Raw genomic sequence first — 72089 nt, 5'->3', positions numbered from 1 at the left:
GAGAGGGATTGACTCAATAAAGGAAGCCATGGCCATCTCCTGATTCCTTTTCTATTGGTGGATTCCTTGAATCTGGCAGTTTCATTGTATTCATTGAATCCGCCTGCTGTATTTGCTCACCTGCTTCCTTTTCTAGTTCTGCTACTGCATTGTAATTGCTTTCTGGCCAGTCTCCCTCAATTGCACAGGAGACAAAGACAAGCCTTTCTTCCTTTCCACTGGCTCAGGCACCTCCCCTTCCTCCCCTTTGTTCAGCTGCCTCAATTGCACAGGAGAAATACAAAGCACCTTTAAGATCAACAAAGTTTTATTCAAGGTATGAGCTTTTGTGTGCTTTGCTACAGTGCGTGTGTATTTTATTGGGCGCATTATGCTGTGTGTGTGTTTTGCTGGGTTTCTTATGCTCTCCTGGGTGCAACTGGGTTTTGCCTCCTCTTTATCACTCAATTAATGCCCTCATGATCCAGTCTTTCTCAGTAGGAAAGCAATGTGAGCTATTTAAATAGCTTTCTCTCTATTAGTTTGCTCCCTCATAGGAGTTGCAGTTATTTTTCTGATAAGACTATAGTTTTGTAAACAAACACATAGCCCTCACTGTGTCATGATCCCTTCACTTGTTCTTGACCAGACACAAAGCAATTTATGTACAAACGCTAACAATGCCCAGCTGTTTCATGTTTTCCCCTGGGTCCTATGCTCAGAGCACTGACCATGAGATTTCTGTAATGAATGTCAATAAATCAAAAGTAGGTTTGCAGCTTACAAATACACACCTGAACAGCATACTCAATATTGCTATAGCACAGACATTTTGATGCAATAACTCAGAACAAGAAGTGTCAATTATCAGAGACTGTTGAATGAACAAAATATTGTAAGAGTGCTAAAGTTTTAAGCATGTTTTTATTCAAAGTTTAAAAAGTCTTTGTGTGTGTTTGTGTCCTTTATAAAGTTTATAGCTCTGCTACCTGGCATTACTTTTTATGACACACATGGCCCAGCCTGACAAAGTCTCCTTTATGTCAGATCCAGCCCTCATAATAAATGAGTTTGATGCCCCTTCTTTATGGTATGTATCATCTTGCTAATTTTGCATTGCTTTCTACTTTTGTAATTCTGGTTTTGTTTTGTTTTTTGCATTGTTCATAACATATCCGGTCTAATACTTTTTTTGCATTGTTTCTAATTTTTGTATTCATAGTCTTGTTGCATTGTTTATAGCATGTCTAATGCTATTTGATGGCATTGTCTTCAATGCGTAATTTGCCTGGTGTCTCTGTGAGAAGGACTGAAAATATAATAAAATTTAAAGTTGGGGTAATGGTTCAGAAACATGCATCATGTGTTGTGACTGACCTAATGCTAATAGTCAGATAAATTCCACATTTTACCCTTCTGAGACTTACCTCTCCCTCCCCATGCCTGAGCTGGAAACAGCCTCAGCCAAAACAAGAGGGAGGGACAGTGGCTCAGTGGTAGAGCATCTGCTTGGTAAGCAGAAGGTCCCAGGTTCAATCCCTGGCATCTCCAAAAAAGGGTCCAGGCAAAGAGGTGTAATAAACCTCAGCTTGAGACCCTGGAGAGCCACTGCCAGTCTGAGTATACAATACTGACTTTGATGGACCAAGGGTCTGATTCAGTATAAGGCAGCTTCATATGTTCAAGAGGAGAGAAACAGAAGAAACCAAGGATGGCTCAATAGCTCCAGGCATGATCCCTCCCATGGTCTGCTCTAATGCTAATACAAAATTAAAGAAAGCTTCTTTAGCACAGTGATACTCAGTGGCTTTGGAGCCACATGTATCACTTTGACATGTAACCTATAGCTCTTCTGAGCACCATTCCCCATATTGAACCCACACTGTTTTCCAAAAAAGTGGGCAATTCTTTTAGAAATTAGGATAATTTCATCATTATTATGGACCTCAAATATACTGTAAATGTTTTATTTTGAAAACAGAACATAACTCTTCCATGATTATATAAAGATTGTGGAGATATAGAGGTTCTGTGTATGCAGTTAGGTCAACATATGTTGCTGAATTTGATGGTGGAAAGAGGTATACCACTGCTGAATCCTAATCCATACAAAAAAAAAAACTAAAGCAGAAAACAAAGCACATGGAGAAGTTCTAATCAGCTATTCTTCTTGCAGAACTAGAGTAACACTTGAAGGGAACTTTTGACATAGAGAAACATATAGAGGGAGATCCAAGACTTGCTTCAAGTTGGTGACGAGGCAGGAGATCTGGTGCTAGGGCTCCTGTAAATGAAACTACTATACCTAGCATATGCCTGCAGTTCCAGTTTTCAAAGGGCAGACCTAGAAATATGCTGCTAGGGGAAGGTGTGGGGCGAAATTTAAGAACTTGGTGGGCTCCAACCCCCCAAAGAGACAAAAGAAACATTGGTTACCATTTTGGCGAGTTGGGCCTGGCGCTGATGCAGAGGGCCGCCATGACCACAGCCTGGAGTGTGGGTGAGGCTGGGCAGAGCCGAGTGGTGAGCAGGGCCGAGTGGGGCCATGTGGTGAGCGGAGCGTCGGGCACTGGTGGGGTCAGACGCTGGAGAGCATGGTCAGCCATGGGGCATCAGAGAGGAGATACCAGTGGTGGCCAGACTGCCAGACAAGGCGCTAGAGAAGCAGCAGAGAGCACCTGAGCAGCCGTAAAAGCAGCACTTTCATCCACTGCAATTTGATCAGCGCTTCCTCCGGCGGTGGTGGTCGGCTGCTGCTGTGGCTCTGACCCTGGCTGGGAATACTACAAACACCTGTCTCGGCACCGGCTGCAAGCGGAGCTTCTGGAGTCCTTGACCAGTGGGAGATGACTGGCCTGGTGATTCCAGTACTCCTGGGGAGGGGAAGGTATGACGGTGGGAACAGACATTGATATAAGCGAAGGAGGCTGAGACAAGGTGGTGCTTGGCCACCTTCCGGTCTGTGTTCCTTCCTGACGGTGACAGGTAGTGGGGTCAGGCTGAATTACTCGAGACAAAGCGACTAGAATATCTTATAGAGAGCTTATGAGGTCCTATGAGATGGCAGTCAAAGCCACAAAGAAGACTTACTTTGCGGCCAAGATTGCGTCTGCAAATTCGCGTCTGGCGCAATTATTTAGGACAATTCAGAATCTTACAATACTGCCACAAAGCAGGCCAAATGCTAGGGAATTAGAGATAGGCTACGAGGTTTTTGTGAATTTTTTGCAGGTAAGATCTCGTAGCTCCGCCACGACCTCCCTGCCACATTGGATACAGTAAGTGAACTCGAGGCCCCGTGCCTGTCTTCTGGTCAAGTTCTGGATTGCTTTGACTTACTCAGCTTGGAGGAAGTTGACGGAATCCTCTCTACTGTATGCCCAACAACTTGTGATTGAGGAGGCATGTGAAAAGGAAACTGAAAGGAAAGGTAAATACAGTCAAAACCCTTGGGGAAGCTTGGAGACTATTTAAAACTACAATCCTAGAAGCTCAGATAAAATATATACCACAAGTTAGGAAAGGTACAAACAGCTATAAGAGAAAGCCTGCATGGTTAACAAACAAAGTAATGGAAGCTGTAAAAGGTAAGAAGGACTCCTTTAAGCCGTGGAAAGCTAGTCCAAGTGAGATTAATAAAAGGGAACACAGGCAGTGGCAAATCAAATTTAAGACTGTGATCAGGCAGGCAAAAAGGGACTATGAGGAGCATATTGCAAAAAACATAAAGACCAACAATAAAAATTTCTTCAAATATATTAGAAGCAGGAAACCAGCCAGGGAGGCAGTGGGGCCCTTGGATGACCAAGGGGTAAAAGGATTACTGAAGGAGGATAGGGAAATGGCTGAGAAGCTGAATGCATCTTTTGCCTCCGTCTTCACTGTAGAAGATGAGAAGTGTTTGCCTGCTCCAGAACCACTTATATTGGAAGGGGTGTTGAAAGACCTGAGTCAGATTGAGGGGACAAGAGAGGAGGTCCTACATCTGATAGACGAATTAAAAACTAATAAGTCACCAGGTCCGGATGGCATACATCCAAGAGTTCTGAAAGAACTCAAAGTTGAACTTGTGGATCTTCTGACAAAAATATGTAATCTTTCATTGACATCTGCCTCCGTTCCTGAGGACTGGAAGGTAGCAAATGTCACCCTCATCTTTAAAAAGGGTTCCAGAGGAGATCTGGGAAACTACAGGACAGTCAGTCTGACTTCAATACCAGGAAAGTTGGTAGAAACCATTATCAAGGACAGAATGAGTAGGCACATTGATGAACACGAGTTATTGAGGAAGACTCAGCATGGGTTCTGTAAGGGAAGATCTTGCCTCACTAACCTGTTACATTTTTTTGAGGGGGTGAACAAACATGTGGACAAAGGAGACCCGATAGATATTGTTTACCTTGACTTCCAGAAAGCTTTTGATAAAATTCCTCATCAAAGGCTCCTTAGTAAGCTCGAGAGTCATGGAGTAAAAGGACAGGTCCTCTTGTGGATCAAAAACTGGCTAATTAATAGGAAGCAGAGAGTGAGTATAAATGGGCAGTCTTCACAGTAGAAGACGGTAAGCAGTGGAGTGCCGCAGGGCTCAGTACTGGGTCCCATGCTCTTTAACTTGTTTATAAATGATTTGGAGTTGAGAGTAAGCAGTGAAGTAGCCAAGTTTGCAGATGACACTAAATTGTTCAGGGTGGTGAGAACCAGAGAGGATTGTGAGGAACTCCAAAGGGATCTGTTGAGGCTGGGTGAGTGGGTGTCAATTTGCCAGATGAGGTTCAATGTGGCCAAGTGCAAAGTAATGCACATTGGGGCCAAGAATTCCAGCTACAAATACAAGCTGAAGGGGTGTGAACTGGCTGAGACTGACCGAGAGAGAGATATTGGGGTCGTTGTAGATAACTCACTGAAAATGTCAAGACAGTGTGCGATTGCAATAAAAAAGGCCAACGCAATGCTGGGAATTATTAGGAAGGGAATTGAAAATAAATCAGCCGGTATCATAATGCCCCTGTATAAATCGATAGTGCGGTCTCATTTGGAATACTGTGTGCAATTCTGGTCACTGCACCACAAAAAGGATATTATAGCACTGGAAAAAGTGCAGAAAAGGGCAACTAGAATGATTAAAAGTTTGGAACACTTTCCCTATGAAGAAAGGTTAAAACGCTTGGGGCTCTTTAGCTTGGAGAAACGTCGACTGCGGGGTGACATGATAGAGGTTTACAAGATTATGCATGGGATGGAAAAGGTACAGAAAGAAGTACTTTTCTCCCTTTCTCACAATACAAGAACTCGTGGGCATTCAATGAAATTGCTGAGCAGTCGGGTTAGAACGGATAAAAGGAGGTACTTCTTCACCCAAAGGGTGATTAACATGTGGAATTCACTGCCACAGGAGGTGGCGGCGGCTACAAGCATAGCCAGCTTCAAGAGGGGGTTAGATAAAAATATGGAGCAGAGGTCCATCAGTGACTATTAGCCACAGTGTATGTGTGTGAGTGTGTGTATATTTATATGTATGTATACATTTTTTGGCCACTGTGTGACACAAAATGTTGGACTGGATGGGCCATTGGTCTGATCCAACATGGCTTCTTTTATGTTCTTATGTGATCTGGACCCATGCCCCGCCTGGCTAATTAAAGCTTGCCAGAGGGAGCTTAGGTGTCTTATATGGGACATCATAAATAGATCCCTCTCAGAGGGGCTCTTTCCAACGTCTCTTAAAGAGGCTGTGGTCCGCCCTTTCCTGAAAAAGGCTACATCAGATCCAGCCGAATTGGCACATTACCGGCCAGTCTCCAATTTGCCCTTTTTGGGCAAAATTATTGAGAGGGCAGTAGCGTTACAGTTGCAGAGTTTTCTGTATGACGCTTCCATCCTAGATCCTCACCAGTCCGGCTTCCATCCGGGTCATGGGACGGAGACAGTGCTGGTCACCCTGGTGGATGACCTCCAGCGTCCCAGAAAATTTGGACCTGGCGTTGCAAGCTGTGGCAGGATGGCTCAGACTGAGTAGGGTGAAGTTGAAGCCAGGAAAGACAGAGGTCCTTTGCCTGAGCCGTGGCGGCCTGGGAAGGAAAATTCCCCTACCAGCTTTTGATGGTGCGCCAATGAAAATGGCACGCAAAGTCAAGAGCTTGGGGCTGCTGCTGGAGCCTTCCTTGTCAATGGAGGCCCAGATAGCAGCCACTGCTAAATCCGCCTTTTTCATCTTAGGCGGGCGAGGCAGTTGGCCCCCTTCCTGGAACGTGACGATCTGGCAACAGTGATCCATGCAACAGTCACCTTGAGGTTGGACTACTATAATGCCCTCTACATGGGGCTGCCCCTGTCTTGAACCCGGAAACTGCAGCTAGTGCTGTTATTGGGGCTCCCCAGGTGGGAGCGCATACAGCTGAGGCTGTGGGAACTGCACTGGCTGCCAATAGTGTACCAGATTCATTACAAGGTGCTGGTTATTACCTTTAAAGCCCTATATGGCCGAGGACCTGCCTACCTTAGGGACCGTCTCTCCCCATATATTCCCCAGAGGGTACCGAGATCTAGTTCACAATATCTATTGACAATCCCTGGGCCAAAGGAGGCCAAACTGAAAGCTACAAGGGAAAGGGCCTTCTCGATTACAGCTCCCCACTGGTGGAACCAATTGCCAGAGGAGGTGTGGGCCTTGCGGAGCCTTGCCCAGTTCTGCAGGGCCTGCAAGACTACCCTCTTTCAGCTGGCTTTTACTTAATGTGGAATCTATTGTACTGTCGTCATGGAAAAATTGTAAGATGGGTAACATCGAGACTGTAGCACCAAACTAATTTGATGGAACTGAATTAGATGGTTTTAATTAGATGCTTTTAATGTATGATAATAGTAAATATAAGTGAGTTGTAATATGTTGTGCAAACAGTTTGTTTTTAACTATTGTAATGTTTGTATATTATGTTATGCTATGTGAGCCGCCCTGAGCCTGCTCCGGCAGGGAGGGCAGGATGCAAATTAAATATTATTATTATTATTATTCTATGCCTAATAGAATTCTGGATAATTAAAAACCACTCACATTGTTTTGTGTCATAACTCATAATGTTGACAAAAATAGTAGTATTCATTTATTTGAAATATTTATATCCTGCCTTTCCATAAACTGTGTTCATGGCCACTTACAAGATTAATTGCATTAATTGCTCCACGCCTGTCTTCGGGTTTGGAGTTGGGTCGGTTTGACCCGCTCAGCCTGGAGGAAGTCGACGGAATTCTCTCTGTTGCGCGCCCAACAACTTGCGATTTGGACCCTTGCCCCTCCTGGTTGATTAAAGCTTGCCAGAGGGAGCTTAGATGTCCTTTACAGGACATAATAAATAGATCCCTCTCGGAGGGGCATTTTCCATCACCTCTGAAAGAGGCCTTGGTCCGCCCCCTCCTGAAAAAATGTACAGCAGATCCGGCCGAATTGGCAAATTACCAACCGGTTTCTAATTTACCGTTTTTAGGTAAAATTATTGAGAGGGCAGTGGCGCTGCAACTACAGGGTTTTCTGAATGACGCTTCCATCCTAGACCCTTGCCAGTCCGGCTTTCGCCCGGGCCACGGGACGGAGACAGTGCTGGTCGCCTTGGCAGATGACCTCCAGCGGCAACTGGATCGAGGTGGCGTGGCGGTGCTGATGTTGTTGGACCTGTCGGCAGCATTCGACACGGTCGACCATCAGCTACTGACCCGCCGCCTCGCCGACATAGGGGTTAGGGGGCTGGCCTTACAATGACTTTCCTCCTTCCTCAAAGGTCGGGGACAAAGGGTGGCAATCGGGGGTGAGCTCTCCCGGAGGCGCACACTAGATTGTGGGGTGCCTCAGGGAGCAGTTCTCTCCCCGATGTTATTTAACATCTACATGCGCCCCCTTGCCCAGATTGCCCGGAGTTTTGGACTGGGTTGTCATCAATATGCGGATGACACCCAGCTCTATCTGCTAATGGATGGCCGGCCTGACTGCGTCCCAGTGAATTTAGACCGGGCCCTGCAGGCCGTGGCAACTTGGCTTAGGCTGAGTGGGTTGAAGCTGAACCCGACGAAGACAGAGGTCCTTTGCGTGGGGCGCGGCGCTCTGGGAAGGGAAATACCTCTCCCGGTTTTTGATGGTGCGCCGCTGAAAGCGGCGGGCCGGGTCAAGAGCCTGGGAGTCCTACTGGAGCCTTCACTATCAATGGAGGCCCAGGTAGCGGCCACTGCCAAGTCGGCATTTTTCCACCTGAAGCGGGCAAGGCAGCTGGCTCCTTTCCTGGAGCGCCGGGACCTGGCAACAGTGATCCACGCGACGGTCACCTCAAGACTAGACTACTGCAATGCCCTCTACATGGGGCTGCCTTTGTGTCGAACCCGGAAGCTGCAGCTAGTGCAGAACGCAGCGGCCAGGCTGTTATTAGGACTCCCGAAATGGGAGCATATACAGCCGGGGCTGCGTGAACTGCACTGGCTGCCAGTTATATACCGGGTCCGATACAAAGTGCTGGTTATCACCTTTAAAGCCCTATATGGCCGAGGACTTGCCCACCTGAGGGACAGTCTCTCCCCATATGAGCCCCAAAGAGCACTGAGGTCAGCAGGGAAGAACACGCTGACTATCCCTGGGCCAAAGGAGGCAAAATTACAGAGTACACGGGCACGGGCCTTCTCTGTTATAGCCCCGTGCCTTTGGAATCAACTTCCGGAGGAGGTACGGGCCCTGCGGAATTTGGACCAATTCCGCAGGGCCTGTAAGACCATCCTTTTCAAGCAGGCTTTTGTAGACGTTGATAGGATGGCTGTTTAATCCACCAATGATTTATCTAGTGACCCCTGCCATAATATAAGTGTACAGGATAACATCAGGAAGATCACCACCGTTTAAATTATGGAATGACCCAGACATTCGAACTGGTTTTAGATTGTTGTTTTAAATTAATGTATAATTTCAATGTTGTTTTAAATCACCTTATATTGTATATTCTATATTGTATAATTTTATTGAACTGTTGTTAGCCGCCCTGAGCCTGCCTAGGCGGGGAGGGCGGGATATAAATAAAATTTATTATTATTATTATTATTATTATTATTATTATTATTATTATTAATTTGAACACATATAAAAGAAAAGAAACAGGGAACATTTACTCATCCATATTGTCAGCAGTTGGATCCATGAATTATATAACTCTGTACTGAAAGCTCTGCACAGGTTGCCTATTTCCAACCCAAGTCACAGTGCTGGTTCTTACCTTTAAAAGTCTAAATAGCTGGGGTCCAGCATGCCTGAAGTACACCTCATCTCATGATGACCAGACAACTAATAAGACTCATAGCAAGAATTTATATAATTAGCTAAGACAATTATTTTTAGCATTTGAGTGTGTGGTATTACAGGCTTTTGTAGACTTAAACTGATTTTTGCTGTTTGGGTAGTGGAACCTTAACTAATTCAGGCATTATTTATTTATTTATTTTAGTATATTTCTATTCCACCTATTCCCCATAGGGCACAGGGCAGAGTACAACGTATGATAAAACAAAAAGGTGCATGTTGCCTATTACAGGTTCGAGACAGGGGCAGCTCCATTTTATTCAATATAATTTGTCCCACCTTTGAAGAGAACTCAATTCTTATGACCACTGTTGTGGAACTGCACCTGAGACAATCTAGAAAACAGCAAACTATGTGCTTACCTGTGAGTTTTTTCAGATGCTACACCAGCCCACATACCAACAATCTTGTCTCCCTCGGCCCAAAGATCACTAATAGAGTTTTCGTTCCAGATCTAAGTACCCTGTGGGGAACTTGTGGGGAGAGATGGTCCCTTAGATAAACAGGTCCTTGGCCATGTAGGGCTTTAAAGGTAATAACCAGCACCTCATAGCGAATCTGGTATACTATTGGCAGCCAGTGCAGATCCCACAGCCCTGGCTGAATGTGCTCCCACCTGGGGAGCCCCAATAACAGCCTGGTTGCTGCATTCTGCACTAGCTGTAGTTTCCGGGTTCAAGACAGGGACAGCCCCATGTAGAGGGCATTACAGTAGTTCAATCTCGAGGTGATCGTTCCATGGATCATATTTACCAGATCACTGCAGTCTAGGAAGGGAACCAACTGTCTTACCCCCTAAGATGAAAAAAAGGCGGATTTCGCAGTGGCTGCTATCTGGGCCTCCATTGTTAAGGAAGACTCCATTGGAAAATATGTTTTTTCCTTGGTAATTTCTTATATTGGGTTTGGACAGGAAAGGTAAGCTAGAAGAAGGAAGAATACAATGTCAACAATCTTTTCTTTTGCATCTTGCCCCCCCCCCCCCCAGTTATGTTTATTCAGGAATTAATGGCTGGCATGGTACCTGCTACTTAGGAAGAATTTATTTGAGATGTTTCAAGAACAGATATGGTGCTTCTGTAAATAGTTTCCAATTTTTGCTGTTCAATCTGCAGCTATTGGCTTGACAGATATGTAAACAATATTTTGGATATCCTCTCTATTTTGGAATTGCTTGAATTTAGCCAACTGAAAGATTATCTAACTGGAAGAAAACTAACTGGGAAGAAACTATGCTTCTGGGTTTTCTTTTCTGCACCCTTTAGGTAATAATTATTATTACTTAAGAAATGGCATTCCAAGCTTTATTTTTTTTTAATTTTTCTTTGGATCAACATGGATACTTGCAGTCTCCATCTTGTGGAATGGAAACTAAGGGAAACTTGGAAACTCACAGGTGAAAACTCACTTGGGCCCTTCATAATCATCCAGATGGCACTCTCCTTAATTTGTCTATATTATAAGAGAAGCACATATACAGGGTTTTTTTAGAAAACTGAAGTCTGTCCTACCTTTTGCATGCCAATAATTTCCCACTAACTGCCTATGTAGGAAAATACGTAATCTCACTTATGATCCAAAAGATCACAGGTGTATAGACTCACCACATGCTGCTCTACAACCTGCCAGGCAACAGCTTGCTTGAAAGCCTTAAAATGTTATTGAGTTCTTAATTTGAGATGAAACCATTAAAGAATGAAAAAGTCTGACCTGGACAATCTAGTAGTTTCTATTCTATGACTATTCTATACTGTGACTCAGTAACCCTTGCTTCTAATCTAGGGTTGCCAAGTCCAATTCAAGAAATATCTGGGGACTTTGGGGGTGGAGCCAGGAGACTTTGGGGGTGGAGCCAAGATCAAGGCTGTGACAAGCATAATAGAACTCCAAAGGGAGTTCTGGCCATCACATTTAAAGGGACAGCACACCTTTTCAATTCCTTCCTTCCATAGGAAATAATGAAGGATAGGGGCACCTTCTTTTGGGGCTCACAGAATTGGACCCCCTGGTCCAATCTTTTTGAAACTTGGGGGGTATTTTGGGGAGAGGCACTAGATGCTATACTGAAACTTTGGTGCCTCTACCCCAAAAAACAGCCCCCCCAGAGCCCCAGATACCCGCAGATCAATTCTCCATGATTTTCTATGGGAATAAATCTCCATAGGGAATAGCAGAGTTCACAGCAGACATTTCCCTCCCCTCCCCCCGCTTTCTGATGACCCTGAAGCAGGGAGAGGGTCTCCAAACCGGGGGATCCCCTGCCCCCACCTGGGGATTGGCAACCCTATTCTAATCTGAAATATGTGGGTTAGTCAGGTGTCAAGGAAAGGAATTCTGTACATTGCCAAAGCCATGTACTTCAATACATTTCAGACCGTACTTAACCTCTGGCTAAAAAAAAAACAACACTTTCAAGCTTGTAACAGAAGTCCTGGAGTGGAAAATAATTGTCAGTGTAAAGAAATGCCTTTTTTGGGTAGAGGTCTGACCTGAGTACAATCTTTACCAGGAGACTTTAAAAGCTTTTCTCTCTGGGCAGAGAACAGGCAGAGGAGGATGTCAGTAAATGGCTTTCTAGACTCATCATAGCTACCTCTTAAGGTAGCTAGAGACAATTGGAGGGTCCAGTTCCCCCCCCACACACACACACACACACTTCAAGCAGTAAACAGAAATACTAGAGAGACTTCATGAAGGAACTCTGGAGATCTACAGGAAAAGCTTCTTTGATCCAGCATGACCTGGTCAGTGGGTAGGGAATAGGAAGAAGATAACACTCCTGGAAGTAAGGAGGAAGGCCTCTTGGGTTCTGAGTCCATCAGAGCAGATGGAACTCTTAACGGAAGTCTGGAGGAGGTAGCCATTACCATGGGCTGGCCTAGACAGCCAGAAGAAGCTATCAGGTAATGATAACTCTTTAAAGATCTATAATATTCTAAGCTAAGGAGCCTGACCTATATTTTAACATCTGATAGGGCATATATACAGAACGGGGCAGAGGAATTGTATTTTACCCATTTGAATTCCTTACAGAGTTTGGTGCTGTGCTAATAGTATGCTTGTGAACATTTTCTTTTTAACAAATGCTTTATAAGTTTTGATGCTAGTAGTTGTTCTCTATACCACATAGACTGCCACCATCTTGGACACACTATTTTAAAACGAGTGCTGGGGAAAGGCAGTTAGGTGGCAAGTGCTATTTCTCCAGGGGCACACTATTCCCGTGTCATGGTGACCAGGTGCTGGGCAGCAGGAGACACAGAGGCAAGGCTTCAGAACTTGGAAGGGAAGCTGGGAGTCCAGACCCTCCCAGCAGGCAATTCCTTACAAAGGTCAGGTGGTGGCAGAGGTTACCTGAGAGAGAAAGAAAAACCTATCCAGGTGTCGGGAAGACTTTGAAGGGCAAGATGGAACAGCTACAGGTTAGAGCAGACCCATTCAACCACAGCCAGTAGAGGCAATTTTTACATCCATCTCTGAGTTTGAATAAAATCATCTGGAATAAGTGGAGTAACATTTGTTTGGAAAAGCGTGTTAAAGGCATGTGTGATCCCGTGGCCTTTTCTCCTCCAGTAATTTTATGTATGCATTAGTGTAGTTTGCCAGTACAGACTAGATTTCACCCCATTTTTTTTTCTCCCACAAGTGGGTTCCACTTAGTTTCTGGAACTTGATGGTGCTTCATTGACTGAAAGTTTTACAATTGGCTCGACAGTGCATCATCAATTTGCCAGACCTTAAAGAATCTAAATCGCCTCCTTTAAATGGCTGCATTGAAAAAGCATGTCAGAATTTGAACTTGCACCTATTTTCATGATATGTTCCATTTTCTTGAGGAAGAACAAGGATAATAAAGTCTCCATTTGGTAGGTCAAGTGACATTATCTGCATGGGCACACAGGCAAGGACAGCCATATCACTTCTGCTGCAGAGCATGAAGCTGATTGCTGGCACAGATATATAGTAATTTGGCCTTAGCTACACTGATCTGAAGAGCCCCGTGGCACAGTGTGGTAAAGCTGCAGTACTGCAGTCCTAAACTTTGCTCACGACCTGAGTTCGATCCCAGTGGAAGCTTGGTTCAGGTAGCTAGCTCATGGTTGGCTCAGCCTTCCATCCTTCCGAGGTTGGTAAAATGTGTACCCAGCTTGCTGGTGGAAAGTGTAGGTGACTGTGGAAGGAAATGGCAAACCACCCCCTAAAAAGTCTGCTGCAAAAACATTGTGAAAGCAACATCACCCCAGAGTCGGAAACGAATGGTGCTTGCACAGGGGGACTACCTTTACCTTTACACTGATCTGATTTTAGATCTTTATGTTTATCTGATTTTAGAACTTATGCTTCTCTGATCTATAGATCTGATTTTAGATCTTTAAGATAGCCCTTGTGCAGTATTAAAGATGTCTTTTGAAGGTGTCTTAAAGTTATTGTAGTTCTTCTCACAATTAAAGGCAACATATATGAATATTCTTACTAAAATTATTTGAAAGGATAAATATCTTCCACATTTTAAATATGAGAAACTGCAAATAGTAAAAAACATTTTAAGTGTTTTACAATTTGACTTTGGGCTGGTTTTGTTAGCTTTTATTGCTGAGTACTGGTAACCTAGGAAACCAGAATAGGATGGCACTGTCAGATTACTTACTCAACTGAGTTGTGAAATTGTCATGTCTTAGATTAGATAGCCATGTCCAGTTAGTATTTGAATGGGAAGACATTTGAGGATCCAACACAGAATAAATAAATAATAAATCCACTTTTTAACCTAGTTAACAGTCAACACTGTATGAAGAAAGATTCAGGTGGGTAGCCATGTTGGACAGATGAAAGACCATGGGTGGGGGAGGGACAAAAACAAAACAGAAAAAAAACTTTAGGGGGTGTCATTTTTTTTCCAAGTGGCTATTTATTTTTAGTTGTTTGGAATTTTGGGGACTACAGATTCTTCCTTTGGGGTTGACTTTTTCACCACTCCCACAGGTGCCATATTGGGGACCTCAGTTTTATGCCACAAGAAGCACCAAATAGAAGGCACCAGTGCAAAATCTTGTTCTCTTGAGATGTTCCCATTAGATGATGATGATGATGATGATGATATTGGATTTATATCCCGCCCTCCACTCCGAAGAGTCTCAGAGCGGCTCACAATCTCCTTTACCTTCCTCCCCCACAACAGACACCCTGTGAGGTAGGTGGGGCTGGAGAGGGCTCTCACAGCAGCTGCCCTTTCAAGGACAACCTCTGCCAGAGCTATGGCTGACCCAAGGCCATTCCAGCAGGTGCAAGTGGAGGAGTGGGGAATCAAACCCGGTTCTCCCAGATAAGAGTCCTCACACTTAACCACTACACCAAACTGGCTCTCATTAGAGAATAACTGTGCTGGCTGCTTTTGCTTTGTCTGTTTCTTTCTGAGATTCTGACTGTGTGAGTTTTTGTTTTTAAATTTTCCACTTTGGAGGTAATAGTAATTGCAAGGGCAGGGGGTTTAGCTCAAGAGAATAGTACAAAGGGGAAAGGCTAACCACCCCTTACCCAATCAAATTAGAACTGAAGTGTGTCTGCTTTGTAATACAAAATAAATGGGGAGATTGTGATTATAACTCTTTCATATCATGTCTAGTTTGGCCCTGTAAAAGTGCAAGGATGGGTGAAGTGTATTGTTCTTAAAGCACACAAAAGCTTACGTTCTGAATAAAACGTTGTTGGTCTTAAAGGTGCAAGGTGCACTTGACTCCTACTTTGTTCTACTGCATTGTTCCTGTTATCTGATGTCACAGGCAATAGCCAGTGTTGGAGGCACAATACACAGAACTTTCAAAATGGAATGTAGAGTACAAACCACTAAATAAAACATATTCAAGGTTGTTTTGCGTGGGACTTCAATTATCAAGGTTGCTTTGTGTGGGATAATTTTAAAAGCTGATTAGGTCTAACAAGCAACACCATGCATCATTAGACTTGTAAAAAATTGTCATCAATTTGCAATACTGTGCCAAGATTTCTTTTAATGTAGCATATAAAACTTTAGCATAGAGTTTTGCTTCTGTATTTATGATGTTCTCTTCCCAATAAATCTAAAGAGCCCCGTGGCACAGAGTGTTAAAGCTGCAGTACTGCAGTACTAAGCTCTGCTCACAACCTGAGTTCGATTCCTGGCGGAAGCTGGGTTTTCAGGTAGCCGGCTTGAGGTTGACTCAGCCTTCCATCCTTCCAAGGTCGGTAAAATGAGTACCCAGCTTGCTGGGAGGAAACTGTAGATGACTGGGGAAGACAATGGCAAACCACCCTGTAAAAAGTCTGCCGTGAAAATGTTGTGAAAGCAACGTCACCCCAGAGTCAGAAATGACTGGTGCTTGCACAGGGGACCTTTCCTTTTTCCTTCCCTATAAGTGTCCTGCCACAGTAATTGCTAGTCTTTCAGACAATCATTATTACAAACAAATTAAGTTGTTTCAAGCCAGGGTGCTTCTAGCATTACACAGGTTGGTATAAATCATGTTTAATGAGCTTCCTCATTATTCAGTGTTTGTATCCAATGTGAATGGGAAGCAGGCAGCCAAGCTGTAATCAATGCTAGAAGAATGTATGCCCTGCCTATTAATAACAACACTGCTCTCGATTTATAAGATTGAACTCAGTGAGCTCTTATTCAGGGTTAAGCAGGAATACTTAAAAGGTTTGCAAATCTTGGTAAGTTATAGGATGAGAATTAATTCTATAATACTTTGGACTTAAGTTTCTGAAACTTTTTCATACAAAATATTTGTTAGAAGTTCCCCAAATAGTTTTTGACAACATGGAGGCCTGCAAGATTAATGGGGGAAGAAAATGCCAGCCTCCACATTGGTGCCACCTTCTCTTTCTCCCTAGCCTTTCCTCCACTTTCTCTCCTCCCCCAGTTATCCACACATATATTTGCTCTTCCTCCAACCTTTTATCCACTGTTTTTCCCTGTCTTGTTTTACACATTCACTTTATCTTCCCATCCTTTTCTCTCCCCCATCCCCATCCCTTTCTTTACCACTGTCCTGCCAGACTCACCTAAGTCCAGGCTCTTGTTGGCTTTCTTTACAGATCTCAGTTGGCTTTCTTTATTATGGGGATATTTGAACAGCTCCCATCACTTTTATTTACTTCTTTGATTTTTCTGAAAACCTGGAGGTGCCACTAAGTCTGTAGAAGAAAATTTCCCTGCTCTGTGCATGGCCCCATGGTTTGAGATTTTTCATCTGCATTCTGGAGCCATGTTCAAAATTAGATATATTGATAAGGCATCGGGGGGGGGAGGGGGGAACTGTCAGATTCCACTGGGAGAATGCAATACTTTGCCTAAAGTAGCGCTTTAGTTTCTCATCAAATGTGGAGCTCGTTATAGTCTTTATGGTTTAGAGTTCGAAGAGCTGCCATTTCACATTCAATACAGATACATAACACTTCAGGGCTGTTCTTGGAAATGTTGAAGATCATGACAAAAGTAGCTCAATTTAGGTCATTTGTTGTGATATCTTATAATAGCTTGTAATAACTAGTTTATAATAAATGCCTTGAGGATTAGAATAGTCTGTAATTCTGCATGAGAGGGGTACAGGTGCTGCCCTCCTTATTTGGTGACATTAGCAACATACTGTAGCCATTCGTGCATAGCACCTGATGTTCCTTTGTCCACAGACAAAGGTTGGTCTTGGGGCTGATCAGTGCCTTCCACCAATGGAAAGGAAGGACCAGACTGCTTGTAGCACACAGGACAAAAATGCTGAAATAACACTGGGAGGAGCAAAAGCAAAAGATTTTAGAAATAAATGTAGAATGCTCCTCCTCACTCTTTGTTTGGCTTCCAAAAATCTGATCACAGCAGATGCAGAATAAAATTTTGGCTGTGCTGTAAATAACAAGATATATGTTTAAGAATGCCACCATTCTATAAGGAGTTCCAGCCAATATGTTAGAAAAATATAGTAATAATAATAAGTTTTTATTTATACCCCGCCCTCCCCGCCGAAGCAGGCTCAGGGCGGCTGGACAGGATGCTTTCATTCCTGGATTCTCATACTAAATGACACTTTTTATTATTTTAAGCTCTTACTGAAATGTTCATGAGTAATAAAATGGATTGTTATATATGGCTGCAAACCAGTTTCTTGAACTAGGCACTTGAATCCTTGCTAACAGTATTCTATTACTCCTATAATATGGAGTCTACATTTTATGGCTGTGTTCAGATATCATATCTGTAAAGAGATATGCCCAGTTTATTCTTAGGTTCATCTACTCCTGCCCCTTACATGCAACACTGAATTAACTCTTCAGTTTAGTGGACATTTGTTACAACCCCATAGCCAGAAATTTTCTAGATGGGTCACTGGGGTGCCAGAGAGATGCCAACTTAATTAAAGTCAGGGCTTTTTTGTAGGAAAAGCCCAGCAGGAACTCATTTGCATATCAGGCCACATCCCCTGACACCAAGCAAGCCAGAACTGCAATCTGTGTGTTCCTGCTCAACAAAAGCCCTGATTAACAAATAGTGTGGGAATGCTTTTGCAGAGCCTGCCCTTAAAGGCCTCTGCCTTGCCACTCTGCTCCCAGCCCCATCAAACTGGGCTCTCTCCAGCCTGTACTCTCCTCTCCCCAAGTCCAGGCTTTTTTAATGGTGGCTTTGCAGCAGCTGCAAGCAGCCAAGAAAGGTTGAACAAGCCAGGGGGGTGGAGCTTGGCCTTGGATTGTCAGTTTGCTTGCCCGAGACTGAGTTGGGATGGACATGGATGAGGGGTGAGGGTGAATAGGCTGGCATGCCTCCCACTCAGAAGCCACTGCGGGGGGTTCTCCCAGGAAGGAGATGTGTGTTCCTGGTCAACAGAAGGAAGAAGCAGTGGGGGTTGACCATGGCAGGCCCTTGGATGCAGGCCAACAGAAGGAAGAAGCAGTGGGGTGGGCTGGCACATAGGGAGGCTGGTGTTCTCAGGCTGCCCTTGGCACCTTCTGCTCTAGGTCTCTCTGGTGCGCAGTGGTCAGGGGGAGCTGGAAGCACCATGGCACCTTCAGATGTGATCATGGTTCCTGGAAGGCATGTCCACCACTGCTGGGGTGGAGCACTGCAGAATCAAAGAGGGTAGAGCCCGATGTGCCCCTCTTCTGGCTATGGCCCTGATTTGTTGATGTCCAAATCATGGGTATTTCAATAAGTAGTTTGGTTCTGACCCTGGACTAGAAAGATGTGGGTTGAAATCCCTCGACTAGATTTGCCAACCTCCAGGTGAGAGCTGGATATCTTTGGGAATTACAATTGATCTCCAGACTCTAGGGATCAGTAACTCTGGAGAAAACAGTTGCTTTGGACTATGGATCATATCTTGCATGGGCCCAGTGTCAAAATACAGTTTAGTCAGTTGCTAACCAATGAAAGCTGTCAAGGGGCCCCCTCCAATTGCAGCTTCTGCCAGCGAGGGTGGGAGCCTCCTCCTCCTCCGTCCCTCCCTGGCTTTGCCAATGAGGGAATAGTTTCCCTTCAACCCCGTTCCCAGCTTTCCCTTTGCAATTTGCTTGTTGCTGAAGCTCCTGCAGGCTTTGAAGCATGTGGCCCAGTACTTTTTGGGCATTAGCCTGCTAGCTTGTGCCAGGCAGCCATCAATTCACCTCAGCATCAGCATATAAGGTAAGAGCTTTTAGGGGGCTTTGTTTTTGTTGAGTGCAAAGGTGGTTGGAAAAAGAGGAGTGAAAAGGTAACTGGAAACAACTTTTGCTAATGAGGAAAGGAGTCTCCCTCTCCCCCCTCCCCCAGCTTTCCCTTTGCAATCTGCTTGATGCACAAAGCAGTTGATCCTGCAGGCTCTGAAGCACATGTCCCAGTCCTTTTTGTGCCTTAGCCTACCCACTTTGCCAACCATTGTCCCCTCATGAGCTGCACATAAAGTAGGAAGCTGGGAGGGGCTTACGTTTGCCACGGGGGTGGGAGTGGTCAACAGTGGTTGGAAAGAAGGGGTGGATGCACAGCAGCAGCAGCTTCTACTTTCTGCCTTTCATACGATATAGCAAGTAATTCTGTAAGATCTCCAGACTCTACCATTCCAGTCTGAGTCCTTGCAGCTATTCTTGAGTCTTCCTGTAGCAAGTAACATGGAACCAAACCAGAGCAGAGCTTTGGGCTGTTTTGCAGGGATGGGGTGAGTTCATTGAAAGATGATATGGAGTTTCCGGGTTTCAGCACTTCGTCTTTGGTGGGGTCTGCAGAGCTTGTCTCTAGCGGCCTTCTGAATTGGGCGGTTGGAGTGGTGCCAAAACAGTGGTACTCCCAGGGGGGCCCTGGCAAGGAGATTCCCTGACAGAAACGAGCTTGACAGGAGCTGGGGAGAACGACGGCAGTCTGCCCCTGAGTCTCCTGTCGCTCCGATGTTCCTCCGCACCGATTGCCATGATGGCAACAAGAGGTGAATGCTCGACTTTTCCTTCGTCTTAGCAACTTTTCTAAGCATCTTCTTTTCTACTGCAATTGTTGAAACTCTACCATGCAAGTAAGCTTACTTTACAATCTAACCGACTAATGGAATTCCTATCGTAAAACCAAATGGGACTGTTCACAAGGAGGGGGAGGAGGACGATTTCCCCCTCCGCCACAAGAGAGGCTTTCAAAAGGAAAGGAACAAACTTGAAAACTGGCATCTTTTTCTCTGGCATTTTTAATTGGACTGAATACAAATTGATTTGGTTTATAATTAAATAAGCTACAATTGGAACATTAACATATTATAATACAGTCTGAATAAAAGCTGAATATTTTTCTAAGACAATTTGATTATGGGGGAGCGAAACTGATGTGATTTGAACTGGAATGTAAGGGAAAAGCACACGGCAGGAGGAGAGCTGGAGGATAAACTAACTGGGACTCTGAGCTATTTATTGACTTTTGCTATTGGACTGAGTAATTCTGTGGAAAGATGATTTGGCAAAATGAAGCGAATGATAAAAAAGATTTTTTTTGCTACCATATCTTCTATAAAGCATGGAATCGGTCTTTTTAGCAGAGTTAATAAAAAAGCGGGTAGAAAACTTTCTTCTGAAGTACAGTGAAATTGAAAATCTACATGAGCAGGAATGTTGAGAGATCCCGGAGGTGTCAAATGAGTTGGAGAAAGTGAATAAACAGCAGCCTGGAAATGTGCTGTATGAAATCAAGATGGAGACAACCTAAGCAGTTTTAAAAGAAGAGTGGAAATCGTGACTTATTAAAGCTGTTGCAAGAGAAAGTGACAGTGTGTGAACCTTATCATTCCCAGCAAAACAGATGAGTGTGTCGAGGGAAAACGCTATATACTGCTTCAAAAAAATCAAAACTTGGAAAGCCTTTAAAGAGAAGGGATTATAAACTATGTCTTTATATTTGGTCACCAACGGTACAACATAATGGAACTGATATGTTATTTTGAACTGGAAGCTGAAACTTTATAATCTGGAGGTTTTATACTTTATAATACAAGCAGAGTAACCCAGTAGACACTGTGTTGTAGAGACTGCATTACTTTCTCCTTAGGCAAAAATAAATATTTATGGGGGATGGGGTCATTATGGTTAATCAAGCCTCCTTAAAGTTTTTAAATAATTTCTGAATAATTAATTAATAATTAACTCACACAAATAGTTGGTTATGTTCAACTTACATTAATGAAGAAAATGTAGATATTATATGATGTCAAAGATCTGTTCCTGATCTCTGACTTTGGAATTGGTTTATATTCTCCCTAGGCAAAAATAAATATGTATGGGGGATGGGGTCGTTATGGTTTATCAAGCCTCCTCTTTATAAAGTAATATGACAGTTGGAGATAGTCTCTCCAAAAGCTTCTAAATAATTTCTGAATAATTAATTAATAATTAACTTACACAAATAGTTGGTTATGTTGAACTCACGTTAATGAAGAGATTATAGATATTATATGATATCCAAGATCTGCTCTTGATCTCCAACTTTGGAATTGGTTTGTATTGTGCTCTTAATTTCAACTCCTGTTGGAAGCAAATAAATTAGTTTTATAGATAAAGAGTGTATATTCATCTTACCTGTATATGCTTACTTCTAATATTTTTAAAACTATTCAGTTAGTTTAGTTCTCTTGTTTTTCTCTTTGCTTTTCTTTCTTTTTCGATAAGTGATTTGATCCTTGTTGCATCAAAGATAAATAACTTAGATTTATACCATAGGTATTAGAATTGTATAAATGTTTAAAAAGCTATAAAAGGACTGTAGAAATTGATGGTAATATTTGGTTAAAACTCAAAGACTTGCAGGTAGAAGAAATTTGGTATTTTGTTGTTGTTGTAGAAATGTAACTGAAATATTTTCTGTTTTTCTCCTATTTCTCTGTTGTACCCCCCTTTTTTCTTTCTGTATTTCCCTACTATGTCTTTTTTTCTACTTAAAACTAATAAAAATTGTATTATTGAAAGATGTAAATCAAAGGGGCCATCCATCCAAAAAAATAACAACATTCTTCTGTGAGCAAAGCCTATTTCATACTCAGATGAAAAAAGAGAGACATTTATAGTGATGCATTGGAGCAGAGGATTCCCATTTGGCACACAGCAACCCAGGAAAGTGGAAGTGAGGACAAATAATATGGCAGAGGGAATTTTAATGCATTTACTGGACTCTGCTCTTCATGTGCAAAGAATGGAAGGGGATATCTGGTTATAAACAAAAATTGTATTGTTTAACTTTATTTATTTATTTATGTTATGATTTATATCCCGCCCTTCCCAACAAGTGGCTCAGGGCGGCTCACAACATAAGAATTTGACATAAATAGAATTTAAGCATAAAAACAGTTAAAATAATGAATACATTTAAAATTTTAATTAATACATTTAAACCATTTAAAACATTAGGGACAGCAGACATCTAGTGTAACTACACTCAGTTTCTTGTACCAGCTAGTCATAGGCCAGCCGGAAGAGGGTTGTCTTACAGGCCCTGCGGAACTGGGCGAGGTCTCGCAGGCCCTCACCTCTTCCAGCAGCTGGTTCCACCAGGAGGGGGCCGTAACAGAAAAGGCCCGGTCCCTTGTAGATTTTAAGCAGGCTTCTTTTGGCCCGGGGATAACTAGGAGATTTTGAGTTCCCGATCTCAGTACTCTCTGGGGAACATGTGGGGAGAGACGGTCCTTCAGGTAGGCAGGTCCTAGGCCATATAGGGCTTTAAAGGTAATAACCAGCACCTTGTACCGGACTCGGTAAGCTATTGGCAGCCAGTGCAGATCCCGGAGCCCTGGCCAGATGTGCTCCCTTCTTGGGAGTCCTAACAGCAGCCGGGCCGTGGCATTCTGCACTAGCTGCAGCTTTCGAGTTCAGCACAAAGGCAGCCCCATGTAGAGAGCATGCAGTAGTCCAACCTCGAGGTGACCGTGGCATGGATCACTGTTGCTAGATCGTCGCGCTCCAGGAAGGGGGCCAACTGCCTTGCCCGCCTAAGATGAAAAAATGCGGACTTGGCAGTGGCTGCTATCTGAGCCTCCATAGTTAAGGAGGACTCCAATCGTACCCCCAGGCTTTTGACCTTGTCCGCCGCTATCAGCGGCGCACCCTCAAAAACTGGTAGGGGGATTTCCCTCCCCGGACCCCGACGACCCAAGCAAAGGACCTCTGTTTTTGCCGGATTTAGCTTCAGCCCGCTCAGTCTGAGCCACCCAGCCACTTCCTATAATGCCCGGTCTAGATTTTCTGGGGCGGAGACCGGTCGGCCATCCATAAGTAGATAGAGCTGTGTGTCATCAGCATACTGGTGACAAGCCAGCCCATACCTTCGGGCACTCTGGGCAAGGAGACGCATATAGATGTTGAATAACATCGGGGAGAGAACCGCCCCCTGAGGCACTCCGCAATCAAGCATGCGCCTTCGGGATAGCTCACCCCCAATCGCGACCCTTTGTCCCCGACCTTCAAGGAAAGAGGAAAGCCACTGTAAAGCCAACCCCTGAATCCCCGCGTTGGCGAGGCAGCAGGTCAGTAACCGATGGTCGACCATGTCGAACGCAGCCAACAGGTCCAACAACATCAGCACCGCCGAGCCGCCCCAATCCAGATGCCGTTTATTTATTTATTTATTTATTTATTTATTTATTTATTTATTTATTTGGGATTTATATCCCGCCCTTCCCACAAGTGGCTCAGGGCGGCTTCCAGTGATAGATCCAACAAAATTACAGTACTTAAACATATAAAGGGATCAACATTTAAAACAGATAAAAACGGATAAAACCATGGTTATCAATAAATATTAATAAATATTTCAACTATATATAAAAGAAAATCCGGCAAGTTACATTAAAATTCTCAAGCTAGGTATAGGCTAGCCAGAAGAGGGTCGTCTTACAGGCCCTGCGGAACTGTACAAGGTCCCGCAGGGCCCTCACCTCTTCCGGCAGCTGATTCCACCATGTAGGGGCCATAACAGAGAAAGCCCTTTCTCTGGTGGATTTCAAACGGGCTTCCTTCGGCCCAGGGATAGTAAGGAGATTTTGTGTTCCCGACCTCAGTACTCTCTGGGGAACGTGCGGGGAAAGACGGTCCTTCAGGTAGACAGGTCCCAAGCCATATAGGGCTTTAAAGGTGATAACCAGCACCTTGTACCGAACTCGGTATATTACTGGAAGCCAGTGCAGGGTCCGAAGACCCGGCTGAATGTGTTCCCACTTTGGGAGACCCAATAACAGCCGGGCCGCGACATTCTGCACCAGCTGCAATTTCCGAGTTTGGGACAGGGGCAGCCCCATGTAGAGGGCATTACAGTAGTCTAACCTCGAGGTGACCGTGGCATGGATCACTGTTGCTAGGTCGTCGCGCTCCAAAAAGGGGGCCAACTGCCTTGCCCGCCTAAGGTGAAAAAACGCGGACTTGGCAGCGGCTGCTATCTGAGCCTCCATCTTTAAGGAAGGCTCCAACAGCACCCCCAAGCTCCTGACCCTGTCCGCCGCTATCAGCGGCGCACCATCAAAGGCTGGTAGGGGGATTCCCCTTTCCGGGCCGCGGCGACCCAAGCAAAGGACCTCTGTCTTCGCAGGGTTAAGCTTCAGCCCGCTCAGTCTGAGCCATTCAGCCACGGCATATAGTGCCCGATCTAGATTTTCCGGGACGCAGGTCGGCTGGCCGTCCATCAGTAGGTAGAGCTGGGTGTCATCAGCATACTGATGACACCCTAGCCCGTACCTTCGGGCAATCTGGGCAAGAGGTCGCATATAGATGTTAAATAACATCGGGGAGAGAACCGCCCCTTGGGGCACACCACAGTCAAGTGTGCACCTCCGGGACAGCTCCCCCCCAACTGCGACCCTTTGTCCCCGACCTTCAAGGAAAGAGGAAAGCCACTGTAAAGCCAACCCCTGAATCCCTGCGTCGGCGAGGCGACCCTTCAGTAGCCGATGGTCGACCGTGTCGAACGCAGCCGACAGGTCTAACAGCATCAGCACCGCCGAGCCGCCCCGATCCAGATGCCGTTGAAGGTCATCCACTAGGGCGACCAGCACCGTCTCCGTCCCATGTCCCGGGCGGAAGCCGGACTGAAATGGGTCAAGGATGGAAGCATCCTCCAGGAAAGTCTGCAGCTGCATCGGCACTGCCCTCTCAATAAGTTTGCCCAAAAAGGGCAAATTTGAGACCGGCCGATAGTGTGCCAATTGGGCCGGGTCTAAAGATGGTTTCTTTAAGAGGGGGCGGACCACTGCCTCTTTGAGCGGTGTTGGAAAATGCCCTTCCATCAGGGATCTATTTATGATATCCCGTACAGGATATCTAAGCTCCCTCTGACAAGATTTAATAAGCCAGGAGGGGCAAGGGTCCAAATTACAAGTTGTTGGGGGTGCAGATAAGAGAATCCTGTCAACTTCCTCCAGGCTGAGAGGACCGAAGCCATCCAGAACACAATCCGAAGACAGGCCCGGAGCCTCGGTTTCACTAGCTGCCTCAAATATGGCCAGGGGGTCGGGGCAAAGTGACGTGATCTTGTCCGCAAAAAATTTCGCAAAAGCCTCACAGCCAATCTCCAATTCAATAGAATTTGGTCTGCCTTGTGGCAGTGTCGTAAGATTCTGAATTATATCAAACAATTGTGCCGGGCGCGAAGTTGCGGACGCAATCTTAGTCGCAAAGTATGTTTTCTTTGCGGCTTTGATTGCCATCTCATAGGATTTCAAACTCTCTCTATAGGATGTTTGAATCGCTTCGTCTTGAGTACGCCGCCATTGTCTCTCTAGTCGTCTGAGTCCACGTTTTTGTTGCCACAGCCCCTGGTTAAACCAAGGTGACAGCTTCGAACGGGGACGCAGAGGGTGCCTAGATGCGACCTCCTCAATGGCCCTAGAGAGTCCATTGTTCCAGGACTCTGCCAGGTCATCCAGGGAATCGCCAGTGGGCCAGGAATCCCGTAGAGCCGTTAGGAACTGTTCTGGGTCCATCAGGCTCCGCGGGCGAGCTAAAATACACTCTCCGCCTAAACAGGCTTGGGGTGACACATCCACACGAGCCTTGAGGGCATAGTGATCCGACCATGGCACTGCTATAGTAGCAATATCGTCCACTAAAACTCCCACCACGAAGACCAGGTCTAACATGTGTCCCGCCTGATGAGTGGACATTGTAACAACCTGGGAGAGTCCCAGTGTCGCCATGGATGACACTAGGGGCGTTTTCGCACTGACCTTAATCGGCAGCGATGCCCCTCTTCACCGCGCAGGATCTGCGTGGATTTCGCACCAATTGCCGCGGAGCACCCGGAAGAGCCGCAAAGTCCCGCGGCTTTTGCAGCGCAAATGGAAACTGGTTTTGGGTGGTTTCCATTTGCGCCGCAAAAGCCGCGGGACTTTGCGGCTCTTCCGGGTGCTCCGCAGCAATTGGTGCGAAATCCGCACAGATCCTGCGCGGTGAAAAGGGGCATTGCTGCTGATTAAGGTCAGTGCGAAAACGCCCTAGGTCCAACGCCTGACTGGAAGCCGCATCGTCGGCATGGACGTTGAAGTCACCCAAGATCAGTAGCCTAGGGTACTCCAACGCCCAGCCCACCGCCGCCTCCATCAGGGATGGTAAGGCGCTAGCTGGTGCGTTAGGTGGTCGGTACACCAGCCAGATCGCCAACCCCTCCCCAACGTCCCACATCAGGCCGGCACATTCCACGCCTGGAATCTCCAGGGCCGGGAGAGCCCTGAAGGAGTAAGCTTCTCGTATGAGCAATGCCACTCCTCCCCCCCACCCGCTAGTCCGGGACTGGTGAAAGACCGAGTATCCTGGGGGGGCCATCTGGGAGAGAGCCACAGTCTCCCCATCCCGCACCCAGGTCTCGGTCACGCAAGCCAGGTCCTCATCCTGCTCCAGCAGGAAATCCCGAAGGATCATGGTCTTGTTATTAATGGACCTGGCATTACATAACACCAGTGACGGAGGCGAGTACATTCGTCTGGCCACACTACCTGTCACCATCGGGATGGGACACAGGCTGGAAGGTGGCCGAGCACCACTACGTCTCGGCCCCCTTCGCCTATAAATCTGCCTGTTCCCACCGTCGTATCTTCCCCTCCCCAGGAGTACCGGAATCTCCAGGCCAGTCATCGACTCCCGGTGGGCACCAGCTCCACAGCTGGTAGTAACAATACCTCTGACTTCTTTTAGTTCTTATGTTCTGATCTATCAATAATGCCAACTACCAATCTATTAATTCTCAAATTTAAGTCCCTCAACCAACCCCCCACTAACTCCTTAGCTAAGATTAATAAACTAATAAATCCCTTGGCTCCTTAATTAAAACCTCTACCCCTATCCTCATCTGTTATTAATTTGCCAGCAATATAACAACATAGCTAATCAAAAAACTTGTTAAAAGACCAATAAATAATTAATTATCTAGTTTTACAAAAATTGGTAGTTAAGAACAATAGAATTAAAGGGCAAAGGTGCAGTTGTTTACAAAGTGACGGTGCAATGAAATACAGAGTTCTTCTCTTATGTTGTTAAAGTGCGGTCGTGTCCAGAAGGTGCAAGGCAAGCAAAAAGCAGAGAGTTCAGTTCTTATTCTTAAGGTGCAAGGCAAGCAAAAAGCAGAGAGTTCAGTTCTTATTCTTAAGCAGTGTGAGAGCATAGCTGTTATTGTTGGAGGGTGGTGGCGGAGTAACGAGGGAAGGGGATCATGCAGTCTGAGAACCCGAGGCAGCCTCCGCTCAGCACCAGGGGCCCAGGGAGGTACTAGCCCCCCCCATGTCCCTGCCACCTCGCAGCCACCGCCCCAGGGACCCAGAACTGCAAGTTGGATTTGTAATCAGTCTCACCCTCTCCCTCTCCACCAAACAACCTCCACTCACACCTCGCCTCGTCGGTGGTCTCAGCCTGCTCCCAGCTTTTGTTCTTCTGCCTATGGTCTCCAGTCGTCAGGGGAGTCATCATAAATTCTTTGCAGATTTATCCCGTTTTGTTCTAGAGTCAATAACTATGTAAACTGCAATTCTAATGTTTTTACCTGTAAAAGCTATTAGAATCAAATAGATGTTTTTTAAAAAAAGTATTGTGAGAAGGATTGCAAGCTGGAAATACATATTTTCTTTTAAGTTGTTTGTTAGAGAACAAATTGCTTTTCAAGGCATTATGTAAGTGGAGTACCAAGTCAAGATCAAGGTTCTGGTGTTGATGCTTAAAGCTTTGAGGGGTCAGAGACCAATATATCTATGGGACCATCTCCTCCATAATGTCCCCAGAAGAATGTTATGCTCCTTATATAACAATTTGCTGGTGGTTCCCGGCCCCAAAGACATATGGCTGTCCTCAGCCAGTGCCTTTTCGGTCCTGGCCCCAAACTGGTGGAACTTTCTGCTGAACACCATCAGGACCCTGTGGGATCTTATACAATTCCACAGAGCCTGTAAGGCAGAGATGTTCTGCCAGGCTTTTGGTTGAGGACAGTGGTGATTGCCATCTTGGCTGGCACCCTCTTTTGTTCTCTGTGCTTGCCCTGCCCCTCATTCCACCTATTTGCAATGTGGTCAGCAGTCTGCAAATGGAAATACTTAGAACTTGCCATCTGAATCTTTTAGATTTGTGATACTAATGTTATATGAATGTTTTATTTTATTTGCTGTTTTTATTGTTACTGTACATTGACCAGAGCCCTGCACTAGCGGGGATTGGGTGATCCATAAGATCATCATCTCCTTTCCAATGACATATAAGTGTCAGATAAAATGAATAGTAGAGATGTCCCTCTCCAACTGTAGTACATGACACTTTAAAGTTTCAGAGGAAGAACACACCATTCATCTAAGATATTGTGTATCCAAACATGGAGAAAGGGGCTGCACCAAAGGGGTATATTGTTTTGCTCAGGTCCCATTAAAACCTGTAACCAGTCCTGATCCTGCTCCATGAATTTTTCAACCTGGAGTTGGCAATACTAACTTGGGTAAGACAATTCCCTGATCTCCATGATTCCCCAGATATAAGAAGTGGGCCTGACGCTCATGCTCTCTGTTACCTGTTGTTTCGCTGCTTCCCTTTCTGCCAGGTTAAAGACCTGGTGTGCTGTGCAATTTCATGTTTTTCTGAATATGTGCTTTCCCTGAGTCTACTTAAAAACAGGAGAAGAGAACTGAAAGGAGGAAACCCGAACAAAGTCTCTTGGCCAAAGCATACAAGACACTGTGAATTCTGTGTATAGAGCTGCCAAGGATTTTAAAAAAAAAAAATAGCAGACATGTAGGGTTCCAATTCAGATTGGGAACAAGGGAGAGGTGGCTCTGAAGAGTTGCTATTTGTTCACAGGGAGATGTACTCAAGTATCATAATAACAGAAGTACTCCAAGGCCATGGCAGGTTGGGAAAATGTTGCAAGAAGGGAAGCTTAACTGCCCGCCCCCATCCTCTTCTGAACTAGGGTCCTGTACATATGTATTTAACAAAATACTTGGGACTTCTGTATGTGGAACTCCCAATCTGGTTTAGATAAATAATGATTAAATAGGTCCTATTGTTCAGTTTAATTTGTCTGAAGTTTGATTTCTTCTTTTCTTATTATTCTTCTTTGAATTGTTTTCTTCTTTTCTTATTATTCTGTTCAATTAGAAATGTCCAGTATTAGAAATGTGATTACAATTTCTTGTCTCTAAAGCAGAAATTTGATCTGTTTTTTCTGCCATTTCCTAGCCTTGGCTTTAATGTCCACATATGGTACTTGCCAGCTGATCACTTTCAGTACAGAAAAGGTGGAGAAGCTGCAGATCCCTACCCAATTTTGATCTGTTGTCAAGAATTAAAGAAAATCAGGAAACAATACTGGATTGGAGAGTCAGGGTCCCTTTCTGATTTTAGAGAAATCTGCATAGCCTTGTTGGCTTCAGATGAATGAAGTAACTTGTACCAGCTGCATTTTGGTTCATGCTTAGATAACCAGCTGTTTGTACCTCTTGAGAAGACTGTGGAGCTTCAAATTTGGTCATCAGAACAGTTAAATTGATTCCCAGACTTAAATTGAAACCATATTGCCTTTGTGTTCCCACAGAACATAACCATTTTAACAGATTTTAACTTTTCATTTTTCACATAGATACCCGATGTCTATAACCTATATGGTACTTGCCAGCTCTGACTTTCGTTCTGTTACCTTAGTAATTTCTGAAGATGTAGAACTAGCATGACTGCCACATTTACTGTATCTCCATTGCTCATGATAAACTCTTCTGCCTTGGGAAAGATCCTGAAAAAGATCATTTAAAATGTGGCTGAATCAGAATCTAAAACTGAGAGGCAAGCTTACTATTAACATTAGGAAAGGGAATGTACAACAGTTTATTTACCAAAGAAGGATAAGGCAGATTGTTTGAAAAATAGATCATTTTTCAAAAATGTCCTCAAATGTTACCAAAATGTCACATCATGTTAAAAAAAACACTTTGCAGTGCTGAAAAGATAACATGTTCCATTCTGATGTGCCAGATTTATAATACTGTGATATTTATATTCAGATGATAACTAAACTTTGATCTTTCTGCAAATTATCGTGATAAAAGAAAGACTGATTCACTCTGAATTCTTCTCTCCTAAGGGAACTGAGAAGCAGAGAGCCATTCTAACAATAGTTACACAAACACAGAGCAGAGCACAATGCTGACAAGAGGGATTGTTTATACTAAGTGTGTTCACATTGACTTCATGGGAATGAACTGTGTTGAAAACTTCTACAGTCACAACAATGGCACAGTATACAGCACAGGTGTGCTGTAGTCAATTCAAACATTGAGTAGGTGCAAATGGATGGGAGAGCAATAAAAAACATTCTGGGGCTGGATTCCTCCCCCCTCCCCCTTTATTTGCACTGGCTCTTCAGAGAGGTGTGAGAATGGCAAATTGCCCTTAGAATTTTTGTTTCTTTTGAGTTGGCTGTTTGTAGCAAAACAAGGAATATCAATAGAGTCCATTTCAGCAGTGGTGAGGCTGAACCTCTAGAGCTAATAGGATGTGGGTTTGATTTACAGTGTTGGTTTATGGCAGATCAGTGCTAACCTGCAAGTAATCCAACACAATAACTGACTTGACAGATGTAGACCCAATAGAAACCCATGTTTAATGTTTTCCTTGTACTTCTAGCTCAACTACATCTTACTTGAAAAAGTCCAGCTGGATTTCTTTGAGAGCACTCTAAGTTTGTGAAAGATTTTACGGTGACCAAAGGTCCAACCTGTCACCATCGATGCTATTTTAGAGGACAATAAAGCCATTTAAAAACTGCTGGAAAGTTCATGCTATGGTGGCTCCAAATGATCTTATCTTCCATCCCCATGCCTTTTCAAGTGTTGAAACAGAAACAAGATCACCTGCTGCAGCAATGTAGGTTCAATCAGACTTGGGCATTTTAGAAATTTTAAAAGGCTAAATAGGCCTCTAAAATTACAACACTGGAATTAGAATATTAGTGAGGAGACTTAAGGAATTATCGTCACCTTGCTGTTTTAAACTGCTTATACTGGGCTTTTTTTTATCAGGAATGCAGTTCCAGCTGGCTTGGCATCAGGGGTGTGGCCTAATATGCAAATTAGTTCCTGTTAGCCTTTTTCTACAAAAAGCCCTTTTTGAAACAATGGTGATGTCAGGCAGTGTGACCTAATATGCAAATGAGTTCCTGCTGGACTTTTTCTACAAAAAACCCTGTGCTTATACATATGGTTTTATATTGAGAATTTTTATATTTTATAATATGTTTTATAATATGTTTTATTATATTTTGTTTGTCCCTGCCCTGAGTCTGCTTTGGTGGGATGGGTGGGATAAAAATCCAATAAACAGACAAACAAATAAAATTATGGTGGCAGCCACTGATTGCGCACATGTCTGCTGTAATGTGTAATTTGGCCCAGATTTAATGGAGAAACTTGTACAGCCTTCTGATTGTGAGAAGTAAATTGTTTCTGCCTTTCAGTTGCTTGCTAAAACACTAGCCAAAAGCTGGAGTGAGTTTGTATGTAGAAACAAAATGTGTGTGAGGCCAGAGCTCTTTCATTAACCCTTGAATCTGGACTGGTCTCAAAAGTGAACAACCGTTATATTATGCTGGTTGTGATAGGCCTAAATCAGTTAATCCTTGTTCATTTTCTTGACCTTTGAGTAAAGGTAGAACATATTTAGGGGCAGGTGCAGTAGAGGTTCTAATGCACAAGTGCAATAAGCAAAAAAATCATCAGCAAAGACTTCATAATTTAGGCTGTAAATATAAAGCTGGATTTATGAGATTCTCAGTTAGAGGATTGAGGTAAAAGATGTATTAAGGTATAAGGGTGTACCCAAGATATGCGCAGTCTGTGGTTGAGTCCAAATGATGCTCCCAAGGATTAGCAATGTCAGTGTGAGATAAGGAATCTGCATTTAATGAATTTGCTTGCATAAAACTTGATTGTACCTCTGGGAAAAAAATGTATATTGCAAAGTGTGCCCTTTCCTAGTATGTATATACATGTCTGCTTTTATAAAAATGCATGTTTTTCCTGCACACTCTGCCCTTCCCTGTAGTGCAAAACAAAATATTTGCATTGTGGATAAAATATTGACATACCAATGTTGCTGCAAGTAAAATCTCTTTGTATAGTGGAATCATTGTTCATGTTAGATCTTCTGAGGCCAGAAAATGATTTTCCTTCAGCAGTTTCTACAAGATAAAAAAAACTGCTGAGTTCTTTAAAGGGGATTTTTTATTTTCTTTGAGCTCCTGGAAAAATGACAGCACTTTCTCTGAGTGATTTGGAAAGAAACTTTTGCCTTGCTTTGTAAAGCTGTAGTTCTTCTGAGTTATGATTAAATGTGTGGCTCCTTATCTAAGCACCACAGGGATGCCTCCAGCAGAAGGATGGTTTAAAAATCACAGAGCACAACAGACCAAGAATGCCAAGGAAACAGAGGTAACTTGGAGAAATGATGATTGTGATGTGACATGATAGAGGTTTACAAAATAGTGCATGGGATAGAGAAGGCAGAGAAAGAACTTGTGAGCACTCAATGCAGTTAATGAGCAGTAAACTTAGAACAGATAAAAGAAAATGCTTCTTTATCTTGAGTAATTAACACATGGAATTCACTGCCTAAGAAGTGGTTGTGGCTACAAGCATAAGCTTCAAGAGGAGAATGAATAAACATGTGAAACAAAGGTCCATCAGTGGCTATTAGCCACAAGATATAGATAGAACACTATGTCTGAAGCAGTGATGCTCTGTATTCTTGGTGCTTGGGGGGCAACAGTGGGAAGTCTTCTGGAGTTCTGCTGGTGGACCCCCTGATGGCACCTGGGTTTTGGTCACTGTGTGACCCAAAGTGTTGAACTGGATGAGCCATTGGCCTGATTCAATATGGCTTCTCTTTTGTTCTTAAGCTTTTAAGCACTAGGGATGGGCACGAATTGCATTTTTGCAGTTCACTTCATGGTTTGTGGTTCATCAGATTGCAAAGTGAACTAGTTCATATCACTTTGTGAGCCATTTAAAGTTTAACCCCCTTCACAGCTTTTCGTGGGGAGCAGAAAGCAGAGATTTTAACTGACTGCCAGCCATTTAAACCAAACAGCTGAACTCCCCATGGTTCAACTGTTTTTTTTTTTTTGTGAACAGTGGAAAGCAAAGGTTTGAACCTCTGCTTTCTGCTCCTCACAAACTTGTATCAAAATTCATAAAAGTTTGTGGTACTTCTTCCGTTCACAAACATAGCTTCATTAATCATGAACTACCAAATTCTGTTACAAACTTTAGTTCATCAGCCAGCTCATGCCCATCCATATTAGGCAGCCATTTTATTTACTGTGTGGTATAAATATATATATTAGCCATTTGAGTCTGCTCTCATAGCGCTTATAAGGTAATATGACATATGGACATATGAAGCTGCCAGTATTGTCTTCTCAGACTGGCAGCAGCTCTCCAGGGTCTCAAGCTGAGGTTTTTCACACCTATTTGCCTGGACCCTTTTTTGGAGATGCCAGGGATTGAATTTGGGACCTTCTGCTTACCAAGCAGATGCTCTACCACTGAGCCACCATCCCTCCCCAAAGGGAGGGAGAATAATAAGGGAGATAGTGCAGCGTACTAGATAAAGTAGTGCACGAAGATCTAGTCTACATATGTGGCACAATCAAATGGACGAATTCTGAAGTAATATAATTAGCTTTACCACCTTAGTACTACATGCCTAGATAAAGCCAAAGACAGGAAGTACCTGAATTCAGCCTTGAAGCTCACTGAGAGACCAGGGTCAAACACTATCTACCCAACTAACTTCACAGGGTCATTGGGGCAATAAAATGGGGGGAGACTATTTCTGTCACCCTGAACTCAGAACTTGGAAGAAGCCTAGGATAATAATATAATAGATAACAAATCACTAACACACACATGATGGCTAAACAAATGTAAACTATGTTAGATACTTCAAAAGATATATCTTCCTATTTATGCAGATTTCTTACCTAGTGCCTATGATGTGCAAACTGGTAACTTGAATCCCTGGCACCAAAATCACATGATCAGTTAACTAAGCACACAAACAAGAAGTGGCATGAACGCCAAAAAGCAGCTACAAAGATATAGAATTTTAAGTGGAAATATTCGCATTCTCTGTTAATGTTTACTGCCCCACATGCTTCTTTGAACCAGTTCAGAATTTCATGTGCTGAGGTAGCAATCCTGTACACACTTAACTGTAAGCTCTGTTGGATAACATGGGATGTTTTCTGAGTAAACATGCATAAGACTGAACTGTGAAGCATAGACATTGTTGGATGTAGTGCAGGTGGATTTCAATATAATATCCACCTGCCATCAAACAAGATATAACATGAGCCAATATGTCTGTGTGATGTATTCCTGACTTCTGCCATGCTTCTTCCTTGAAAAGGAAGGGGAAAGAACTGGCTGAATTGTTCAAGTATCCCATGAATATTCCTTGGCTCTGGTTACCAGTCACCTTATCTTCAGACAGGACTGCCAAGATGAAGATATTAGGAGGCCAAATACCCTGGCTAAGGGCAGCCCGGGGGGGCTCAAGAAGCTGGGTATGGTTGCTTCCTGCCAGTGCCCCCCACTCAGTCCCATAGCCACAGTGGGGCCCACAAAAGTGAACTGCTCCTCCCTCCCCAATTTGTAGGTAAAAGCTGCTTTTATTTCCCTGCTAGCTGTTAGCTTCTACCTGGAGGTGTGAACTGACTGTCATTTCATTGTCTCTGGGGAGGTCACTAGCATTTCTAAAGTGTTGTTGGGTTGGAGAGAAACTGACTAGCTGGAGTTGTGAGCTGACCATTTCATTGTCTATGGCCAGGGAGGTCATTAGCATTTCTAAACGGTTGTTAGGTGAGGCTGGAGAGAAATTTACTTGCTTTATGCCCTCCTGTCTGTTCCAAGCTAAAAGAGAAAATACTTTTTTAAAACCTCCAAAGCAATTTGTCCACAAATAAAGTTAATATGAAGTTTCTTATAAATGTTTGTTTGTGAGCCCTGACTTGGAATAGACACGTGTTCCCTTCTCAGTTAAAACAAAACAAGAGCAGCTTCTCCATTCCTATGTACAGCCCAATCCTCTTAGCAAGTTTCCTCAGAAGTAAGCTCCCCCACCTGCTAAACCTGCCCTCTATCTCCCTCCCCCTCCCCAAAAAAAATCTGGTTATGGTGCTGCTCACAGCCCCTGGTGAATCACATATTCTATCATGAGCTTGTTGGAGTAGAGTTGCCAACTGCCATGAGGAAAGCTGCTCCTTGAATAGAAACAAACCAAATTACTGTGTGTAAAACTAGCAATAAATATTACATTGAATTGATATAGCTAAATAATGTCCATTTGTTAGTCAGACATTCATACATACTATCACAGAATCATTCAATAAAAATTGAAAAGCCTTAAAGACACCATGCAGCTCCCTCCAATCTCCCTTGCAGCTTCTGAATATCCAGAACACCAGAACAGGAAGCTATGAGGGAGATTGGAGGGAGCCATGGATCAAAATGCACTTGCACAGCAACTTCTGGGAAATTGATTGCTTGATCTGAGGACAGCAGAAGCCTGGGGACAGAGCAACTGCTAGTGAGGAATCTGCCCTTTACTAAATTGTTTCTTTGCCTTTAATCTTCTTACATAAAAACAATGACTAGTCATGTTTTTTTTTTTTTAATATAATGTTTGCTTTGTATATAAGTGATAAGGAGAGCAGAAAGGATCTTTATCAAAGGCCCATACTGGCTGTCAGTGGGCCTGTCAGCATATCCCCTGAATCTAGAACATTGACAGTTTTAAATATATGAAACAATAAATTTGTCTGGGAAATTATTTCTTTTAAAACTGTCAAGATGCATTTTCTATAAACTATGCTATGCAACAACATTTCTAACAAACTTCAAAGAGTAATCTAACCATGATGTAATTGCAAAGGGTATAACCATTACTATATATAAATACAGTGTGTATAACCATGGCCAGTGGAAATGCCAAAGTATGTTGGTAAAAATGCTACATGATACAGAGGAAATTTGAGCCTCATTCTAATAGCATCCCAAGGTATAAACTTAATCTCTTAGTGAAACTGCAGAACCACCAAAAGGCTGACCTCTATCTCTGAGTAGATGTATCATCAACAAAATCACACTTCTGAAGGAGAAGCTTCAGTAAAATAACTTTTCACTACATTCTGGACCAACATGACAAGATGTCACAAGTCAAGACAAAAATATATATGGGAGTCCATAGCCTTCCAAGCAAATTGTTTACAGTCTCTGGGCTTAGTCTCAGATTTTTTTATATTTCTCCAAGAAATTACAACTAGTCCAGGCTCTGAGAGCATTCTGAGATGAAGTGAGCAATGACTCATGAAAGCACATACACCACCACATTTTTTTAGTCTTGAAGATGCTAATAGACTCTTGCTCTTTTCTACTGCTACAGACAGACTATCACAGCTACCCATCTTAATCTGTCTATGAAATATCTAACAAACAAGCCTCTGTATTTTCTAAGCATATATAATTACACATTTTGTTATATGTGATGGTCATAAATTCCCACTCCCACTTCATGTATGGACTGTTGCCAAGCAATTTTAACATCTCAAGTTGTTTGTAGATGATGCCAGGTTGTTCATTGCAGAAAAGTGATTGTGAACCACAGAGAGAATTAAAATTAGTTACAAGTATCATGTTAGCAAACTCGTTTTTTTATTTAGAGTATTTCATTATAAAGAACTGACTGAACTGAGTATTTTTGAAGCATCACAGACTGGTGCTTTGTCCCCAGGTTAACTCTAGGCACATATTCAGGTAATGGTTGGCTGCTGGAATTCTATATTTTTCAAATACATTGCAAACATTGAATACATGTCTCCAAATAGCCATTTGCAATCAGTATGGGCAATATTAGATTAGATTTACATACTGATAAAATATATTAAATTAATACTCCAGCCTTGGCTCACCAAGTATGTTGACAAGACAGTTCAGGAAGAGGGAAATTACAGCATTTGTCTGCATTGGTTCTCAATGTTAACTTTTACAATGATCCTTCAAAGATTTTTTTTTCATCTATGCCTCTGTGTTCCTTCACTTCACAATGCTTTTCCTGCCATTGCTGTCTGAGCTTCATTTTAGCTTCATATTAGCATATGAAGTTGCAGTAGGTTGGTGAAGTCTACTTTGCAAAACTGTTTTGTGAATTTCATTCAGCCTTCTCACACTGTCTCTTTGCAATATCCTCCTATATGTTGAGCAATTATTTAAATGTGGAGACCTTACCAGTTTATAACTTTAAGTAGAAGACCCAGTTCATTGTTAGCCCAGCCAACAAAAGCAAAAATACTGGTTAGGACTGATCTGCCCTTAGATTTTTAGCACAGAAGTGTAGTGTTTTGGAAAGGGACAACAATCAGCGTTATCAGCAGCACATTCTTTTTCACTCAATAAGCCTAATGAAGCAGTTTTGTGGACCCCTCCACGCCTTCTCAATTGTAAAGCAGTTGCAGTTTTTCAAGGGTGTTTGCAATAAGTGTTTCCCATCTGTTGCTGCTTTAGTGTTAACTCTTTTTGGGAGACATTTTCCCCTAACGTGACCATAGCCAACTGGTGACAGAAAAATTAAAGAGAAAATGGGAAAATCCAGAATTATTCAGTGAAATAGTCTAGCGTTCTAAATGTTAACTAATAGCAGGGCTTTTTTTCTGGGGGGACGTGGCAGAATGGAGTTCCAGAACCTTTTTGTGGAAACAGAATTATAAAAAAAAAATTGTTTAAAAGTTTTTGAGGGGCACCTGTGTGTTTCTCCTTCAATTCCCTCCTGAGAGTTCTGGCACCTCTTTTCCAGAAAAAAAGTCCTAACAGTATTACTTTGCTGTTACAGCCATAAATTGGAAATACAGTGTCATATGTTTGGAAGGACCAAATAATTTACTAAAAGAGACGTAGGCAGCATCTTAATAACTGTGCAACTTCTTGATCCCAAGTAATAGGAAATATTCAAAAGAGAAAACACAAAAAGAAAAATGACAAATAAAATGAAGGATGCAATCTTATGAACACTTGAAGAAATTTCCAGGGGTTAGGAAAAAAAGAAGAAATTCTGGCCATGAATGTTTGAGTGTTTAGGAACAGGAAAAGAGGGTGTACAAGTGCCCACTCTACCATGAAGCTTACTGGTTGATCTTAGTATAGTAGTATTTTCTCAGCCTAAACAATTTCACAGGGTTGTTGTGAGAGTGGAATGACGAGTGGAGAACAATGCAAGCTGCCCTGAGCCCCTTAAAGGAAAGGTGGATAAAATATTATAGATGATGAAAAAAACATTAAAAATTCCAACTGAAGACAGGAAAAAATGCACAATCTTCAGGGATCATCCAAGCAGTTTATAAAGCATGTGTGATGTCTTTTTTAAAAAGGTAAAGGTGGTCCCCTGTGCAAGCACCGAGTTGTTACCATGGGGTGGTGTTATGGGGATGATGTTTTCTTGGCAGACTTTTTACAGGGTGGTTTGACATTGCCTTTCCCAGTCATCTACACTTTACCCCCAGCCAGCCAGGTGCTCATTTTACCAACCTCAGAAGGATGGAAGGCTGAGTCAATCTTGAGCCGGTTACCTGAACCCAGCTTCTGCCAGAATTGAATTCAGGTTGTGAGCAGAGCTTGGACTGCAGTACTGCAGCTTACTACTCTGTGCCACAGGGCTCCTTGTGATGTCTTTACTTGGCATCAAACGTCATAAATTCTGTAAAATACTGGGTTCAGTAGGGAAGAATGAGGACTCCCAGAGTCGTGAGCAGCATCCTTTACTTAGTGATTCAGCATGGTGAATACAAGGCAAAACTAGCATGGAAACCTCAGACCATGGCCTGGATATATACAGTGAGACTCCACCTTCCTCCCAACCCATAGGTCCATTCAAACTGGCCCCTATATGTGGTCCAAGGCAGCCTGACCAACCAGACTGCAGATGTTTCAATCCTGGTGCCCATTTTTCTAAGGGATGATGCTCACAACATCTCTAATGTTTAAGGCAAGAACATAACAAATTCAGTGTCAGGTGAACAGGAAGTCATTCCACATCTAGGATACCACTTCCTACAAGACCCTGGTTCTCATACTAGCTCACTTCATATCCAAAAGAAGTATAGTTGGGTCTAAGAAGATTGTCTTACCTCACAGGCAGGTATATGTGGGAGCAATGACCTTGCTGCTATATTTAGGTCTATAACTAAATATGGGATTACTGGAATTAATTTGAATTTAATGGAATAGCTGATTAGATAGGCCTGTAGGATTATTTGGTAAACAAAGTGCTCAAGGCACATAGCACAGCAGATCTCATGTGGCATGCTATCCAGAAACAAACTTACACACAGAGCTTTTATCTTTAAAAAACTATTAAGAATTTTTTATTATATGGAACTCCATTCTAGATAGTATAGAGTAAAGATGAGCTTCTAATTTAGTCTAACTAGCTAAGATGGATGGAGATACATGAGGTATGTCCTGCTTTCATGCTACCAAGATGGAGAAAGCTGGCATAGTGTTGAGAAAAGGTGTTAGACTGCAAGTAAAGAAGTTTCCCGAAGAGGCAATGGGATAGCCTCAGAGAGTAAAGGAAGGGTAGTCAGTATCCTGGTCTCCCTTTCTCAATGACTCTCTTATAAACCTACTCTGAGGCTAAGAGACAGTACAAAGTCTTTCACTTCCAACAAGACCAAAAACTAAAAGTACAGGGAGGGGGTGTTTGTTTTTTGTTTGGTTTTATTTTCTTTTGCTAATTGGAATATGGAAAACAATAATGCATAATACATATCAGACACATAAGTATTTAGAGTGGAAAACCTTGAAAAGAATTTATCATTTCCTAAGGAGGAAAATTATGTTAGTTTTTGTTATTACCATGTACCTCAATCCATTTTTGAAATAGGTTTTAAAATAGGCCTTAAAACACTCAGAAAAATGCCTTGTATTCCTTTGTTTGTTTTCCAGCTTTTCAAACTGTTACATGGTGACTGCTGGAAAGAGAATGGAAAAGATATATACAAAGCTAGTGAAGCTAGAACATTTTGTCTGTTCTCCCTATATGAGAAAAATTAAATTGGGATTTGGAGACTCTCCTCACCCTCCTTTGAATAATGAAGAACAGTTTGGATTTTTCTATAATTACCTTCTCATTCAGCATTTTATTTGTTGCCTAAAACTTACAGTGAGGACTTTTGTCTTCCTTTTCTCCTGCTAGAAATCTCTTGAACAAAATTGCTCCTTTCATGCTGGAACAGAATAGAAAGGGGAGACAATAGCATTGAATTATTGAAGAAACTGTTCACATCACAACCAGGGAAAAGAGAAAAGCAATAAAGATGGTTGGGAAAGGGCTTTATAGACTTTACCATCTCTTCCTTCTAAAATACTGAAGATCTCTTTTCTTCTTTGGATGTTTGGGGTATGCAAAAATTAGAGTTGGGTTGTATTATTTTGATTATTATGACCCCATTCATCTCACACACATGCTGCACAATTATTCTGTTTCTTGATGAGGCTGATACATCTGTGTGCCCTTTACCCATCAGAGTGGTGCTGTTTCGCAGAATATCTTTCAATAGAAAAACATCCCTGTCATACGAACATTTGCTCATCCTTTGGTGTCCCATTGCCTGGGGAAATGAAACCAGAAGCAAGACACCATAATAAACAGACATATTGGAAGGCTTCAATGTCCATTGCTCCAGAATATCTGAAAATTTGTTTGGATTCAGAGTACTTATACTTACCGTATATACGAGCCCATAGCCAGAAATTTTGCGGTGGGGCGGGAACTGGGGCACTGGGGCAGGGGAGCAGGGAACTTAATTATATTACTAATGGATTACTGCTAGCAATGATCTAATTAGTAATCTAATGAGGGGAAGGTAAACTGCCAGTGCACTCTCAGCTCTGCAGCCAGATGTGTGGGGCCAATCAGTGTCATTCCACACTCCAAACAGGGCATCCCCACTTTTAAAAATCTTGCGAGAGCAGCCACCCCATCTCTCCTACCCACCAGTTGCACATGACCTGTCACTTTAACAAGCCCATTCCTTCTGATGCATGCACCCCCACACTTTTGAAGGCTCTCTGCCTCCTACCTTGCGAACTGAGCTAGGCACACATGTGCACCACAGGCATAGGTTTCAACAGGTGGATTATTTGTTTTCCTGTTTGGAACTTCAGAGGACCTCACAGCCAGGGTTTTTTCTTATCTTGGTCAGTGAATGGGATTGTCTACTGAAGTGCCTGCTTTGACTGTAAAGGAGAAACAAAGTTTTCTTCCTCTCCTCCCTGCCGAAATTTGGGATTAGAACCACCCAAAGCATTTTTTTGCCACAGTTGCTGTGTAGAGTAGAGTAGCATTTCAAAGGTGAGATACATGCCAGCTGGGCTAAAACAACAGTAAATTGGCAGCTGGGTGAACTGCAGAGACGCTTGCCTTGCCTGCCTGATCCGCACATTCCTTGCCTGCCTGCTCAGCTTGCTCACCCACTGCCCTGGCTGGCAACTGGCCTGGAAGAAGGAGAGCCAGCTGGAATATGCTCTCTACTGCAAAGAGGAGAATGCACCAACCAGCTCTCCTTCCTCTGTAGTTAGGATCTCATCTCTTGTGTGGAGAAAGGCCAGCTTTCCAGGGTCTGCTTAGCCATGATGAGGATCAAGTGTGGCTGGAGCAGGGGTGTGAGCTGAAGACTAAGGGGGCATAACCCCGAATGTAGCTATGGGCCTGACTAGATATGAACATCATTTGGGTAAGATGTTGAACAGCACAGTTGTATGAAAAGATAAAATGGGGAAAGATGTAAACCACCCTGATCTCTTGGGAGGAAGGGCAGATTTGGATGGTAGTACAGTATTACTTATTCTAGAAATGGTTAAAAGAACTTTCCTAGAGAGAGCTTCCTCTGCTATTGCTCCCTTAGAGTTATGCTAGAAAAGCTTCTAACTCCAATGCTAAGTAGGATTATTTAAACCAGGAAATCTACTGTATGTCTAGGATTATTTAAAACAGGAAATTAATCTAGATCCATCAGGAGACACAATAGGAAAAAGAGATGAAACCTTTTCAGGGGCTTTTTTGGCCTCCAAGTTATAGGTACTGAGGCTTGGAAGACTTAAAGAGCGTTTTCCCACAGAGCTTACTGCGGAGCGCAGTCTGCGCGCATTTCCCACCAACTGCTCTGCAGAACCAGGAAGAGCCGCAGCTTTTGCGTCACTAACGTAAACTGGTTTTTAGCGGTTTACATTTGCGACGCAAAAGGCCCGGCACTTCCTGGTTCTGCGGAGCAGTTGGTGGGAAATCTGCGCAGACGCTGCACGATGAAGAGGGACGTCGCTCCACGGTAAGCTCTGTAGGAAAACACCCTAAGTGATATTGTTCTGGTTGCCTAGCAACCTCCAACATGACTACAGAGAGCTCAATGAGTATTGTTTTCTTAAAACTGTTGTTTCTATTATTTCAGTGGAGTTTGAATCCCCCAATTTTTAAAAAAAGATTTCAGATTTTCTACTAACCTGGGATTACTTTCAAGCTTGTAGAGAAATTCCTCCATCTGTCTGTAGCTCCATTTTCTGGATCTATTGATCATACATTATATGGCATGGTTTGGAATTAGCTAGAGGTTTCTGGACAATATTATTCAGTTTCAGACAGCTTTATTGAATTTAAAAGACCTACACCCATGTACCTATTATGGTCTTCAGGCTGCCACCTACTAATTATTATGCCACATAAGGTAGCCTGCCTGGCATCAACCAGAGCCAATGCCTTTTCCATTGTGGCTCTTACCTTGTATCACTGCCTCCCTGAGGAGGTGAAGGGTATACTCTCCCTAGAAATTTTCAGGAGGCATGCAAGGCTGTTATATTTGCCAGAGCTTTCAATGGGTTATAGAGTTCAAGCATTTGCAGGGGTAGGGTATTATTTGGAGCTTTGTTTTGTAAACTTTAAATTGTGATTTGCAAGCTGTCTTGAGAAAATATGTACAAAATATTTAAACAAATACGCACAAGTCCAGGTAATAGAGGTTTAATTTTTAAACAAAACTGGAGCATAAAAGCAAAAGTGGCCTAGCAGTACACTTTTCTGAAGTGATATCTTAACATTACAGCACCTTTGGCCCAAGATATTTGTACAGTTTCCAAATAGTAGGTCTCCACGGTTAGACATTCTATCACCTGCTTATCCAGAACCCTGGCTACATTAATCCACAAAGAAGATTTCTCTACAACCAGTCTTCGAGCAGTTCGGTCATCCTGCAGAGGACACCTTTGCCATTGCAAGCAATGCCAAATGCTGACTGTTCTACACCAGGGGCCATCCAATGGGGAAGTCCTTAGGAGATGTCTTTCTCTATTGCTGAAACAGGACACTTTTTTATATGTTCTCACCTCATCCATTTATTGCCAAGGTGCTCTGAAAGATTCTTCATGACTGCACATCCAGAATTCTAATAACTCCATGGTGGCCCAGACATGGTGGTTTCTTCTACTTCAATTGTCCAAAAGAGTCTACCATCACCAGCTTCCAGCTGAAAACCTCCTTTCTCAGCAGACCTCCTTTCTCACCACAACCTGTTATTATTCAAGTTGACAGCTTGGAGAATGTTGCAATAGACTTCCCTCAGGATGTTGCTAATATTCTGCTGAATGCACAGAAACTTTCCCCCAGGCATTCCTATGCTATGAAGTGGCACTGTTTCTCATCCTATGCCTTGGCATATCAGCTTCACTCTGAGTTGGCCACTCTACCAGATATCCTATTGTACTTGGGCCACAGTTATTCCTCTATAAAAGTGCATCTCTCTGCAGTTTCTGCCTATTGTGAACCTATGGAAGGACACCCTGTTTCCTCATTTAACAATGATATTTCTCAGGGGCCTTCTGAAACACTATTCTCCATAGAAGGCCATGGCCCTAGAATGGAGTCTATCTTGTGCTTTCAAAACTTATGGGTGAACCATTTGAGCCCATGGCCACAGGCTCCTTACATCTCCTATCATGGATAACAGCTTTCTTGTGGCCATTACATCAGCAAATGAGCTAGTGAACTCTGTGCATTTCAGACTGACACTCCTTACATGATTTTTCATAAGGCCATATCCTTATTTCTTACCTAAGTGATATCGCCTTTCCACTTGTCCCAACCAATGACTTTACCTATATTTATTTTGTACCCATCTAACAAGGGCCAACGGGCATTCCACGTCATTAATGTGTGACAAACTCTAGCTTTTTACCTGGATAGGACTTGGCCTTTTAAAAGTGACCACCACACAAGTCTTACTCAGGCCCAACCAAAGGGAAAAGGATCTCCCCACAATGCCTATCCAAGTGAGTGGGATCTATGATTTCCCTGTGTTGCCAGCTGGCTGGGCAGCCCATACCTGTCAATCCTCGGGCCCGCTCTACAAGGGCTGTTTCCCCATTGATGGCTTTCTTCACTGGCATCTTTATTGAGGATGTTTGCAACATGACTGCCTGGTTGGCTTGATGAACCTTTGTATCCCACTATGCTTTGGATGTCTGAGTGCAATGGGATGCATCCTTCAGCTAAGCTGATTTTTGGTCAATCTTCCATTAAGAATGTAATCACTTCTTACTTTCTGTGAGTCGAAGATGGTGACAATAATGTTTCACTTACCACAGATAACAGATGGGATTTGTACATTGATGTTTTACCATGTAAGAAAACTTTAGAGTGCAATGGATGTCATCACCCACCATCCAATGTGGTTTCAGATTAATCACTCAAATATGGGACTGCACAGAGACCACAAAGATGATAAACAGGTTGCTTACATGTAACTGATAATTGTTGAGTGGTCATCTGAACAGGCACACATGCCTGCCCAGCCTTTCCCACTGAAGGCATCTCTCTGTCACTTACCTTCAATTGATGAGACTTGCCACTGGCAGCTGGAAGAAACTGAGAGGGGACCAGCTTTCCCTGAGATCCAGGCTTGTACAGTCAATGCCTGCTCCCCAGAGTGAGGAAAAGTCCACTAAAAAGCTGGGAATTAGCTCTAGAAGCTTCTGAGTTTGAGTCCAGCACAGGCACAGTACCCCAGTGCGACTGCACAGAGGACCACTCAAAGATCATCAGTTACAGGTAAGCAACCTGTATATGTTTCTACTCTACAAAATCATGTTGCCTTTCTTCCAGTTTAGCTGTCATAGTCCCCCCGTCTTGGCTGAAACGCTTGGTTAAAGATCCCAATGTCCATCGCTTTCCAGAAATACCATTTTTAGGGTTCATGTAGAGAATGAATAACATTAAATCTGTGGTATTCTCTGATATTGTTCTTACAGGGTTTGCTTCTTTCCTGAGAGTCCTGAAGCAAAGTACTAAACTCAAATCAATGTTTTAATCTAGCATGGAAAATCCAATATTAAAGGTATAAACTTTTAAAATGCCTTCATCTCATGTCATAGTACAGCATGTTCATTAACTGAGGAAAACTATGCCTTATCTTTGCATGTCTATATGAGATCAATCTGTTTTGTTGCCAAAAAAGGAGGAATTGCTAGACCTGTGGAATCTAGACACAGGATATGAAAACATAAAATGAAATGAACAACTGTTTTGTTCGTTCTATCTTGAGATGTTTGAGAATAGTTGACACAGAAATCAAACAGCTGGAGTAGTTTTTTCCCCCACCCTGACCCCTTCTCAACAGCAGTTCATTCAATGGCACAGAATAAAACAGAAGGAACTAACAAAAACCTGCACATCTGATGAGGAAGAAGCCAAGTACATTTATGCCTAAGCTTTAGGGAAATTGCATAAATCCTGATTCAGCCCCTCTGAAATTCTGCCAAGGTCACTGAATGCCTAAATCTGATGAGAAAGCAGCCCTTGAAAGAAACCAGCAATCCTTTTTAGCAGCTCAGCATTCAGTTGGCTAGACACTTTTTTTTTTTTTGCTGCGTCCAGACTATGACTGCCTGTGAAAACAGCATTTAATTTTAGCTGCCATATTCAGGTTTTACCAATAGCATAGGAAGTCTTCTCAAATTTACACTGGCATTTTGCTGTAAACAAAATGACCGAGTTAATCCCAGATATTTTACCATTTTTCAACCACCCTGGAACATTCTGATATTTCAGACCTCAGGGAGAAATTCTCCAGCTTTCTAGCAATATCTATCTTTGTTTTGCTTTGCTTTTCTGCATCTCCTCTTCAGTTCTTATTCCTAAATTTCCTGCAAGATGGAAATGTACCATGGAATACTGGACCCAGTGTTAGTGCTGATTTCAGCTTATGCCACAGGGATCAAGAGATTTAAGCTGTGCAAATGGATTAATGGTTGATGCATGCCTTTGTGGGGGTCAGAAAGTTTGGTGCCTGGTTGAGCCTTTTCTCAATGATTTTCAGGCATTCTCTATTTTGCTGGGAGTTTAAGCATGGAAAAGTCAGTGTTTTAAAGATTTGAACTGAATCATAATTCAGATGCACTGAGTAATCTTGGGTAAGTCGCTGTGTCTTATGGTGTCAGTTTACAAGCTGTAAAATGAGAATAACCATCTGCATTACTGATTTTTTTTGTTGAGGAAACAGTGAGGGAGGCAAAGTTCACTGAACAATTCAGTCAGGGACCACTTTGGAATGTCAACGGAGATTATTTTTAATTGGACCATCTGGTCTAGTGAAAATCCAAGGTAACAGCACCTACTATCTACATTTCAATGGTTTTTACATGAATAGCCTGGGGAACATCCACTATGTTTGAATGCTATCTAGGGTTGCCATCCTCCAGGTGGGTCCTGGGGATCCCATGGAATTACAGCTAATCTCCAGACTACAGAAATCAGTTCTCCTAGAGAAAATGAATGCTTGGAGGGTGGATTCAATGACATTGTAACCCACTGAGGTCCCTGTCCTCCCCAGGCTCCATCCCCAATCTCCAGGGGTTTTCCAACCTGGATCTGGCTACACCCCCATTTGCAACCAGTGACCAGGGAAGACCTGGCAACCCTAATTTATTCTGTAAGTAGTTTTTGAGACAAGCAGCTATGTAAAGAGTGAAATGTAGGGATACTAGCCTCCTGGTGGGAACTGGGGATCCCTTGGAATTACAGCTCCTCTCCAGACTACAGAGACATTCTCTAGAAAAAATGGATACTTTTGGAAGGTGGACTCTATTGCATTATATCTCACTGAGGCCCCTGTCCTTCCCAGGCTCATCCCCAAATCTCCAGGAATTTCCCAACCTGGATTTGGCAGCCCAACCCACCCATTTTCCACTGGTGACCTGAGGGGATATGACAACCCTAGTGGAATGTGTGACTATATAGGTATTTATATAATCAAGATGATGGATTTAATCAATAATCAAAGTCTCATCATTACTCTTGAAGGACATGTGCATATGGAAATACTTGGAAATGTTTTTACATGCAATATTAAGGTTCCAGAATGATGGCCAAACTCTAACAAAACTGTAGATGAAATTTGTCTCTAAGGGTAGGATGTCCAGTCAGCAAGGTAAAGTACTGTCCTTTTCCATCTGTCCCCTATGAACTCCAGCAGAAGCATTTCCTGTGGCCTTCAAATGATCTCCCAAGGCCTTAGTTTTTTGTAAGGAAGAGCCACAGGTTTGGGCTGTTCCTTTACAGCCTCTGTTCTCTGGTATATCATGTGAGGGTAAGACACATGTTTCTATACAAAGTCTATATTCCAGCAATAAATCTCCAGGTGAGGGATGGAGATCAAAGGATTGCACTGCTAGTGACACTGGGAGCATAACTGGATCCCTCAATCATAGAAAGGCTTAAAAATTATATCCACTGAGAGGGATCACCTGGCTCTGGTGAGCCATGGCTGGGATAAAGGTGGAAGGGAAATCCCTTCCAGGATGGTCCCCACCCTCTTTCTTTAAGCTGCAAGAAAGGGGGAACCAAACTTGTTGGATCAGTTTGGTTCAAGTGACGTACATATTGGTCCATTCAATTTGGGGTTCGGTTTGTGGGTTGCCCTGAACCAAACAGCTCAGCCACACTGGCTGTCATAGGGAGGCTGCTGCTGAACAGGAGCAAGCAGCCAGGCCTAGTTAAGTCATGCCAGTCAGATGCCATGAAGTCACCTAGAGGGTGCTGCTATGTCTAGGGTAGGAAACTTCCAGGTGGAGACTGAAGATCTCCTGGTATCACAACTGACCTCCAGACAACAGAGTTTTTCTCCCCTGGAGAAAATAATTGTTAAGAGTAGAAAATAATTGTTAAGAGTAGAATATATGTAAAGAAGCTTCAAGATCACCATTGTGCCTGTTAAAGAAATGTACTTTGAAATACCAAGTTTTACCTCAGCTTTTCCAACCCCTGACTACACTTATTTATCCCCTGCCTGTTAAATAAACTTAAGATTTCCATTTGAATGTTATACCACTTCAAGTGCCATTTAAAAGGGTAAACAAGAGGGCTCTTGCTTTCCTATCAAGTTCCTGGGTTAAGCTAAAAGCCAAATTAAATTCTGTGTGACAGGGTGGGACAAACAGACTATCAAAAATTCAAATAGTAACACACTGCTTGGGGCTGATCAGTCACAGCAGGGAACAAAACTTTTGGAGAGAAAATCTGCTTCACAGTGGGGAGTGATGGGGGTCCATCATACCAACATATAATGAAGTCCAAACTATGCATCATACTGGATTTCCTGGACTGAGTCCAATTGTGCCTTTCTATGATGTTGGGGCCAAATGGAGCTCTCGCATGGGTGGCAACTCATTCTGAAGCATCAAACACCAGCCCAATTCTGACAGGGATTAAAACATAGGGAGAGTAGGGCCTCCTACCCCAACACATACACAGTTTGCCTTACTCAAAACAGTGCAAAGAGGAATTATTTGCCCTGCCAAGGAGCTGGACAGCTCCATTTCTCCTCAGGAAAATGGCACAGTGAGGCATTATATACATTTATTCTACCTTTCAGAGTTCATAGCCAGACTTCATGGCCCTTCCCCCCTACACTGCAGTGTCAAACAGAATCAGGCCTTTGCAATGCTTCTAAATGGAACTGCCGCTAGGAACTCACAGAACTGTTTGGCTGCTAGTCCCCATGGTAAACTCATGTAATTTGTAACATGCAGTTTGGATCTGACCTGCTTAAGGTCAGGTGACTTGCCTACTGAGTTTGTGGCTGAGATGAGATTTGAGCTAAGAATCTCCTGGATTCTTAGCCACTATACTATGCTATTCCACTTCCCATCAGGTTTTACAGGGTTTCTCTCCTTTGGAAAACATTAGCTCTCTCTATGTGAGGTTAAAATTCAACTAGTTAACTATGGAAATGTATATTCTCATCATACGAAGATAGTGCCTAATCCAAAACAGTTTTGAGAAACCACCCAGATTTTATTCTGTCCTTTATCCAGTGAGTCCAGGTAGCATTCATGGGGCTGTTCTCATACACTTTATCCTCACAACAGTCCTACGAAACAGATTAAGCTGAGAGAGAATGACTGGTCCAAGATTACTCAGTGAACTTCTGGCCAGAGTAGGGATTGGAACCTGGGCTTCCCCATTCCTAGTTTGCCATTAAAGTCAATTACAATTGGTCACTACAATAGAAGAATACAGAATACTAACAGCATAAACTGTCTTTGGATGTCAGTAATTTTATGGTTTATGGCTTACTGGATTTATATCTCTCCCCACCGAAGCAGGCTCAGGGCGTCTCACAACAGTAAAATCAAACAATTCACTTATATTACTTACATCCTAAATTAAATTAAAACAGTAAAAACAGTCTGGTGCTAATATCATTTGATATTGTTTCATTTTAGATGGCATTCAGTATATTTTTGTCATTCCATATTACCATATCAGTCATTTCAGATCAATTAAAGGCCAGCCGGAATAATGTTGTCTTACAGGCCTTGCGGAACTGAGCAAAGTCCCACAAGGCCCTAACTTCGTCCAGCAGCTGATTCCACCAAGAGGGGGCAGCAATCAAGAAGGCTCTCTCTCTAGTTGACTTCACTCTTGCCTCCCTGAGTCTGGAGATCACTAATAGATTTTGTGTCTCAGATCTAAGTACCCTCTGGGGAACAAGTGGGGAAAGACGGTCCCTAAGGTAAACAGGTCCTCGGCCATATAGGGGTTTAAAGGTGATAACCAGCACCTTGTAGTGAATCCGGTATACTATTGGTAGCCAGTGCAGCTCCCGCAGCCCTGGCTGTATGTATTCCCACTTAGGAAGTCCCACTAGCAGCCGGGCCACCGCATTCTGCACTAGCTGCAGTTTCCAGGTTCAAGACAAGGGCAGCCCCATGTAGAGGGCATTACAGTAGTCCAATCTCGAGGTGACCATTGCATGGATCACAGTTGCCAGGTCACTGTGCTTGAGGAAGGGAACCAACTGCCTTTTAAAGAGAGAGTTGGTATTATCCTAGAAAGATGCATAACAAATAAAAATGATTTTGCTTTCAATCCTTGGCACTTCAGTTTAATAGTTCCCAAGATGAATTGCCAACAATGACACAAAAATTATTTATTTTTTGAGAACCAAAAGTAACTTAATCCGGAAATGTATTCATTATGAAATCATGTTTTCATTGGTGCAATAAAATGACTCAAAGAATCTTTTTGCTCTTCAATCTATGCAGATTTTTAAAAAAGTTAAAAGTAATAATAAGCTAGAACCAATCTTCCCAGCAAGGTAATGACAAAATAATGTATTGTGCACTTTTGGAGTTCATTTCTGAAACTATATCAGCATTTTAGTATGTTTTTTATCGTTGTGTGATTATGATAATTGAAACTGGGTTACAAAAAGTATATTTGTCTAGGTCACACCAGAAAAAAACACTGTATCTGAATATTTTCTGTTTCATGCAGCAAATTAATTCTGCTACAAATGAGCTAGAAGATAATATAAACTAGATATGCTAGATGGACCTGTGCTTCCAGTTCAAGTGGCAACAAAGAGTGGCCACTTTTGCTCATAGATTCTCTTAACTACTGTATTGGAAGGTCACATACTTATGTATTTCCTTTTATATTTATAAGAATGGTAACTGTTCTACTGCCGCCGCCACCATACCCAAAAAGAAATTCAAACAGAGGTCACTCTCTTTGCAATAGCTTTTAAATACATTCTGTCCACTCATTCTATAAGTGAATGAAACTCACTGCCAAAACCAAGCCCATGCGTGACTGTACAATGTCATTCCACAGTTCAATGTGTTTTCTATGAATAATTGGTAGGGAAAAAGCTGGAGGGGGTATGAACACCGGATGGAAGGGATAAAATAAAAAGGAATCGGGGAGGCAACGTGGTGTAGTGGCTAAGATAGGTGGACTCTGGGGACTTCTCTCCTACTTTATTACTTCCTGTTATTTTGAGCATTTCCTTCTGTCCTGGACCCACATAAATTAACTGCATTATTGTGAACAAGTTATTGATTCTGTGACTGATGATGTGTAAGCCAAAACGCCCTCAAAATGAGGTTGGGGAATTGACAGGTGGGCACCTGGCTTAAAAAGGATCTTGAATCTATGTATACAGGATACACGTCCAAAAATTATTGCTTAAATTTGCCAAGGACACTCATAAAGTAAAACATTTAAAATTTATTGTAGAAAAATATGGACACACATACAAGATAATACATAAAACATACATACAGTCCTAAGAAAAATAGAGAGATTCAGAGATAACACAAGGATGGACAAACAGGGTGATAATTGCCGATCGTAGTCTTCAAGGAAGGCTCCAATGGCGATGAACGAGGAGTAGGGGGAGGGGACCCTCAACTGATCAGGAATCGAGGATGTATCTAGACAGCGGAACTGGGGTACTGCTAGATGCACACCTGTGCGGAGCTGGGTCACAGGTTATAAGGACTACCTTGAGCCCTTAGGGGATGGGAGGTACAGAGGTGGATGACAGTGGTCAGCTGGTACATGACCTCAGAAAAAGGGGAGGCTCTGCAATGACCATAAGGGCTGGACTTATGCAGTAGCCATTAGCCAGTTAATTGGCGGTCCCTGATTGGATGCTCATGGCTAGCCAATGAGCAGACATGGCCTTAGTTACCCAATTGGACTTTCAGGTAACAATGGGCCAAGGGGGAGGCTCCAGGATAACCCTTAAGGGAAAGAATGGGAAAAACTGTTAAGGTGGGGGGTACTTAAGTCTATCAAACTTATCTAAAAAGGTGACAATAGATGGCCAAATTGCTACCTAGGTAACACCCAGTCTATACAAAGAAACTTGGCTCTGGGTGAAGATGTTCTTCCTCCTCTTCGATCTTCTATTGGCACCAGTCTTTGTCTTGAGTTCCGTTGGACAAAGGCTTAGGCGGTCTGGCAGGATCCATGCCTAAGATAAGCTTGATGGCTTTATGCATAGGTGACATCTGTTTGAGTACGTGAGCCTCCTGCTTTGCTGATATGGAGTCTGGCACTGCAGGAAGATAGCTGCTGGTGGTGTTAGCCTCCCAAGATGGATTCTATGGTTGAGGCTGGAAACCGCTTACCCAAACAGTTCCTGGCGGTGCCTGCTATGGCCGAGATGGGGATTGCACGGAGTGACTAGAAACCATCTGTTCTCCTGGTTAGCACTCCTCCAGAGACATGGAGTGCTGCTGCAACGTTGTGGCTGTTAGTACTCATAAGTCCCTTCCAGTTTGGTAGACAAAACCCACGTTCTCCTGGTAGATGTGTGTGAGTTGGGTCTCCAGGCACCCTGGCAACCAAACGGGTGACTACGATGTTCTGGAAATAGGGGTATTATTCTCACAGGTGTGAGTGTTTATAATCCAGCTGCTATATTGGACTGTCTCTGCACGATCCTTCATATGTTCAGAGATGTACCCCACTGTCCTTAGCTAGGTAATGAAGACTCTGCAGAAAGCAAACCTGTTGTTGATATTACAGATTTTGTTGTTGATATTACAAAAGTTTTATACTAGATATGATCAATAGTTTCTGTTACCTTTACAATTTATCAGTACTGAACATGATTAATATGTATTTATTTTATTTTATCAAATTTATATCCTGCCCTCCCCTGATGGGCTCAGGACAGCTAATAACAACAAATTAAACCACATAAACATTAAAAACAAAATACACAATAAAATCATTCATACATCTTACAATCCTAAAACCAAGATGTGCATTTCTAATTTCTCTGATGTTCTTGTTTCAATTATAATAATTCAGTGGGGTTATCTGTGAAATTGTGGGTAATTTCAACTAGCATCAGAATATCAGGACATAGAGAATACCAAATTGCTATCTTTTATGAGAAAATTATATATTTTTAAAATGTAATATGTTAAAATGGTAGAATATAGCCAGATTTTTATCATTGGGGAGAAAACGTGAAGGTCCATAATTCTTAGCCACAAATATATACAGTCCTGAGAAACTGGAAACAAGAACCCCGTGGCGTAGAGTGGTAAAGCTGCAGTACTGCAGTCCTAAGCTCTGCTCATGACTTGTTTGATCCCAGCAGAAGCTGGGTTTAGGTAGTTGGCTCAAAGTTGACTCTGCCTTCCATCCTTCCGAGGTCAGTAAAATGAGTACCCAGCTTGCTGGTGAAGGCAATGGCAAACCACCCCATTAAAAAAGTCTGCCGTGAAAACGTCATGATGTGACATCACCCCAGAGTCAGAAATGACTGGTGCTTGCACAGAGGACTACCTTTAAAAAACTGGAAACATTTGCAGAAGAGTGGTGACTGTTGCACTTCCTGCATTCCCATGATTCTGGTTAAACTTTGCAGATGTTTTTAGACTCTCAGTTGCCTCCAGCACATAAGTCAGGATGACCAAGATTCTTTGGTCCAAGAACATATTTATGTTTTCATATGGCCAATAGTCAAAATGCCCTTCACCAACAAAATTATAATTGCATGGATTTCATGTGTACTATGTAAAAGGAAGCTCAGGTTCTGACTGCATGCCTGTATTCATTGTGGAATGACAACTGTTCACAGAATTCTGCAGCTTTTGATGTAAATATAGTAAGCCGGAAGATTTTCCCCTTGTTTATTTTGGCATTTACATGGTTCACACATGGTACAAACTAATTTTTAAATGTGAAACTGTTGAAAGTGAAGAAGAACTAGGTAGAGAGGAACTAGGTACAGAGTATGTTTTTTCACATGGAGGCATATACGCAAAACAGCAGCATTGTTTCTTCACATTTCTGCTGTGCTCTCTCACATTGTCAGTTTCTCAAATCATATCAAAGGTGCTTTGACAAAGCATGAAGAAATGATAAGGAAAACAGGATAAAAAACAGTGGAACATGATGTCAAGAGGAAACTTGGAGAGGAAACTTCAGAATCTAAACAGCAGGAAAATCTCTATGTGAAACATCCTTCTCTATTGTGCTCATTAGATATTTCTTTTAAACTTAGGTCTATTTATTTATTTGCAGTGGTTGTTTGAATCCACACTAGAAATGCTAAGGAACTGTATGCAAGTTTGGCCATCCCTGCCATCACCCTGATATTCAAAGCAGGACAACTGGTCCAAGTTGTCCAACCACTGAAAATTGGGCTATAAACCTTGAATAGATACTGTCTAGAATTCTTTTCTATGAAAATTTAAAAAATAACACAGAAGTTTTTAGCAGTATAAAAGTTACAAATCTATATAGAAACTGTCAATACTATCACATGGGTATGCTGAACATGGTTGGTTGGATTGTAGCAGCCAATTCTGCTGGTATGTTCCACCAGCATAAAACATTCCACCACTGAAAGAGCCCAAAGGAGAACACTGGCACCAACAGAATGGTTGGATCCAACCCACTGATTGCCAGGTAAAGAGGTTAGCTTTAGCAATTTTAGCTGTGAAAGTTCAGAAGGTTTTGCCTATGCTATATTCCTCTTTCCTTTTGTGGTTTGTGCATTTTCAGGTCATACGGACAGCACTTAACTTTCTGGACTCTGCTGCACAAACATACCAAATTGTGTTAGTCACTGGTGTAAGCTATGAAAGTGCAGATCATCTGTCTGGGGTGAAGTGGCAGGCGGAATCCAAGGTTCCTTTCCTGCATCCTCCATACATGGAATAATGCCTTTATTCATGGAGTTTAAGTCGCCGCCATGGTCCTAATTGGTTGCAAACAAGGTTAAAAGATTTGTATGTGTCAAAGACACACACAAGAGGGGGAACCCACAGCTGTAGTTATTATTGTTACTAAAATGCCCAGCTGCTGATTTATAATAATAAACTTAATAAAATGTTACATAGGTTCTTTTTGGTCAGGGTGTTATCAGGTCCCAGGTCTACCAAGTAAAAGACAAAATCTATAGAAAAATATATAAACTTTATTCATAAGACAAAAGGGAAGGGGAAACACAAAATGGGATGATAAAAACCAAATAAAAAACATACTGTGCACAAAGGAACACTTAAACAAAACCTTCAGGCAATTTGCCTATCTCCCTACTTTGGACTGTGTAATAGTTGGCTAATTCCCTAGACTAATACTCACTGATGCTTTTCTGCTGTCAGGCCCACAACACCAGAAAGACGTCTTCCAGACTCCCATCCTCATTCACCTGGTTGTGTTGTTACCTTCTCCTAGATCTCTTGGAGACGACGCCTGACATCTAGCTTGGAAAAGTAGAAGCTCCTCCTTTTGTGGGCACCTGGCCTGATTTTATCCAGGCTGACTGACTGGTCAGCCAATTGCTGAAAAGATCTAATTTACAAGCTATCATCTAGCCTTGACTCTAGATGCTAACCTGTCAAGGCTAAATCTAAACAATCTAGATCATTTGTGGGCTGACTTCACAGGTTTATCCAGTTAGTCTCCACCTGTGACTAATTAAGTGCCTATTAGCTTTGACACACTGTTGGTGCAAATCCTGAAATACTTACAACACATATAGACATTGAGTACACAAACACTTAGGTGTCTCTCAGTTTCTTGACAGTATGTTGGTCAAAACAGAACAACTATTTCTCCAAAAGCAGTTATGTGATTGGTTGCAAAGTCAAAAGCAGTTATGTGATTAGTTTAAGCCAACGTGTTGCTCTGTTGCTTACTCCACTTACTCCACTCATATAACTTGGAAATGTAGATTTTACACAACGGAAAATACATATGTAAGAAAGTGAATTATGCCACCCTAAATAGACTTACACTCTTCTATGATCATTTGCCAAGGGTAAAGAAAGGTAATGCCAAGTAATGTTCAAACTACCACACCATTGCACTCATTTCACATGCCAGCAAGATCATGTTAAAGATCCTACAAGCTAGGCTTCAGCAGCATGTAGATCGGGAACAACTAGAAGTTCAGCTGGGTTTCAGAGAGGTAGAGGAACTAGAGATCAAATTGCCAACATTCGTTGGATTATGGAGAAAGCAAGAGAGTATCAGAAAAACGTCTATGTCTGCTTCATTGACTATGCTAAAGCCTTTGATTGTGTGGATCACAACAAACTGTGGCAAGTCCTTAAAGAGATGGGAGCACCAGACCACCTCACATGTCTCCTGAGAAACCTGTATAAGGGTCAAGAAGCAACTGTCAGAACGGGAAATGGAACAACTGATTGGTTCGCCCAAGGATGTATATCGTGACCCCGCTTATTTAATTTATTTGCAGAGTACATCATGCGGAATGCTGGCCTGGATGAAGCACAAGCCAGAATTAAGATTGCCAGGAAAAACATCAACAACCTCAGATATGCAGATGACACTACTCTAATGGCAGGAAGTGAGGAGGACCTAAAGAACCTCTTGTTGAGGGTGAAAGAGGAGAGCACTAAAGTAGGCTTGAAACTCAACATCAAAAAAACTAAGATCATGGCATCTGGCCCCATCACACCTTGGCAAATAGAAGGGGAAGACATGGAAGTAGTGACGGACTTCACATTTCTGGGATCCAAGATCACTACAGATGGTGACTGTAACCATGAAATTGAAAGAAGTTTGATCCTTGGGAGGACAGCTATGGCGAACCTGGGCAGTATAATAAAAAGTAGAGACATCACCCTGCCAACAAAAGTCCATATAGTCAAAGCAATGGTATTCCCAGTAGTAATGTATGGCTGTGAGAACTGGACCATAAGGAAGGCCGAGCACAGAAGAATAGATGCTTTCGAGATGTGGTGCTGAAGAAGACTCTTGAGAGTCCCTTGGACTGCAAGAAGATCAAATCAGTCAGTACTAAGGGAAATCAACCCCGACTGCTCCCTGTAAGGTCAGATGCTGAAGCTGAAGCTCAAATACTTTGGCCACCAAATGAGAAGGGAGCACTCCCTGGAGAAGATCCTGATGCTAGGAAAAACAGAAGGCAAAAGAAGAAGGGGACGGCAAAAGATGAGATGGCTGGACAGCGTTACTGATGTAACAAACATGAATTTGAGTAGACTTCGGAGGATGGTGGAAGACAGGAGGGCCTGGTGTGATTTTGTCCATGGGGTCACAAAGAGTCGGACTCGACTGTGCGACTGAACAACAACAAAATGACCATTGACTTCAGTGAATTACACTGTAAGTCAACCAGTAATTATCACAATGACCATGTTTAGAAGAAGTAACCTTCTGGATGCTGTTTTTGGGGACAATAATGAGGACATTTCTCATTCCTTCAGGTGGGTTTTCTGAGGGTGTCTGGTTGGCCACTGTGTGAAACAGGGTACTGGACTAAATGAAGGAGCCAGCATCAGTCTCATCCAGCAAGCCTTCTATCCGATTGTGATCTTATTTTTAAAAAATAACCATCAGTGCTTCAGTCCTCTCATAAATATTAGAGAGGTAAATAATATGACTGATTCAACTCAGCATGTGTAAAAAAGATTGCTCTACTACTTTAAACATTAAATTAATGTTAAGTGTAATGACTGTGTCTAAGATAATGACATAAGCAAGCACCTTAGGAGAGCCTGTATCACCAATATCTGTTTTAATCATTTTCCCATTATTAAGAGAATGTAGTTTATGAAATAAAGTTTAAAAATTAGTTTTCCTAGAAACATACTAAGGAATATTAATATTTCAGAAAGGATTTTCTTTCCAAACCTTTTGGCATATGCTGGCTGCTCCTTTCATTTGCAAGCAAGCTCTATAATTGGTCTGTATCAATGGATGAAAAGACATAACGCTGATTACATTAGAGCTTTTTTTTTTAATGGAACAAGAGAGTTTAAGCCAAAGACTGTTAAACTGGCCAGCACAGTTCAGGCTTTTGACAGATTTCTGTCCTTACAAATTGTAATAGTTGTTCCTGTTCCCTCCATCTGATCCTCTACACCATTATACCCTCCCTCTCATAAGTTCCCCCAACACTGAATAACAATGATTTTGAAAAGCTGCAATTACAAAGGTTACAACTAATGTAAATCAACACAGCTGGTCCTGGAACATTCCCAGCACATAATCACCTGTCCTGTGTGCTAATTCCTGCTGTGATTAACGCCCATTATTTCTAGAAGGGCTGGACAGCTCCATTGTCAGAAATGTCATCCTTTAACACCGCAGACTTGGGCTTGTCTGAGCATGGCTTGCAATGTTTCCTATTTTAGCTTCAGTTCAGAGGGAAAGGAGGGTGTTAATACTTCGTAGGATAGCTTTTTCCTTGTTCTGGGTCAGCTTTGTCTGCAGGAGACTGAAGCAAATGTGATTATCACACATGCAGTACAGTTGATGAGAAATTACCCAGGTCCAAATTATGTTAAAAGAACTGAATAGGGCAATGGAGAAAACACAGAGGGAGACAACATGACTAGTTAATGTTAATAGGTAAAAAAAAACCCTATTATTTGCCAGATACAAAAAAGAAAGTTGTAACATCTTACCAGAACAGATGTTTTCTTCCTATTCATTTGGTTACCCCAGGATCAAGTTATCAGTTAGTACATATTTTATAAAAAAATAATTTAATGCTTATGCTTCACAGTTTCTTGTGTCTATTTATTTTTGGACTAAAAAAAGAAAAGTCCCAAAAATATAGCAGCAGCACTTGCCTTCTCTAGAGAAAATAGCATGGATTTTTTGCTGAGAAATGGTAAAATAATGTATTTCTGTTTAGCGCATCTATTTGTGCCTGTATGCATACGATTTAAGAGTGCTTCTGTTTCCTGTCTTTATTTTCTTAAAATGCTAGTCTGTGGGTAGCTCTGAACACTTAGAGAACAATGTGCAGTCTAGAATGATTTGGTGTTTTATTTGGGATTTAACAGTTGGTTACACCACATCTGCTGGGAGTTATTGAGGGCCTCTAGAATGACAGTGTTCATGGAACTCTATTGCCCATGTTGTGCCCACTGACATGTTACCATTTCCACCACTGGAAGAAAGAGACAGCTTACATACTACTGAACTAAACTTTGGATACAAAGAGACACAAGCAAAGCTCCACACATGGGATAGATCCCTTTCATCTTCTCACATTTTACGCAGTTCTTCCACTGCACCCCAAAAAACTATTCTTGAGCATTGGTACTAGGTTACCAACTTACAAGTGGAGACTGAAACACTCCCAGAATTACCACTGATCTTCAGACTATAGAGATCAATGTCTCTGGAGGAAATGACCACTTTAGATGTTGGAATCTTTCTAGAGCATTGTATTTCTCACTGATTCCCCCCCCCCCATCCCCAAACTCCACCCTTCCCAAGAACTGCCTCTGAATCCCTAATTAGGATCCTAACAAAAATGTGGCCTACCGCATGGGAAGATGTACATATGTTTACTGTACATCCTGAAAGGGAAAATTGTGAAAATATCTCCTAGAATGAGTAAAAGTGACTAATTCATGCAGTGACACCTTAGGATCTAACCTAGTACTAGTTTATAATTGTGTGCACATGGTGAATTTATCTTATATCTGGGTCTTAGACCTTAGAATCCTCTGACCCAATAAGTTTGTATTTAGACAGTTACTTGATATGGAAATGACTGCATGAACTTTTGGTGAAAAGACCTGCCGACAACCAACAAGCATCATAACTGAAAATAAAATGTAGGTCAGGAATACAATCATCCTGAAACTTCATGCCTCATTTTGTGTTCACTTTAATGTATAAACATTTAAAAAACACTCCTGGTGAAGTCTGTTTATTTCTTTTGCTTTTGGTGATTTTTTACTATTGTAAACAAAAATAAACAGAAGTCTCATGGCACTTGCTAGACTACCAAGTTTTTATTCTAACAAACTTGTGAATGGCTCCTCATCCTCTTGGAGAGGAGTGACAAGTGGAGTTCCTCAAACAGTGTCCTGGGACCTGTTTTGTTCAACATCTTTATAAATGATTTGGATGAAGAAATAAAGGGAATGCTTATTAAATTTGCAGATGATACCAAATTAGGAAGGGTTGCAAATGCAGTAGAAGTCAGAAACAGGATACAGGATGACCTTGACAGGCAGGAAAACTGGGCTAAAACCAATAAAATGAATTTTAACAGGGATAAATGTAAAGTTCTGCATTTAGGTAGGGAAAATCCAGTGCATGGTTATATAATGGGGGAAGACTTATTTTAGCAGTATTTTGTGCAAAAAGGATCTAGGGGTCTTAATGGACCATATACTGAACATGAATCAACAGTGTGATGTGGTGGCTAAAAAGGCAAATGCAGTTTTGGGCTGCATCAACAGAAGTATAGTGTCCAGATCACGTGAAGTGATGGTATCGCTTTACTCTGCTCTGGTAAGACCTCACCTGGAGTATTGTGTTCAGTTTTGGGCACCATATTTTAAGGACATAAAGCTAGAATGGGTCCAGAGGAGGGTGACAAAGATGATGAGGGGTCTGGAGACCAAGTCCTATGAAAAAAGGTTGCTGGGCATGTTTAGCCTGGAGAGGAGGTGGCTGAGAGGTGATATGATCATCAAGTACTTGAAGGGCTGTCATGTAGAGGAAGACTGGGGAAGGCAATGGCAAACCACCCTGTAAAAAAAAGTCTGCTGTGAAAACGTTGTGAAAGCAACGTCACCCCAGAGTCTGAAACGACTGGTGCTTGCACAGGGGACCTTTCCTTTCCTTACATATAGAGGATGGTGTGGGATTGTTTTCTGTGGCCCCAGAAGGTAGGACCAGAACCAATGGGTTGAAATTAAATCAAAAGAGTTTCTGGTTCAACATTAGGAAGAACTTCCTGACTGTTAAAGCGGCGCCTCAGTGGAACAGGCTTCCTCAGGAGGTGGTGGGCTCTCCTTCCTTGGAGGTTTTTAAACAGAGGCTCGATGGCCATCTGACAGCAATGAAGATCCTGTGAATTTAGGGGGAGGTATTTGTGAGTTTCCTGCACTGTGCAGGGGGTTGGACTAGATGACCCTGGAGGTCCCTTCCAAATGTCAGCGAAGGTTCATTGAAGCTCCCAAAATAAGCAAACTTGATTATTTAAAACAAAGTTGCATTTATTGTATACTCCAAAGTTACTTCAGCATGATAGGCATTGGAACTGATGGCAAGCAGTTCGAATCATTGGTATTTAACATTCTACATCAAAGCAATTACAACTACCCCCCCATTTCCCAAAACAAAGGCTGCTTTTGCATGTGAGACTTTTCACACGGCTCCCCCTTATCTTCTACAGTTGGTGGTTACAGTTCCCAGCGGCAATGTCCTTGCTGCCTCTAGGGAGGAGGTGAGAATCTGCCGGACATTCTCCACTTCAATTCATTCTCCATTCTCCACTCCACTTTGATGTCCCTGGGAAGCTACTCTCTGGCTATTCCCTACTTGGCCCCCCCTCCTATTCTACTAGCACATGTTAGTGAGCATATATGTGAGTTAATCAATCTGGTTAGTAATCAGCATTCAGCGATAGTATCAATGAACAGAGTCTGACACCAACTCTATGATTCTAAACTTTTGATTGCTAGAGTCCATTTTATCAGATAAATGTGTTGGGTATTCAGTAGGTAAATATAAGATTTTGAAGAAAAGTTTAAACAACAGAGTTAAAGGGCCATGAAATAAAGAAAGTACAAGGTGAGATGCAATCAAAAATTACAGCAACCATTTACAGTAACAGTAATTAGTAACTATTGACAACATAATCTCCCTAGCTTTGATAAACTGGTTAACATATCTTATAAAGTATTCCAAATACTTGTTAAGTACTTGAGAAGGTGTCAGACTTGGTAATGAATTCTTATTCAGCAGTTTCCCTCTGGGGTCTCTTTTGTAACTTCTGTTGCCAGAAAATGGTGAATTTTAGATTAGATTAGTGTATCCTTGGAAATGTTAGGTTGTGTATTCATACAGTTGAAATGCTGTTCTTTTCTGCACCATTTTCCTTCCATTTTTCCTTCACAGTCCTCAGCCTCACTAACATTTAATTCAATTGGCTGGGGTGGTGAACCACATGATTTTGCTAAAAGTGTCACAACACTACATCTGACATGATGTCCTAGATGTCTATATAGACAAATGCACATAGATCGCTACAACAAATGGTACTAAATGGCAGTGTGTTAACATGAGGCAGAGAAGGAGAATGGCTTGGCAAAGAAACAAGTCAGGAGAGCTAATGAAGGAAAATTTTCTGTTTATCCTTGGGAGAATCCTCCCAGTGGTAAGAGCACTTGAAGGATGAATAAATTAACTCGAGGCAATGTGAGCTCCCCCATCAGAGGAAATTCTCAAGCAGAGACTAGAAAATCATCTCTCAGGAATGCTAGGTCTAGATTTCCTGCACTGAACAGGGATTGGTGTGGGAAGACTATGGAGCCTAGGGGCATAGCCAGGAAATTTTTGATGGCGAGGCAGTTGGGAAAGCCAGGGGGGCTGGAGAGAGAAGCACAAGGGGAGAGAAGAAGACCTCCCCCTGCCTCTCCAATTATCAGAGAGATGCAGGCTCACTGGGTTTTCCTCTTGCATCTACAGCTGGGTGCAGAAGCAGGAAGAAAACCTCCCCCTCATGTCTCTAACTGTCCGAGAGGTGCAGGCTCACGCATTTTCTTCCTTTCATGTCTCAGGAATGCTAAGTCTAGATTTCCTGCACTAAACAAGGATTGGCATGGGAGGGCTATAAAGCTCAGGGGCATAGCCAGGAAATTTTGGATAATGGGGCAGTTGGGAAAGCTAAGGGAGCAGAAGAAAGAGGGGCAGGGGGAGAGGAGAAGATCTCTCCCCACCTCTCTATCAGAGAGATGCAGGCTTGCTGGATTTTCTTCCTGCATCTGCAGCTGGCTCCAGTAGCAAGAAGATCTTTCCCTCTCAGCTCTCTGACTGGGCTCACTGGAAGTTGTGAGATATGGGCCCTGAGTTGTGCAGCATGTGACCCTATGTGCCACACCATGGCAACGCACCTGAAAGAGCCCCTTTCTAGAACTCTTGTATTCTAGGAAGAAATACAATGAAAATGTTAATTGAAATTCTTTCTTATTAAACTTCTGTGTCGAATGAACTAATTTAGAGGCAAATATTGAAATTAGGGAACATTCAGCACAGCAGCTGAAATGAGTAAATGAAGGTGGGAAAACTGAATATTAGATAAATTAGTGAAAATTAACGAATGAAGAGTAAACTTAACATGAATGAAATGTACATGCAGTGTTTTTAGAAATGATTCTGTAGAATGTTTTAATATGATTTTGTTTGTTGAATGTTAATAAATCAAATCAACTTCACCTCTGATTTATTTTTCTTGGAAGGATGTGAAATGAAATGGTAGATTTTCATTTGTACAGTTGAACAGAATAATGAAGAAATGTGCTTTTTTAACAGGTCTCAAGCTCAACAAAAGGGAGACTCACCAAATGTATGAATTTTTACTCATTCTGAGCACTAAAATATACACAATATGTGAATATATTTAGTTACTGGTTATGTCAACATGATTTTTTTTTACATAGGAAACTTTCATTATAAATTTCAATTGTTCAAAATTTATTTATTAGAAGCCTGTCTGTTATAACAGTCTGTAGGAACATGGAGAAGCAGACCTCCTCTTTGTTATCATAATTAGTTTCCTTTTCATCCCCAGTTCTTGACAACTAAACTCTGAGGAAGTTGAAATTATGTAATAAGAAAACCTGGAATGTGCTGATGTAAATGCTTCAACATAAGGAAATTTTGTACTATCCAGTGTTGATGAGTAAGTTGCTGAGGCAACAGGTTTCTCTCAGTAATGTGGGAGCTGGCAATGGCAACACAATTTATCTGAATGAAACAGGTGAAGTTAGACTGTTCTCATAGACTGTTCTCATAGACTGTTCAACACTTTGCTATAGTCGTTAGTTTCTAACATAAGCTACTTTCTAAGCAAGCTTTAGAACAGGGGGAGGGATATAAACAGGTGTGCCTCAGTTGATAGCTGTAAGTTGAAACAAAAATGCTCTAATTATTCCATAGTTATTCACTCAAGACCAAAGTATTTTTAAGATCTGCAGTGATTTCCCATATATTTTACCAGTCAAAGGTAACTTCAGCCTGACCTGCAAACCCCTCCCCGCAAAAAAATTCTCCCTCCCCATGAATATTTCCCCCCTCTGAATGTTTTACTCTGTGCCAGAGATTTATTGTGGTTTTATTTTATATATGTGACTTTACATTCAAAGTGCAAGTATTTTATTTTCCAAAGTACAGTTTTTCATTTTCAGACATTTTAAATACTGCTTTCTTCAATGGAGCCAGGGGTTATGTACTTTTTGTAGAGCCATGTTTAATCTTCTAAAACAGTGGCTCCCAACTGTTTTTGGCACCAGGGACCAGTTTTGTGGAAAACAATTTTTTCATGGACCAGTGGGGGTGCTGGGATTTTTGCTCCCCCCAGGCTACCCCCACCCACGCCCTGTCCCTGCCCCTCCATGGGGGTCTTTAAATGAGAGGTAGGCAAAGGTTGCTGCCTAAGTGATGGCTTTTCATGTCCTTGTTGAATTGAGAAAGAAAGTAAAGCCATTTCTGCCAGCATTAGCATTGAATGTCCTTTTTAATTAGCTTTGATGCTTATTCTCAGGAATGAATGCTAAAACGTAGCTTCAAAAACTATAACATAATCTAGTTGATAATTCTATGGGTGATTACAGACTAGCTCTTTGGGCCGACCCAGAGATGCCTCAGAAATTGACCCAAAAAATCCTTGCAAACGTGAAACGCCGCCCATCCCTGTCCCATACTCATCCCGTCCTCCGGCATCCTCAGTGCAGCTCAAAAAGCTACCACTATCAAAGTGGTAGCAAATTTTTGAGCTGCACACCAGTCGCCTCTTTGGTGTCTGGAAGCAGAAGGGCACACAAGAGCTGCCTTGGCAGTGTAATACTGCCAAGCCGCCCCAAGCCACTTCTGGCTTAAAAAAAAGAGCGCTTGAATGCATGAGCGCATGACTTATTGGGGGAGAAAAATAGCAGTCCAGCCTCTGAGGTGCCCGTCATCTGATCGCGCCAAGCCATCTCACAAATGGGATGGGGCTGCCTCACTGAGGAGCATGTGGAGGGTTTGAGATGGCTCTTTTTTAGCCAGCCCAATTTGGGATACCTCTGATCTGCCCAAAAAAGCCCATCTGTTATCACCAGGGCTTTTGGGGTAGAAAAGCCCAGCAGTAACTCATTTGCATATTAGGCCACACCTCCGACATCACCATTGTTTCACACAGGGCTTTTTTGTAGGAAAAGCTCAGCATGAATTCATTTGCATATTAGGCCACACCCCTGGCACCAAGACTGAAGAAGACTGCAGATTTATACCTCACCCTTCTCTCTGAATCAGAGACTCAGAGTGGCTTACAGTCTCCTATATCTTCTCCCCCCACAACAGACACCCTGTGAGGTAGATGGGCTGAGAGGGCTCACACAGCATCTGCCCTTTCAAGGACAACTCCTGTGACAGCTATGGCTAACCCAAGGCCATTCCAAGTCAGTCGGAACTGCATTCCTATGTGTTCCTGCTCAAAAAAACCAAAAACAAAACCCTAGTTATCACCCTATGAGTTTCTCTCCAGATAGAAAGGAAAATTCCAAAACACTACTCCTTAGTTTTAAATTATCATATATTTGAAACTGAAAGTAAGAAGACAACTACAGATTCATACCCCATCCTTCTCTCTGAATCAGAGGCCGTTTTTGCACTTAGCGTTTGCTACCGATATTCCGCGGAGGAATTCTGTCCGGACCATTTCCCTCATTTCGCACTATGGTCTCTTTTGCGCAGTCGGTTTCCATGCAGCCCCGGGTCAAATCGTTTTCGCACTAGCATCAACTTGACTTCGAGGCCCTGTCAATCATTTTTTTTTAAGCGCAAGTCTGGTTGCGTTACTGAGTAACAACGTAACAGTGAGACATCACCGCTGTTCCTCCCCCTTTTTTTCGCGGGCAAACCGCATCACGTGTGCTGCTTCTGCTTAAGTATTGGCGGCAGCTGTAGCATCCTCCACAGCCCTGTATCAGCAGAAGCATTCGCAATGGAGAATCTGGATAACGAGACAGTGGCGTGTCTTATTCCACAGTGGAGGTTCTGCTTTTGTGCCTGTATGCCGGACGCCAACTCATCAATGAATATGCAAGGAGATCCCGGAGATGAAATCTTAGGGCTCTGCTCTCTTCTGAAATGTCCGATGGCCGCCTTGGACTGAATGCAGGTGGCACTCACTGCCATGAACTTAGATGGCACTATCTTGCAGGATTGAGGTTCTCACCCAGGTATTGGGTGTACCCCCATGAAGTGGGTTGGTGGAAGAATTTTGTGCTTGTCTTCTGGGGTGACAAGCAATGGCTGGAACACCTCCAGATGAGCAGAGGAACCTTCCTGGAGATTTATGCCGCTGTGAAGGACAAAATGGACAGACAAAGCACAAGGATGAGGTCTCCAGTCCACTCTGAAAAACGGCTCGCGGCAGCACTATGGTACCTCGCAAATGGATGCACCTATTGGCTTGTCAGTACACAGTTTGGTATCGGTGTTTCCACCATTCGTGGAATTGTGATGGAGGTTTGTGAAGCCCTCAAGTCCCATTTGTTTTCCAAGGTCGTATGCCTCAGTGACAATATTGGAAAGGTAGGGGGTTTTTTAATTTCCTTCGTCAGTTTTGCATTATAATGCAATATCGGTATGTCAGAACGTAATGTGGTTGATTTCCTATTGCTAATATATTGGTCGTTGCATTGCACTACAGTGATAACCGTGACCTGATCCACTGGGCTCCATTTCTCAATAGATTATGGATGGTTTCAGGAAACTTGAGGTGCCGCATACCATCGCTGCTTTGGATGGGTCACACATTCCGATACGTGCGCCTGGGGGAAGAACTGAGGAGTTCTGCAACCGGAAGCAGTTCTGTTTGGTGATCCTCCAAGGCACGGTCGATCACACCAGACACTTCATTAATGCAGAGTTTGGGTTCAGCGGCAGGACCCACGATGCCTTTGTATTCACCAACAGCAACCTATACCACGGCATGGATGCAGGAATCTTCGTTCCTGGGAACCCAAAGGTGACTATGGGCAATGTAAGCATCCCCGCGCTTGTATTGGCAGATGGAGCGTACCCCCTTAGGCCTTGGCTGATGACTCCATTCAGGACACCGAGAGGGGCCATCCAGAAGCACTATAATAGGAAACACTCCATGGCCAGGAACTTTGTGGAGCGTGCTTTCGGAAGACTTAAGGCTCATTGGCGTGTCCTGCAATCGAGACTCAACGCACAGTACAACAGAGTTTTCTCCATTGTGAACGCATGTGTTATTCTGCACAACATATGTGAGGAAAAGGGACATGAGGTTACACTGGATATTCCAGATAAGGGGACAGCTTTCTGCCCAGACCCAGAAGAGGCAGACTATAGGGTTATTAACAGGAGGCAGTTAGCAAGGGGGAAGATTGTGCGGGATGCTGTAGCGGAGTATCTGTATCAAAGAAGAAGGAGATGATTTTGCAGCTGCCGCCGCCTGTTCCTGAAAGCCGGACCTTGCGTAATTACGCCAATTCAAACAAGTGTTCCCTGTATCCCAGACACTATATCCATGCAATAAAGTTATCCATGTAATAATTGTCCATTTATTAAAATTATGGCAGCATTCGTTCAGTGACTGCTTTCTCTTGCAGCAAATAATTTTTTTGGACGTATAAATGGAAGAGAACTATGTCCTTGTTTTTATTTCTTTGGGGGGGGAGGAATATTTAAATACACAAGGGGTTCTTAAATGTGCTCCTGCCTCCCTTAGCATATGCATTGCCACCTGATTGGATAACTCAAAAGGAAAAGGGGGGGCCACTATCTCTTTAAATCAAAAGTGCGTTATTATGAAATGGCAACCAGAAGGAGAAGAGGCACATTTTGGCAGCAGGAGGAAGTTCTTGCGATGCTAGACATAGCTGAGAGGAGCGGCCATGCTGAGCAGCTTATGTCTAGCACGCACCTGGAGACAAGGAGCATTTATGAGGCGATAGCCAGGAGGTTGCAACGGAGGGGATATGACCGGACCGCAGCCCAGTGCCGGTCAAAATTCAAAAGGCTCTGTTGTGACTTCATGGGCAGCCTGCAGGCCTGGGGCATGATTCCAAGGGCGTCAGGGAGGACACCCTACCACGACGCAATGCTGCGTTTGTGGGAGCTCGCAGGCAGACCCCGTTGGGAGGATAGGCACCATGATTGTGAGTATGATCACAACACACAAACGCCATCCCCCTTTTTTATTAATGCTGTAAGGGATGAGATGATTCCCCCCCACACCTCCTTTTATGCTCTGATCAGGCTTCTTGAACCCAAAAAGGGGCCTTGCAAATTGCAGAGCAATTTTAAGTACAGAGCCAATGCTAGCATGAGCCAGCCTTGCACTCAGCAATGCAATGGTGTTGACTCTTGAAAGTGGAGGATAGGCACCATGATTGGGAGTATGATCACAACACACAAACACCCCCCCTTTTTTATTAATGCTGTAAGGCATGAGATGTTTCCCCCCTCCTCCTTTTATGCTCTGATAATATTACATGCACACCCAGGAATTCTAAAAGGCATATTAAATGCACCACTGCATATGGCACTGTCATTTTTTAAGCACTGATCAGCCTGTGTGCTTGTTATCCAATGGAGGCCCTCACACGTATCATGTGATGTCATTCACATTAATTGCATGTATGAATTGTATTCCTTGGTTTTTTCCCATCACATGCCACAGTCAAGAACCGTCCATGAGAACAAGGGGAGCAGCCAGGCCAACCACAGCAGGAGGAGCATGAGGATCCAGAGGGTGGTGGAGATCCCAACAGGGAGGGTCCTCAAGTGTCGGTGGAGGAGCAAGAAGGTACATTACCTGACGAAGCAGCCACTTCTTTGGTGCTGCGCACTAAACGCAATAAGCAGTGATGTGCGCAGGGGTACCCAAACCTAATATGCGTCTTAGCAAGCAGATGTGGAATTGAAATGGGCAGTACTGTGGCCTCACGTGCAGAAAATCAAGCATTGCAAATATTGCTTATCATGCATTCATTTATTGAGCATGGGAGGGTTGGTGAGGGGGTGAGGAAGGCTTTAAGTAATGCATGCAGGAAGGAGGGAGTGTCTGAAGGGTGGCAGGTACGTAGCTTGCCTGGGGAGGCGTGAAGTGTGGCGGATAGGGCGGTAGGTAGGCACGAATGCATATATACGCGTGCAGATGATTTCCAAACTCAATCCACCTATGCTCATGCAATGCTTGAGGTATTACTGCTTCTCCAGGATTAAATAATTTATGTGACACATCTTAGGTGGCAGCAGCCCAGGAGGAAGATCTCCAGAGCGGGAGGAAGCTGTTGAGCCTGCTGCAGGAGAAGAAGAGGAAGCAGGTGGGTTTGCCAGAGCAAGGAAAGGAGATGCTGATAGAAAGCAAAAGGCATGGTGGGCGAGGTGGAAATAAAACTGATGTGCATCACATCGCAACCCTTCAAACCGCTCTGTGAGATGATTAAAGTAGTGCACTGCCTGCTACAATACTAATGGTCCTTTATGGGCAATGCACAAGCACCACCTCCAATTTGCTGAAAGTAATTGAAGCAGGCAAGGTTTACGGAGGAAGCGTTGTTACGCAATGCGTCACATGTAGAAAATTTTTCAATATGTATGGTGTGCTTGCGTTGCAGGGCCATTGGGAGGACCACTGCCAGCTGCGCCGGTATTTCTACCGGAAGCAGGCCTAGCCGCCATAGCACGCCTAGAGGCCCTCTGCAGGTCTACATGTGAGTGCTCAATATTTTGCATGATGGGTAGTTCCTGAGAGTGCTCTGCATGCATTCGTGAGGACATTGCACTAACTTGGTTTTCTCCTAAATTACAGTCAGCGCATTTACCAGACGCATGGACGCCATGGAGAGGAGGATGCGTCGGTTTGAGAGGGAGCAGAGAGCCATGCGTGCACTTTTGAATGAACTGAGGGGGGGTGTTGGGGAATAGGGTTGTTTGTTTACGGTGTTATAATAAATTAATTGTTGTTGTTAAATCTTAAGATATGGCTGTGCGTTATTTAAGCACCAAAGTGGGACCTGTGCAAAACATACCTTTATTACAAGTGCGGTAACAGTGCAGTATTGCTCCAGCTATATCAACCTGAGAAGAACACAACATCAGATTTACAGCTGTTGTATATTAAGAATTAAGATAGGAACACCCTTGCTGTGCAGGTATAACAAGTGAAGTAACATTATCGATAACAGCAGTCATAACAAGTAAACAATGGCTGCAACTCACTGCCTCCCTTGATGGGCATTCCTTCTTGTACCCATAAAGTGGCAGTGCTGAAAAATGCAGCAAAATAAATAGGCAGAGCAGCAGGAACTGCATCTGTCATAGTTAAAGTATTGTACATGTGAAATAGCCAACCAATACTTAAAGGGAGTTATCCTCAGATATCCCAAAGGAAATTGTTTTAGGGCTCAAAATACACCCTCTGCTTCCCTGTGCAAGATCTTTTCTTGCCCCTATGGGAAGCCACCATACTGCCACTTGAGCAGGGCGCAGGACACAGGAGGCTCTGACTCTCAGGCATAGAGTCTTCTGCCAAAACTGGGTAAGCTATATCTGAAGGCAGTGCTCCCCGAGTATTGCTGCAGTCACAGTTGAGGTGTAGCTGACTATGTGTGACAGATGGTGGAGATGTTGCAGTGGCTGGTACCTCACCTACCCTTGCCTGTGACCTACCTTCCCTGATAATTTGGGCAATATTGCCTAGCATCTCCACAGCTGCCCTCATAACATCCACAGTCTCCTTTGTGGCCTCTTTCAAAGCCTGCCTGTCATGCTCCCCCTCCCCCTCTAAGAAAGAGAACCTGCAGTCTTCATTGGATAGCAGTCTGTCAAAACGCTGCATGGTGTCAGCATGATCCAGAAGACTTCGACTCATCATCTTTTCAGCTACAGTATTCAGCATGGCAACCCTTCGTTGACGTTGACCTTCGTTCTCCAGACTCTCATCCTTTCTTTGCTGTGCTGCTGATACCAGCAGCTCCTCTCCTGAAGCATCTTAAAGCAGAAGGATGGAAAGATTACATTGCCTGAAGAACTGTGGCCATACACCCCATGTTTGAATAAAAGTTCCCATTACTGACATGTACTACTCTACTGCAGCTATTGGCATCGCTGCTGTGGATTAAGCAGAAAGCCCACCAACCTACCTCCTTCCCCTCCTTCCTGTTCCGAGAGGACAGTATCTCCAGATCCTCGCCTTTGGATACTGCACCCTTCTTCCTCATCAACGTCATCTGAAATTGATACATGACTCATTCCTCAACCTGCTTAGTGGTCCAAAGCCCATGCTTAATTTAAAATATTTTCATGTGCCATCTCTTCAGGAGCAGTTCTGCTCATACATGTAGCAGTAACTGCAGCGTCCATGACATCTCCAACATGCATTGATCTTTGTATGCTGAATTGTGTTGGTAGGTTTATT

The sequence above is a fragment of the Heteronotia binoei genome, chromosome 7 (assembly GCF_032191835.1).
Source record: "Heteronotia binoei isolate CCM8104 ecotype False Entrance Well chromosome 7, APGP_CSIRO_Hbin_v1, whole genome shotgun sequence".
In the NCBI taxonomy this organism is placed as follows: Eukaryota; Metazoa; Chordata; class Lepidosauria; order Squamata; family Gekkonidae; genus Heteronotia; species Heteronotia binoei.
Note: the sequence above shows the minus strand (reverse complement) of the source record.